At 37.1% G+C, this 72,089-nt stretch overlaps 4 protein-coding genes and 1 long non-coding RNA gene across 7 annotated transcripts; 2 read left to right on the plus strand and 3 right to left on the minus strand.

Annotated features, from left to right (window-relative positions):
- Positions 1 to 6,580: 6,580 nt before the first annotated feature.
- Positions 6,581 to 9,424, minus strand: LOC107561623 (39S ribosomal protein L11, mitochondrial-like; the record flags this gene model as incomplete). Its single annotated transcript, XM_016246099.1, has 3 exons — positions 6,581 to 7,198; positions 8,676 to 8,835; positions 9,310 to 9,424. Coding segments are annotated over 3 exons (384 nt in total), but the record flags the coding sequence as incomplete, so codon positions are not given.
- A 1,237-nt stretch (positions 9,425 to 10,661) lies between these two features.
- LOC107561043 (39S ribosomal protein L11, mitochondrial-like) lies at positions 10,662 to 40,913 on the minus strand. 2 transcript variants are annotated; one of them, XM_016245389.1, is made up of 7 exons: positions 40,794 to 40,913; positions 35,639 to 35,748; positions 35,378 to 35,544; positions 18,293 to 18,388; positions 13,356 to 13,449; positions 12,722 to 12,881; positions 10,662 to 11,244 (listed from the first exon to the last, which is right to left on the minus strand). In XM_016245389.1, the coding sequence occupies exons 3-7, from the start codon at positions 35,498 to 35,500 to the stop codon at positions 11,136 to 11,138; spliced, it is 582 nt and encodes a 193-aa protein (XP_016100875.1). In that variant the 5' UTR covers positions 35,501 to 35,544; positions 35,639 to 35,748; positions 40,794 to 40,913; the 3' UTR covers positions 10,662 to 11,135. The 2 variants fall into 2 exon arrangements, with proteins under 2 accessions (XP_016100875.1, XP_016100866.1); XM_016245380.1 differs by lacking the exon at positions 35,639 to 35,748.
- Positions 25,746 to 30,864, plus strand: LOC107561030 (transmembrane protein 121-like). Of its 2 annotated transcripts, none has more exons than XM_016245368.1 (2): positions 25,746 to 26,443; positions 29,581 to 30,864. In XM_016245368.1, the coding sequence occupies exon 2, from the start codon at positions 29,582 to 29,584 to the stop codon at positions 30,623 to 30,625; it is 1,044 nt and encodes a 347-aa protein (XP_016100854.1). In that variant the 5' UTR covers positions 25,746 to 26,443; position 29,581; the 3' UTR covers positions 30,626 to 30,864. The 2 variants fall into 2 exon arrangements, with proteins under 2 accessions (XP_016100854.1, XP_016100848.1); XM_016245362.1 differs by lacking the exon at positions 25,746 to 26,443 and adding an exon at positions 26,708 to 26,863.
- Positions 40,914 to 49,777: 8,864 nt separating the features above from the next.
- On the minus strand, positions 49,778 to 50,709 carry LOC107561631 (transcription factor HES-7-like). Its single transcript, XM_016246109.1, has 3 exons — positions 50,662 to 50,709; positions 50,374 to 50,469; positions 49,778 to 50,284 (listed from the first exon to the last, which is right to left on the minus strand). The coding sequence occupies exons 1-3, from the start codon at positions 50,707 to 50,709 to the stop codon at positions 49,778 to 49,780; spliced, it is 651 nt and encodes a 216-aa protein (XP_016101595.1).
- A 1,849-nt stretch (positions 50,710 to 52,558) lies between these two features.
- LOC107561640 (uncharacterized) lies at positions 52,559 to 53,090 on the plus strand. The gene is made up of 3 exons (XR_001605879.1): positions 52,559 to 52,683; positions 52,816 to 52,911; positions 53,011 to 53,090. It is a non-coding gene; the product is annotated as an uncharacterized lncRNA (long non-coding RNA).
- The last annotated feature ends 18,999 nt before the right edge of the window (positions 53,091 to 72,089 follow it).

The following is a 72,089-nucleotide window of genomic DNA, read 5'->3' on the forward strand; positions in this document are numbered from 1 at the left end:
TTCGAAAGCATAGGGGGCATTGCCCCCCCCTAGACCCGGCCCTGGTTTATATGTGTTAAGGGCTAAATTATTCGCTGGAGGAAACAGCTGTGGTGTGATGAGGGGTGAACGCAGCGAAAACCTTACAGGAGATGGAAAACCGATTGCTCCCCCATGATATTTTGTAAACTGGATTTATAACAAAGAACTGCACAGATGCAAATATTATAACAATCTATCAATAAACACACACTTTGTCCTCTGTCTCTCGGTCTGAAAGACAGGGAGGAGCTGATCGAAGTGCTGTTTTCATATGAAATTTAAAGGGGACTGAGGCGTTCACGTGTTCGTGTACAGTTTATGGAGCTAATCGCAAAAGTTTTAGTGGGGCTGAGTAATTATTTTAGGGGGGCTATAGCTATATGGCCTAGAGACGCCCATGCCCATGGCAACGGTTTAAAAGTAGCCAAATTCTGTGGAAAAAACGTGGACTTGGCAACCCTACATCCAACAAGAGCTGCAGGAGTGTCCGATTTGAGAATCTCGGGTCGAGAATAAGGAGAGATGCCCACCTAAAATGGCCTAGAGACGCCCATGCCCATGGCAACAGTTTAAAAGTAGCCAAATTGATGTGGAAAAAACGTGGACTTGGCAACCCTACATCCAACAAGAGCTGCAGGAGTGTCAGATTTGAGAATCTCGGGTCGAGAATAAGGAGAGATGACTGACAAGACCATGCTGGAGTATTTGCTGCTCAACAGATCCTGAGCTCACTGACAAATATCTGATCTTGCAAGATGTGCAATTATTTTAGGGGGGCTATAGCTATATGGCCTAGAGACGCCCATGCCCATGGCAACGGTTTAAAAGTAGCCAAATTCTGTGGAAAAAACGTGGACTTGGCAACCCTACATCCAACAAGAGCTGCAGGAGTGTCAGATTTGAGAATCTCGGGTCGAGAATAAGGAGAGATGACTGACAAGACCATGCTGGAGTATTTGCTGCTCAACAGATCCTGAGCTCACTGACAAATATCTGATCTTGCAAGATGTGCTTTCTTTACACAGAGTGCGTGTGTTCGCGAAATCGAAAGTGAACAGCGCGAACGCTCATTCAAGAGAGTTCATTTTTGTTTAAATTTGACACAACTTGCAGTTTCTAAATTTGTTCATTCAACTTAATGTTTTAAGTTTTCACTGTCTAGTTTGTAAGTTAACTGAACTAGAGTATCTGCCCCCTCAACTAAAAAAATGTGATGAATCAGAGTGTTGAATCAATCCGATAACAATATCACGTTCTCAAAATCACTTATGGCAAGGCTTCTAAAATATTTAACAATCTTGAGTCTATTGTTAGCTATCTTTAAGAGACTATTTTTTCATTAATTAAATTTTTTTCTCCCTCTTTGTCAACGACATATTCTGTTCATTTTGTGTAGCTTTTCTAACTTCATGTGATGATGTCCGTTTGCCCCGTTACTTCATAACGATTGTAATTTTTTTCAATTCCAAAAAAAAAAAAAAAATCACTTATCGCGATAGCTCGTGAAGACCGTTGCAGACCGCCGTCAGCCATCTTGGTGAGTTTCTTCACAAAGTGAGGGAATTTTCTCATGCCTTGTCCAAATACCCACACTTGCGGTCTTGTGTTGAATCAATCCGATAACAATATCACGTTCTCAAAATCACTTATGGCAAGGCATCTAAAATATTTAACAATCTTGAGTCTATTGTTAGCTATCTTTAAGAGACTATTTTTTCATTAATTACATTTTTTTCTCCCTCTTTGTCAACGACATATTCATTTTGTGTAGCTTTTCTAACTTCATGTGATGATGTCCGTTTGCCCCGTTACTTCATAACAATTGTAATTTTTTTCAATTCCAAAAAAAAAAAAAAATCACTTATCGCGATAGCTCGTGAAGACCGTTGCAGACCGCCGTCAGCCATCTTGGTGAGTTTCTTCACAAAGTGAGGGAATTTTCTCATGCCTTGTCCAAATACCCACACTTGCGGTCTTTGCACTTGACTACTTATATGACATATTTCCTGTATTTGGCCCAAGTTTTCAAGTGAGCATGACGACCACAAGTGTGTGTCGAACTTTTCATTACCTGATGGGACACACTTACAGTATAGTGTTGTAAAAATGCAAGTGTTTACATAGCTTTATTTTAATGTTAAATACTTTGCATTTTAAAATCAACTTCTAAATGTCTGTTCAGTAGTCCCTATAACATGACATAATTTAAATTTGTGGTGCTTCTAATTAAGTGATAAAAAGTGTTGTACAAAAATAAATATCACCACTACTCATCTTTGCACCAATAAAATGTAAAAACACTGTTTTTCGTTTTTCGTCAAATCCTTTTCCTCTCCCATTATTAGCATTAACTCTTTTTCGCACAAGTCAAAAACAATCTCAAGCGAGCGTAAAAACGTTTTTTGCGAATTAAGAGATTTTTTTCTCTCAAAATTTGGCATTTCCATCACTCGTTTCTGATGCGATACTTCAGGCAAATCCTTTTCCTCTCCCATTATTAGCATTAACTCTTTTTCACACAAGTCAAAAACAATCTCAAGCGAGCGTAAAAACGTTTTTTGCGAATTAAGAGATTTTTTCTCTCAAAATTTGGCATTTCCATCACTCGTTTCTGATGCGATACTTCAAAATGTGCATGAAAACATAGCTACTGTACTTCTATCTCCTCACAGCCTCGTTTTCATTCTTGTCAAGAATAATACATGGCGCTACCCTGAATAAGGTCTGTGCTATATTTCTATTTCCTACTAAGTAGGGTCCTTTTATCTACTTTTTGCAATATTCAGGAGGCAGTGTAGTGTGGAGTTCACTACAGGTGTATAATAATGAAGAGGGGTTGAATTACATAACACCAAATCTCATTTGTATACCAAAAACGCACTGCAGATCTTATATGACCACATGACCGTGTCTGAGAAAGACTCTTGCCTCTAAACCCTTACAGGGCTCTTGTGAGATTCTGCACTTTGACAAGCTTCATCAAATGCATAAGATACAGATTCTGATGACTTTAGCAAGAGTCCATATGAGAAATCACATCCTCTTTATGTTATCTCTCGTCCTTCCCTGTTCTCGTGAAATTGCAGTCAGCGACATGGAGAACACTTTGTCACTGAAGCCTAGATAGAGTGCAGACACTGCAATCTCGTTCAAATCAGAGAGAGCCAAACTGTACTTCTATCTCCTCACAGCCTCGTTTTCATTCTTGTCAAGAATAATACATGGCGCTACCCTGAATAAGGTCTGTGCTATATTTCTATTTCCTACTAAGTAGGGTCCTTTTATCTACTTTTTGCAATATTCAGGAGGCAGTATAGTGTGGGGTTCACTACAGGTGTATAATAATGAAGAGGGGTTGAATTACATAACACCAAATCTTATTTGTATAGCAAAAACGCACTGCAGATCTTATATGACCACATGACCGTGTCTGAGAAAGACTCTTGCCTCTAAACCCTTACAGGGCTCTTGTGAGATTCTGCACTTTGACAAGTTTCATCAAATGCATAAGATACAGATTCTGATGACTTTAGCAAGAGTCCATATGAGAAATCACATCCTCTTTATGTTATCTCTCGTCCTTCCCTGTTCTCGTGAAATTGCAGTCAGCGACATGGAGAACACTTTGTCACTGAAGCCTAGATAGAGTGCAGACACTGCAATCTCGTTCAAATCAGAGAGAGCCAAAGGGTCTACTGTGGTACTCACAGAGGGAAAAAATCTCTGCCCTTCATTCACTTTCGACAAGCGTTTGGAAAACAATCACAAATGCACTTGACTTTAAGGCAAGTGATTTGACAGTGCTTGTGAAGTCACTGGGTCAGTCGGGCTACTCCATCACAGACCAAATTACAATCCATTTAACATTTTCCCTTTGCCTACACAGCCTGACACTTCCAAGAATTCTTTCCCAAGCTGTATCCCAATAGTCAAGCAATCATAATGTTAATGTTTATAATGTCTAAAGGAAGAGTTAGTTTCTTCATCTGAACAGATTTGGAGAAATTTAGCATTATATCAATTGCTCACCAGTGGATCCTCTGCAGTGAATGGGTGCCGTCAGAATGAGAGTCCAAACAGCTGATAAAAACATCACAATAATTCACACCACTCAGTCGATTAACATCTTGTGAATCGATAAGCTGTTTGTAAGAAACAAATCCACCATTAAGACATTTTTAACTGTTGCTTCCAACTAAATAAAATTTAGTTTTACCCATAAAATTGCTTTCTCCAGTGAAATATCAAGCACCATTTGCAAGCTAAAGCAGTCCTAAACAGTTCTAAACAAATATGTTGGTAGATTTTGATGTGAGAATACAACATTGACTTTTTCCAATGGAGGAAGCACTATTATGACTGGATTGTGGATACCTTACAGTTGCATTTATCAGATTACAGCTGGCCGATAATATAGTTTACATTTTGTGACAATACAAGCAATCAAGCAGTTGACATATGCTATATATCACTTTATGTGAGTAGAGTGTATGTACGCAGGCTACGCAGGTAAAGGTTTTTACTACTGTAAGCTACAGCTTTTAATGTATGTGAATAGAGTGCTGCAGTTGTGACGTCAAAACCCAGAAGACTAATTCGTCTCGAGTTCCCTTGAGATTTTTTCTATGGGTTTTTATAAAGGGGTTTTTCAATCCATGAATAAAATATGGTCTGTGCTAAACTGCACACACTCACACCCCAAACCGTCTTATGTATTTACTTATTACAAACATATGTTTTCAAAAATAAACATAACTACTTAAAAAAATGCATGTTTTCAGTATGGGTGTGTGTAATTTACTTTGCAAAACGTCCAAGTATCATGAATTTATATTTACCACAGATCTTGTTTTACTAATAAATTGAAAAGTCCCATTATAAAAACCATAGGAAAATCAGATTTTGATGTCATGGCTGCAGCACGCACTGCAGATCTTATATGACCACATGACCGTGTCTGAGAAAGACTCTTGCCTCTAAACCCTTACAGGGCTCTTGTGAGATTCTGCACTTTGACAAGTTTCATCAAATGCATAAGATACAGATTCTGATGACTTTAGCAAGAGTCCATATGAGAAATCACATCCTCTTTATGTTATCTCTCGTCCTTCCCTGTTCTCGTGAAATTGCAGTCAGCGACATGGAGAACACTTTGTCACTGAAGCCTAGATAGAGTGCAGACACTGCAATCTCGTTCAAATCAGAGAGAGCCAAAGGGTCTACTGTGGTACTCACAGAGGGAAAAAATCTCTGCCCTTCATTCACTTTCGACAAGCGTTTGGAAAACAATCACAAATGCACTTGACTTTAAGGCAAGTGATTTGACAGTGCTTGTGAAGTCACTGGGTCAGTCGGGCTACTCCATCACAGACCAAATTACAATCCATTTAACATTTTCCCTTTGCCTACACAGCCTGACACTTCCAAGAATTCTTTCCCAAGCTGTATCCCAATAGTCAAGCAATCATAATGTTAATGTTTATAATGTCTAAAGGAAGAGTTAGTTTCTTCATCTGAACAGATTTGGAGAAATTTAGCATTATATCAATTGCTCACCAGTGGATCCTCTGCAGTGAATGGGTGCCGTCAGAATGAGAGTCCAAACAGCTGATAAAAACATCACAATAATTCACACCACTCAGTCGATTAACATCTTGTGAATCGATAAGCTGTTTGTAAGAAACAAATCCACCATTAAGACATTTTTAACTGTTGCTTCCAACTAAATAAAATTTAGTTTTACCCATAAAATTGCTTTCTCCAGTGAAATATCAAGCACCATTTGCAAGCTAAAGCAGTCCTAAACAGTTCTAAACAAATATGTTGGTAGATTTTGATGTGAGAATACAACATTGACTTTTTCCAATGGAGGAAGCACTATTATGACTGGATTGTGGATACCTTACAGTTGCATTTATCAGATTACAGCTGGCCGATAATATAGTTTACATTTTGTGACAATACAAGCAATCAAGCAGTTGACATATGCTATATATCACTTTATGTGAGTAGAGTGTATGTACGCAGGCTACGCAGGTAAAGGTTTTTACTACTGTAAGCTACAGCTTTTAATGTATGTGAATAGAGTGCTGCAGTTGTGACGTCAAAACCCAGAAGACTAATTCGTCTCGAGTTCCCTTGAGATTTTTTCTATGGGTTTTTATAAAGGGGTTTTTCAATCCATGAATAAAATATGGTCTGTGCTAAACTGCACACACTCACACCCCAAACCGTCTTATGTATTTACTTATTACAAACATATGTTTTCAAAAATAAACATAACTACTTAAAAAAATGCATGTTTTCAGTATGGGTGTGTGTAATTTACTTTGCAAAACGTCCAAGTATCATGAATTTATATTTACCACAGATCTTGTTTTACTAATAAATTGAAAAGTCCCATTATAAAAACCATAGGAAAATCAGATTTTGATGTCATGGCTGCAGCATTTTATAAAGTTTTATATATATATATATATCTTTGCATGAGTATAGTTTATGTAGGCAGGTAAAGATTGAACTATATGTGCAACTTTTAATATATCACTGGTCGATAATATAGTTCACAGTGTTCAACCCATTTTTTTTTTAATACAAGAAAACCATTAGGAACTGTTTGGGTGCATCCAATCCATTTAAATGAGGATTAAAACTGTCCTTATTTGTCAATGCATATCAGCAATGTGTCAATGTGTTGCCAAAGGGCAAATCTACTTCAGCACAGATGTCAAAGACATGGCAGCTATAAAAAACTCTGGATTATTACCCAGAGTTAGTTAGGAGAGATGGGTAAGCCAATGGATGTGAGAGAAAGAGTAGGTGAAAGTGGCTCAGAGGCCTAAAAAAGGTTGTAGGAGGCAGAGAAAAGAAAAGAGAAAGTGGGGGAGGTAGAAAAAAGTCAGCAGGTAGGATAGTATCAACAATGAGAGATACAGAGGAAAAAAATACACCTTAATACATTTGGGTGCAAATGAGCAGCATTTTATAAAAAAACACGTCCGGAATAGTAGGACGAATCTACGTGAATGGGGCTTTTGCATTGATAAACAACTAGCACACAGCAGCTCTTCATTTCTTCTTTACTACTGCTGCTGCCTCAGCAACTGCTGCCTCGGCTTCTGCCTTCAGTCTTTCCTCACGCTCTCGGAGAAACTCCCCGTACTCTTCTGGTGACAGGCTGACAGAGGGATGACAGGAGAGGAGAGGGGGAGCATCGTGAGAGTGACAGAGGAGGGAACAGACAAAGAAGACGGAGATTAGAGGCATATCAACAGATACATCTACATTACATTAGAATTTCAAACATTTCTAGAGATCGATTGAAATGCAAGGCGAGCATTGCTCTTCCCTCATGCACAAATGATGGGTCTGGGCATTTATGCCTTATTGACATGGTTCATTTATTAAAGAGGTTCGGTTTAAGAAAAGACAAGACTCTGCTAACAGAACAGGCTGCTTTTTTTGCCTGTCTAAATGTTGCCAAATTTCAATGGCTCAATGACATTTGATGTCACAGAGACTTGAGGATAGAAAAGGCTCTGGTAGCTGTCAAGCAAACACACCTCTAATGAATATTCTCAATAAATATACTAGCAGCATCCCTTACAATTTCTCAGCATCATTAAGGCATTAATTATACAAAACATGAATTTTATGATTCATTTTTAAAAGGCTGCATATCAAGCTCAATTCTCAACTGTGAGAAATGGCATAAAATTACAAATGAGCATAAGAAACGAAGTCATTATCGGTGAGCATGTGAAGTAAGACTTGATTTATTCAGCCATTATTTATTCAAATCTCTTATTAAGGTCTTTAGGTGGTGGGATGCCTGCAATATTTATACAAGGAAAAGATGGATGCTTAAAACTCACATAGGGACCAGACAAGCAGAAAACACAAAAGAAAGTGTAAATGCTTGAAAATAGTTTTGTATATAAATCATTCCCACGCATGTATTTTTGTCATAAAATTTTTTTTTTTTATTAGATTTGTTTTTAAAGAGATATACTAGTTACCATTCAAAAATCTGGAATTGGTAAGATTTTTAATGTTTTTGAAAGAAGTCTTACCAAGGCTGCACTATTGTTCACCAAGGTTTTATTTATTTGATCAAAAGTACAGTAATATCATTACAATTTAAAATAACCGTTTTCTATTGTAATGTATTTTACGTTTTTAATAAATGTAATTTATTCCTATGATGCAAAGCTGAATTTTCAGCATCATTACTCCAGTCTTCAGTATCACATGACCTTTCAGAAATCATTCTAATATACTGATATGCTGCTCAAGAAATATTTCTTCTTATTATCAATCCTTCAATCAATTCTTCTTATTATCATCACTGTGTAATGTTTTTTATGAAAACTGTAACAAAACTAACAGTGTCTTGACCATCACTTTTAATCAACTTAATACATCCTTGATTAATTAAATGATTAATTTCTTTAAAAAAAAATTACTGATCACTTTTGGCAGTGTTTGTGTATATATATACATAGAGAGAGAGAAATGTTTTGGCTATTACATAATTATTTAATTTTTTTTATTATTCTGTAAAAATGGTAAGAATGAGTTGGTGTATCCAAACATTTGATTAAGTATTGTATGTTGTGAGGAATGCAGAAGAATGAAGTTTGAAGGACTCTCACTCATTGACAACTTTGATGCCGAGGGATCTGGCTGAACCGATGATGCTCTTGACAACATTCAGCATAGAGGTGTCTCGCAGCGTAATGCTGGCATCCTGTGATTTGGCCAGTGCAATCTCATATACGGCCCTCGCCGTCACCATACCTGCAATCTCATGCCCTGAGTGGAGGAACAAGGCGGGAGGGGAAAGAGAGGGGTGATGAAACACAGTAGCACAAAAAGAGAAACCAGCAGGAGATATGGTTGGTCATGATTGAGAAAAATGGAAGTGGAGATGGAGTGAAGGGAAGAAGTAACGGAAAGAGAGGGGAAGGGGAAAGAGTGGGCGCATAAGAAAGAATAATTGAGGTGGATTGAAACGTACAAAAATGAAGCAAATCCATAATTCTCTTTTTTTAACATGCCACCTTCACCGCAGCGTTCCCCTTAGTAATTGCCTAGCTCTTTACCAGGGCAGCTCATCATCAATATATCATCAGTCAAAAAATTCAATCTGAACCAAAACACCCTGCAGGAAGAAGTCTGTCCATTACTGAAACATAAGGTGGTGGCGAGATTTACAATTAGACTGCTGAGAAATGGAAGGAAGGATGTATGGCCACTGCTGCACTGGCTTTAATAGGTCTTGCTTACCAGTCTTTCCGGCTCCTTTTTCAATGCCGGCGGCCTGTTTCAAAAAGTAAGACACAGTGGGCTGCCCAATTTTCAGGTCATACGTCCTGTCCGACTGGAGGAAAGAAAAAAGGGGTCATTTTGGAAAAAAAATTTAAATAAATTAAATACAAAGGTTTGGGGTCAGTAAGATTTTTTTTCATGTTTTTAAAAGCTTCTTACACTCACCAAGGCTGCATTTATTTGATCAAAAATGCAGTAGAAGCCATAATATTAAATATGAAATATTATTACATTTTAAAACAACTATTTTCAGTTTGAATATATTTTAAAATGCAATTTATTGCTGTGATGGCAAAGCTAAATTTTCAGCAGCCATTTCTCTAGTTTTCAGTGTCATGATCCTTCAGAAATTATTCTAATATGCTGATTTGATGTCCAGTTATTATCAATTATTATTGGTGCTAAGATATTATTAATGGTTCTTATTATCATCAATGCTGAAAACAGTTGTGCTGCTTAATATTTCTGTAGAAACTGATACATTTTTCAGGATTCTTTGATGAATAGAAAGTTCAAAAGAACAGCATTTATTTGAAATCTGTAACATTATAAATGTCTTTACTGTCACTTTCGATCAGTTTAACGTGTTTAACAGTTTAAGTATTAATTTATTTGTTTAAAAATTCTTACTGAACTTAACCCTTTGAATGGTAGTGTATATATTTGTATCTTTGGCAAATTACGTTTGTCTAAAATGCTGTGACATAAATTTCCTATTCTAGTCTAAAACAGTCAGTCTCTATCAAGTTGTAAATGCTGCAGATTATTGCTTTAAATTGCCATTAAACTTTGCTTAAGTTCCCCATCTCGATTCTTCTCCTTTTTCCCAGAAGACTAATTCGTCTCGAGTTCCCTTGAGATTTTTTCTATGGGTTTTTATAAAGGGGTTTTTCAATCCATGAATAAAATATGGTCTGTGCTAAACTGCACACACTCACACCCCAAACCGTCTTATGTATTTACTTATTACAAACATATGTTTTCAAAAATAAACATAACTACTTAAAAAAATGCATGTTTTCTGTATGGGTGTGTGTAATTTACTTTGCAAAACGTCCAAGTATCATTAATTTATATTTACCACAGATCTTGTTTTACTAATAAATTGAAAAGTCCCATTATAAAAACCATAGGAAAATCAGATTTTGATGTCATGGCTGCAGCAGTTTATAAAGTTTTATATATATATATATATCTTTGCATGAGTATAGTTTATGTAGGCAGGTAAAGATTGAACTATATGTGCAACTTTTAATATATCACTGGTCGATAATATAGTTCACAGTGTTCAACCCATTTTCTTTTTAATACAAGAAAACCATTAGGAACTGTTTGGGTGCATCCAATCCATTTAAATGAGGATTAAAACTGTCCTTATTTGTCAATGCATATCAGCAATGTGTCAATGTGTTGCCAAAGGGCAAATCTACTTCAGCACAGATGTCAAAGACATGGCAGCTATAAAAAACTCTGGATTATTACCCAGAGTTAGTTAGGAGAGATGGGTAAGCCAATGGATGTGAGAGAAAGAGTAGGTGAAAGTGGCTCAGAGGCCTAAAAAAGGTTGTAGGAGGCAGAGAAAAGAAAAGAGAAAGTGGGGGAGGTAGAAAAAAGTCAGCAGGTAGGATAGTATCAACAATGAGAGATACAGAGGAAAAAAATACACCTTAATACATTTGGGTGCAAATGAGCAGCATTTTATAAAAAAACACGTCCGGAATAGTAGGACGAATCTACATGAATGGGGCTTTTGCATTGATAAATAACTAGCACACAGCTGCTCTTCATTTCTTCTTTACTACTGCTGCTGCCTCAGCAGCTGCTGCCTCGGCTTCTGCCTTCAGTCTTTCCTCACGCTCTCGGAGAAACTCCCCGTACTCTTCTGGTGACAGGCTGACAGAGGGATGACAGGAGAGGAGAGGGGGAGCATCGTGAGAGTGACAGAGGAGGGAACAGACAAAGAAGACGGAGATTAGAGGCATATCAACAGATACATCTACATTACATTAGAATTTCAAACATTTCTAGAGATCGATTGAAATGCAAGGCGAGCATTGCTCTTCCCTCATGCACAAATGATGGGTCTGGGCATTTATGCCTTATTGACATGGTTCATTTATTAAAGAGGTTCGGTTTAAGAAAAGACAAGACTCTGCTAACAGAACAGGCTGCTTTTTTTGCCTGTCTAAATGTTGCCAAATTTCAATGGCTCAATGACATTTGATGTCACAGAGACTTGAGGATAGAAAAGGCTCTGGTAGCTGTCAAGCAAACACACCTCTAATGAATATTCTCAATAAATATACTAGCAGCATCCCTTACAATTTCTCAGCATTATTAAGGCATTAATTATACAAAACATGAATTTTATGATTCATTTTTAAAAGGCTGCATATCAAGCTCAATTCTCAACTGTGAGAAATGGCATAAAATTACAAATGAGCATAAGAAACGAAGTCATTATCGGTGAGCATGTGAAGTAAGACTTGATTTATTCAGCCATTATTTATTCAAATCTCTTATTAAGGTCTTTAGGTGGTGGGATGCCTGCAATATTTATACAAGGAAAAGATGGATGCTTAAAACTCACATAGGGACCAGACAAGCAGAAAACACAAAAGAAAGTGTAAATGCTTGAAAATAGTTTTGTATATAAATCATTCCCACGCATGTATTTTTGTCATAAAATTTTTTTTTTTTATTAGATTTGTTTTTAAAGAGATATACTAGTTACCATTCAAAAATCTGGAATTGGTAAGATTTTTAATGTTTTTGAAAGAAGTCTTACCAAGGCTGCACTATTGTTCACCAAGGTTTTATTTATTTGATCAAAAGTACAGTAATATCATTACAATTTAAAATAACCGTTTTCTATTGTAATGTATTTTACGTTTTTAATAAATGTAATTTATTCCTATGATGCAAAGCTGAATTTTCAGCATCATTACTCCAGTCTTCAGTATCACATGACCTTTCAGAAATCATTCTAATATACTGATATGCTGCTCAAGAAATATTTCTTCTTATTATCAATCCTTCAATCAATTCTTCTTATTATCATCACTGTGTAATGTTTTTTATGAAAACTGTAACAAAACTAACAGTGTCTTGACCATCACTTTTAATCAACTTAATACATCCTTGATTAATTAAATGATTAATTTCTTTAAAAAAAAATTACTGATCACTTTTGGCAGTGTTTGTGTATATATATACATAGAGAGAGAGAAATGTTTTGGCTATTACATAATTATTTAATTTTTTTTATTATTCTGTAAAAATGGTAAGAATGAGTTGGTGTATCCAAACATTTGATTAAGTATTGTATGTTGTGAGGAATGCAGAAGAATGAAGTTTGAAGGACTCTCACTCATTGACAACTTTGATGCCGAGGGATCTGGCTGAACCGATGATGCTCTTGACAACATTCAGCATAGAGGTGTCTCGCAGCTTAATGCTGTCATCCTGTGATTTGACCAGTGCAATCTCATATACGGCCCTCGCCGTCACCATACCTGCAATCTCATGCCCTGAGTGGAGGAACAAGGCGGGAGGGGAAAGAGAGGGGTGATGAAACACAGTAGCACAAAAAGAGAAACCAGCAGGAGATATGGTTGGTCATGATTGAGAAAAATGGAAGTGGAGATGGAGTGAAGGGAAGAAGTAACGGAAAGAGAGGGGAAGGGGAAAGAGTGGGCGCATAAGAAAGAATAATTGAGGTGGATTGAAACGTACAAAAATGAAGCAAATCCATAATTCTCTTTTTTTAACATGCCACCTTCACCGCAGCGTTCCCCTTAGTAATTGCCTAGCTCTTTACCAGGGCAGCTCATCATCAATATATCATCAGTCAAAAAATTCAATCTGAACCAAAACACCCTGCAGGAAGAAGTCTGTCCATTACTGAAACATAAGGTGGTGGCGAGATTTACAATTAGACTGCTGAGAAATGGAAGGAAGGATGTATGGCCACTGCTGCACTGGCTTTAATAGGTCTTGCTTACCAGTCTTTCCGGCTCCTTTTTCAATGCCGGCGGCCTGTTTCAAAAAGTAAGACACAGTGGGCTGCCCAATTTTCAGGTCATACGTCCTGTCCGACTGGAGGAAAGAAAAAAGGGGTCATTTTGGAAAAAAAATTTAAATAAATTAAATACAAAGGTTTGGGGTCAGTAAGATTTTTTTTCATGTTTTTAAAAGCTTCTTACACTCACCAAGGCTGCATTTATTTGATCAAAAATGCAGTAGAAGCCATAATATTAAATATGAAATATTATTACATTTTAAAACAACTATTTTCAGTTTGAATATATTTTAAAATGCAATTTATTGCTGTGATGGCAAAGCTAAATTTTCAGCAGCCATTTCTCTAGTTTTCAGTGTCATGATCCTTCAGAAATTATTCTAATATGCTGATTTGATGTCCAGTTATTATCAATTATTATTGGTGCTAAGATATTATTAATGGTTCTTATTATCATCAATGCTGAAAACAGTTGTGCTGCTTAATATTTCTGTAGAAACTGATACATTTTTCAGGATTCTTTGATGAATAGAAAGTTCAAAAGAACAGCATTTATTTGAAATCTGTAACATTATAAATGTCTTTACTGTCACTTTCGATCAGTTTAACGTGTTTAACAGTTTAAGTATTAATTTATTTGTTTAAAAATTCTTACTGAACTTAACCCTTTGAATGGTAGTGTATATATTTGTATCTTTGGCAAATTACGTTTGTCTAAAATGCTGTGACATAAATTTCCTATTCTAGTCTAAAACAGTCAGTCTCTATCAAGTTGTAAATGCTGCAGATTATTGCTTTAAATTGCCATTAAACTTTGCTTAAGTTCCCCATCTCGATTCTTCTCCTTTTTCCTTAAGAATACAAAACTATCAAAATGACTTCAGTACTTTATATACACATAAAGGTTTACATGCATTTATATGGAAGGAGATAAGAGAAAATGCCAAAAATATGAAACAATATTTGTAAAATATGTCTAAAAATGATATAAATAAGTACAAATAAAGTAAATTTCCTGGGAAAAACCTGTTCTGTTCCATAAAACTAAAGTGTTTGGCCAAGTTCAGTGGCAATTTTGCTTGGTTACAAAGTTTGTTACAAAGAACCAATAAAAGTCATACAAAAATAATTTTTCCGTTTGGGGTCTTATCATGCCTAAGGCACCAAGTGAACCAGGACGGCAACGGTTGCTCCATCAAAAAAGAAGAAAAAAAAGAGGTATGCTCACTATAAGTGTATACATAAAAAAAAGCTTTGCTTGCTAACAAAAGAAAAAGAGAAAATGTGAATTAAACCCATGTTGTGTGAATAGAATCTAAATTAAGTATGTCCGTGTCATAAAATCATATAAAAACGACATAATAAATGATAAAGCTTACAATATTTGATAAAACCCTTATATACTGCAGTTAAATGCAACATTATGGATTGCATGTTGAGTTTGTTTTTGACGATTATCTGTCGAGACTGTGGGAACAGAAGGTTATTTTCGTTTTCAGATTTGTGGGCGTCAAGCTATCGCTCTCTGTCTATCAGTCTCATCGCACATAGCGGGTGGTATCACTAACACTATCCTCTTCCGAGAGTGAGAGGAGCTAAAATCCTATAGCAGCCAATAGAGTCTCTGGAGCCTGACAGAACCTCATTGGCATCCATAGACTTTGACAGCCTCTCATAAGCTCGAGTCAAGAGAAGCCAGAAGCACGCATCCACACCCTCCATTCCCCCGGCACACACCCTCGACAGTCAGGCCTGCCGAAACCAAAGCTTTAAGGCAGGGATTAGTCTGCATAGAGAGGCTCAAAAACAATGAGTGTGCAGCAGACAGTTTAATAGGACAACTCGGACTTCACAGGCAGTCTGACTTGGGGAGACAGCCTGGCTAAAATGCATTGCAGCCATCCGACTCAAGCCTAGAGCAAGCATAGTGCTGCGAACTCAACCAGAATATTCTCTACACCCCTGGGAGCTAAAGATCACGTATAGCCCAGGCTAATCTTCAATCCCTGTCGAATGCTCATCAGTATAGTGAGAGGACGCTAACTTTAGGGCCTAATCTGCCTATAGGACTCGAAGAATGAAATATACAATGAAATTTTCCCTTTGTTTTGCAATGGAGTTTTATGTTCTGGATGTCTTAAAAGGACAGTTCACCTAATAAACAAATATTCTGTCATCATTTACTCAACATCATGTCTTTCAAAACCTGTAATTTTTTTTGTGGAATAAAAAAGATGGTATTTATATGGATGTCCAAACTATACAATGAAAGCTGTTATATGGATTGCAATAGTCTTCAAAAGTCATTTTGAAGAGTTGCATTTTATCTGACTTTTCATCCTTTTTTGTAGCTTGACAGCTCTTGGTCATCATTTACATTTATTGTGTGAAAAAGAGCAGGGTGAAGATTTTTCAAAATGCCTCAACAGAAGAAAAAAAGTCTAATGACTTTGGAATCACACGAGGGTGAGTAAATGATGACGTGTTTTCATTTTTGGGTGAGGTGTTCCTTTGGGCCTCATAAATACTGCAAATAACAAAGTATGAGTATATAAAGTTCTTCCTCTTTTTGCTCACCATTCTTCTTTTTTATTTACTCTTTACTCCATTACTCTTGCATTCCTTCATGCACATTTTTTATTTGTTATGCACAGAGTGCCCTTGGGTTGGGTGGGAAAAACACTAAATACTTACTAACTAACTAACTAACTAAATAGTGGTGTTCAAACATCAATATTACTATTGCTCATACATATAGAGGTTTAATGGAGTTTTGCAATTGGGTGTGTAACTTTTAACTGTACATTTAAATTGTATAGCTGGTTAAGGAGAGTTGTGCTATTTCATATCTAAGCAATCAGACAAATAAATATATGTAAATAATATGTAAATATGTAAATAATATTGTAAATAAAAATGAATAAATGGTATGTTGTGATTGTTAACAAACTAAAACTAGACTAAAAAAAACAAAAAAACAGAAATAAAATAAAATACAAAAAGTAGATGAAAATGAAACTTACACAAAAAATAAAAACAAGTGTAGGCTGAAATATCAAAATACAAAAAACTAAAACTAAAATAAATATATATATATATATATAAAAATCACAAAAGCACACAACAAAATTGCTAAAATGTAAACTTGAATTAAACTGCATACTCAACATATTAAGAAATACTATAATAGTATATAAATAATAATAAAACAATACTGGTAACTAGGGACCAGAATAAGTTAAATATCATGGAGACTGGTGATTACTTGAGCCAGTAAGCAACCATCTAGAAACCATCCTGAACAACCTAGCAACATGCCCTGGCAACCAACCATCACACCTTGACAGTGTTTGCATAACACACAGACTTCAGAATATGTAAAATTGTAGTTATTTATTATTATTGTCAAAAAAAAGAGAGAAATGATCATGCCAAAAAGTCAAAAATCACAGTGAGCTGTTGCATGTGTATTCAAATAACAAATGATGAATGACAACAGCATGAGGTGCACATTTTCCTCTCTCTCTCTCCCTCTGAAAACGTTTGCATCTGGTCCTGGAACGAAAGCTGATGTACCTGCAGAAGAAAGCCAACAACAAAGGCTGACAATTCCCACCCTCGGGCAACCACGACTGACAGGACAACACAAAGTGATGAGCTAGATGAAGGTGACATTGTTACTGAAGATGTCTAGTTCTTCTTTATGCAACAGAAGCCTCCGAATTCACACTGTGGCAGAACTGGACCACAGACACTCGCATAATCGGCTCAGAAGAAAAGTTTATGTGTTTGGGGTTCTGACTGAGACCGAGCATTAGACATGAGCCAGAGACATTAAAAAACCTCAGACTGGATTGGGTGGCAGTGCCGGAGCATAACGTGGCCATATAATTTCCTCACAATGTCTGCACCGCCGTCTGGACTGCCACAGCATCACCCCATTTCGCTTACAGACACAGAGGGTTATCGAAACTGGGAGTCTGGGACTTCCAATTGAAATCACTCAAGAGCTTTTCAACAGTTCTGTAATGTAAAAGAGATGGAGACCTGTAATGAGAAGCTCTCATTTCACGCAGTCGTGCCACTTTAAAATTTGTGAGCAATGACCCCTCCATAATAAAAAGCCATTTCTCACAACCTTCATAATGGGCCTTTGCTCAAATGCCTCTGCAGTCTGGCGTTGACTCGGCAAGCATTACTAACAGCCATCAATCCATCTTTATTAAAAAGACTGAGAATATGAGAAGAAAGTGCTAGACCTCTCATTTTGTTACAGAGGGTGGGTGAAAAAGGGAGAGACTCGATTAGAAGAGACAGAACGATCGTATGAGAGAAACAAAGACTAAAAGGTGTCAGGGAAAAAGCTGCTAATGCACACAATTAAGGGATCCATCAAACGGCCCCATTTCTCCAAGAAACTTTGAGTACATTTACGGTATTTGCCTTCAAACACAAAATTGTGTCCTTGACAAAAACATTATAATAAATGTGCTGACGCGCCCTGAGAAGGAGAGCGAGGAGATAAACTTAGGCCAGGTGAACATTGCATTCACCGCATCAATGACTATTCCTCATTTACGAGTCACGCTCAGATCGGAAAAGCTCTGTTCTTCTGCTTAATCCACTTCGCTCAATACCTTAATTTGATCCTAATGTCAGAAGAAGGCCTAATCCGCGCTTTGGCATTCGCGACGCATCTAATGTTGTTTGCTAATGCGCCTGGGATGCGAATGTAAACGAGCCCCACCAGGGACTCAAAAAATGAGAAAACAAGAGGCAAAACAAACAAGAGCAAGATTGATTGAAAGCAATAAGGTGTATTATGAGGCCCTCAAGACGTCACATCTGTGACTGATTGGTAAAGTGGTGTTGACGTGAAAAAAAACCACCAACAGCATTCCTAATTAGTGGTTACATTACCTTCACATTGATCTTGATGGGAAGAGGAATGCCTTCTTTGAGGTCTTTGGTTTTCTCATTGAAGTCTTTGCAGAAGGCCCCGATGGGAATCCCTTTCTGGAAAAGAAGGAATAGGAAAAACATTCAGAGAGGTTTAGACCCACACACATTTTAGCCCGTTATTCATTGTGGCATTCTTTTGATGAATACCAATAGTCATTTTAGAGTGGCTGCATGGTGTCAATCATTCGATTACTCATTGGTGCACTGTGAATGCCTCGGCATGCTTGGATGCCTGCGTGAGTGAGTGAGAAAGCAAACGGGAGAGGCTAGTGGAAGCCTATTTACCCAAGGGTGTGAGTATATGTGTATGTGTGTGTGTGAGTGTGTATGTCAGAGTATGGCAGTCATCATGCCTCTGAGACTCCAGATAAATTAGATTCTCTTTCCTGGCCCTTGCCAGGCAGAAAGCTAAATGTATAGCTGACATTAAGTCAACATTGGCTGCCATTTCTCCTGTGCGGCTTCACCAGAGCATGAGTGTTTTCTGTGGGTTGACTGCAGAGGCGGCTGCTAATCTGTAATCTTATTACAGTTGTAAAAGTTTTCGTGCACTTGAACTTTGCAAAGGATCCACAGTGACCGGAACAATTGTTTTATCATGTGGTAGATGTTACAGAGCTTTATTTAACAGTCAGAACTATTAGGAAAGGGCTGCTAATGCAGTTCTCAGTTCATCCACTGACTGTTTGATGCATATTACACTGACAAATGCCAAGAACTGGCAAGTGAGTGGCATCAGATCTTTGAAACACCTACTAGCATGTAAAAATATATATAAATAATCAGAATTGTATTAGTGAATGTTTCAGAGTTGTGCCAGTGAAATAATTGGCATAGGAATATTGTGAAATGTTATTACAATTTAAAATAATATTTTAAAATGTAATTTATTCCTGTGACGGTAAAGCTGAATTTTAAGCATCATTACTTCAGTCTTCAGTGTCACATGATCCTTCAGAAATCATTCTATGCTGACTTCATGCTCAAGAAACATTTATTATTATTATCAATGCTAAAAAACAGTTTAATATTGTACTGTTTAATATTTTTGTGGATACATGATACATTTTTTGTCAGGATTTTTTTTTGATCAATAGAAAGTTTAAAAAAAAAAAAAAAATGTCTTTAGAAACTTTATGAACTTTCTAAATACTTTTACTGTCACTTTTGATCATTTTTTTGCTGTTTAAAGAAATGTTAATTTCTTTAAAAAATCTTACTTAATCTTAATATTTGATTTTAATTATTGTTCATACTACTGAGGTATCAACCAGGGTTGTGTGGCATTCAGAAATTATTTGGGAAGTACAATTTACATGAATTGAAACTCAAAGAAATTAATTTAAATAGAATTTTAAACTAAGCAAAGTTAACATGACTCGATTAACTGAAATGAAATTCAAAATTTAGCACCAACTGTTATGTATTTCAGACAAACAAACTTCCTTAAACAGCATGTAAAAACAACACGAACTAAGCTTGGTCACTTTAGGTCAGTCAGACCTTTCCTGTCTAAGTAGGCGGTTCTTGGCCAAAATAAGCTGCAAAATATAACAGACTTTTTGACAAAGTCAAGGATACATCCCTTATGTGAGAGAAACAGCATATTTTGGCGCAAACTAAATTTGCAAAGAACTTCCTTCAAAGCATCATTTGATCCTATATAAATACTAATGCAATTTTTTCAGATTATTTAAAGCAAACACTGTCACATGAGAATAGCAAATATTTCCCCACAAAGCCAGTGGTATTACTGTTCAGCCAGTACGTTATAATAATCAAAAAAACTTCAACACTAATGAAAGGAAAAACAAAAGCCCCGGGATGGCAGGCAGCACATCTCCCTCCTGACTTGCTTATTAATAGTAATCCCATGTCAACCCACTAGCATCTCCCCGAGCTCTGAATTCAGCGAGAACAACAGATCTAAGTAAACAAGAAAGGCGGCGGGTGATTCCTAATTAAATATGGATTAATATTAAACTGAGGTTGTTAGGAGAGCCTCAAAAACCCTAGGGCTGCGATTCCATACCACTTCTACTTCGGTTTTTCCACCCGCTGCTTTATAACTCCCTTTAAAGTTATTGTTTTTGGTCTGAAAGAAGTTCAAACAAGCAAAGCCACTTGGTTGAGGACAGCAGACAGATCTGTGAGGAAGAGGTTGTCTGATGATGGGGGGGGAAGCAGGCGGGCAACAAGGATGAAAGGTTATGGTGGTGTACTGACATCAGACGCACAAGACATTCAAACTGTGCCAAACAAAGACGGGTACAATGGAAGAATCCACAGTAATTGCACTTTGTGTAGCGCTTTTAATATCATAAGTGAGGCCATTATAAAATGGGAATCTGTTGTTGGTTGAAAAGACAAGGCTTGAAGATGAAGATTGCTCTGGCAATCTTTACAAAATAAAGCTCCGGATGGCCAAGACATTGTGTGTTTAATGGCAGACAACATTCACTTTCGAGTGCAGGCCAAATTGCCAGTCTAGCTCTCTAAAAACCAAGATCTAATCATCCAGAAGTCAAGCAGTCCAATTAAACCTCATCTTTCCTCAAGTTCGTCTGATAAAAGCAGGGCTCGGAAGAACAAAATGGTTGCAGTACATTACCTGGATGGAGGCGTGCTACCAACCTTGGATACCGCACGTTATTTATTATCTCAGATGAATATTAAAAGTGTTTATCATATCAATATCCTCTAGGATAAAGCAGCCATTCACAGTGAAAAATCCTGAATGCTTTCAAAACAATCCTGCTTATAGATCAGTTTGTTATGAACTGTGTTCTTGGGAAACAAACAACTCTCTAACAGGGAGAACAATTTAATAACCAGAGTAAAAACCCCTTCATCTAATATATGTTGTCCATGGTATCTGCATCTGGATTGTATTTGTGATTCGCAAAACATCTCCTCCTTTATTCATTCTTTTCATCAGTTCTTCCGCTTTGCATTTGTTTCATTATTATAACGTAAGCTTTCAGCTTCAGCAATTCTTTTTAACGAGATGGCCGCTGACATGTATGAATGACAAAAAGAGTGAGAACAGATTTAGAAAGTAACAGTTGTTTCAGAAGTAATAGATTGAGGGTCACATATATAAGTGTGTCTAATAATATTGCACACGTGTGTATATATCCTGTGAGGACAGAGAAGAACAGTGTTACGTTCGAGTCATGTCCCCTATGAGAGCAATAATGAAGATCAATACTAACATTCAGGAGGTCCGTTTGACAAAGCAGGTGAAAGGCTTCAGAGTGCTGATGTATGGAGAGGCCATGGGGACCCGACCCGCATGAATAAAGAATGTATGTGTGAGGGCTGCGAGCTCATTCCATTAAAGAGAAGCAAAAGAAAAAGGAGCACGGTGGTGGGTTCAAGTGGTTCAATCACTTTAGAGCAAAGCCTCTGAGGAGAAGGCATTAGAGGACAGTGTGACTTCCAACTAAGTGAAAACCTGCATAATTAAATGCATGAATAAGAAATTAAGCAAATTAAAATTGTTAACACATAAGGAAGGAACAGAACATTGCATGGGTCAGTTAAGAGGATAGAAGATGCTGGACAAAAGACTTCATCAATAATGGGATTTGCTATATATATATATATAAAAAAAATTAAATTACAGCAAAATGAGGCACTTATTATGAGCAATTGTTATTGCGTCATTTATGCTTTATTCACCCTAATGCTGTTCTAAACTTGTGCAACTTTTGTGAAATCTGCAAAACACAAACTGAGAAGTTGTCCAAGGAATTACAATGAAACGGAGCTGAAGTTTCAAGCTTTAAAAATCACACAAAAGCCCCATAAAAGTCATTAAAGCAGTGCTATATTAGTATTATGTATATACTTTAATGGTGTCTATTAATATTTTGAATTAGCTTTTATTTGTATATTTTCCATTTTCATTTAGTTTTTTTCCATTTACACTTTTTTTAATGTATGATGTATTTATTTGAAATCAGTTTTTAATTTCCATTTAGCCTTAATTTTTTTATTTAATTTTTTTGTCATTTTTAGTACTTCCAACTTATTTCATTTCTGTTAGCTGCCAAAGCTACAAGTTTTTCATTTAATATTTACACTATATTTCATTTAATTTCTGCTTTTTTCAATTTACAAAAACAATTTTTTATTAGTTTAAATTAACCATAACAACACCGCATTAAAGTCCCATGTAGTCATCCAATAGCATTGTGTGACTAACAGAACAAAACTTAACTCATAATTTCTCCTTTTCTGTTTGATGAAAGAAAGAAAAGTCATACAGGTTGGGAACGACATGAGGGTGAGCAGATCATGACAGAATGATTAATGAATTTTTACTGCAGACAATACAGATACAGACAATAAGAAACAAAAGGATATGAAGAGTAAAGAGTGAGATGAAGTGGGAGAGCATAACTACAGTTTCTTTCAGAGGGCTCTCTTAGTGTGGGATTTAGAGGACACAGCACTGCATGTTCCCTCCTTGTGTGCACTGATATGTAACGGTGAGCGAAACAGAAGTGCAAAAAAGGGCACGTGTACACAAGCATGACAGGGGACGTGGCCTTGGGGCAGCAGGCAGGACTAATTGCCCCTGGCACCCTAGGAGGGGCAATTCATTGCCCACGCCAGCATCCTGAAAGATGGGGGTGAGGTGGGGGGTGTAGAAGAGGGGTTAATTAAACTCTGCAGTGTGAGACACTCTAATTAATTACTCCGGTTCCCCTTCCCTAATTTAATGTGCTGAACTCTTCCCATTTTATTACATTCTTCCCTATAAGGGTGTCATACAGCTGATTAGCTTCATACCCTTAAACCAGTCCAACCCGTCATGCAGCCTCAACCTCAGGAGAGAAATGGACAAGGCCTTGTACTGGGAAGGGTCCTGCTTTTGAGTGCAAAGAGGATTAATGTCTATTCGCTTCCACAGGAGATCACAGAATGTTTGCATCAGACATTGTGGAATGCTAACAAAAGTTTGTCAGAATGGCTAATGGCTCTATCTTTGATCATCCCAAATTCCCCTGTAACTTCAAACAAAGTACAAAGTGATGATTAATGCATTCAAAGCGAATGCCACAGGGCGAGACATGCCACTGGGGACACATTATTTTCGGGTCAATTTTATGGTGCATTTTTACAGCCAATATTGATAGCTATACCTGCTTCAGTCTGAAGAAAAAATAACATGTTGCTCCTCTAGACCGCATCCTTGAATATGAGGTGTGCTGCCTTGAAATCGGTTTATTAAAGCATTAAAGCACAAACAGATTTATTTAAAGATAATAAAATGCAGGGTGAAGGTCTAAGACACAGCATGAGACTCCGCGGCATTGAAAAAGTTAAAAAGGACAATAAATGCTTTGAGGGAGCGCATCTGTGCCAGTGTCTAACGTCTGATGGAAATCAGCAAGTGTGAAAAGATTTCATTAAATGTATGTTATTAAAGTAAAGAGGCCAATTCCTCAGACCCACTCTTCAGAGAATTTTCATCGCAACAGTGGATGTCTTATCTTATCAGTGCTCTGCAACATCGCAGTCGGTTAATCAGGAAGACTGATAATTAATCGAGTATCATTATCAGTTGAGCCAGGGTTGGTTTTAATTGTAAGATTTATTGATATTTTAAGTTCCAGAAATAAAAGGAGGACGTTAAAGTGCGGATTAATGATCAAAAACAGAATATCAAGCTGTGCACTCATTGGGAGAATCTTCCAGTCTGTAAGACAGATTGTTTTGCTGTGGCTGGAGCATGTGTGGTGTCAGCTAAGAGCTCTAATGCGTAGCAGATGGATGCAGTGAGGAGTGTCTTGGGACGAGCTTTTGCCAGTGCACACCCGGGGCACCAATCAGGCCCGTAACATTTCCATAAGGCAATTTTTGAAGTCTTTACCAACTTCATGGGGGCAAAAGTGTTGACTGTGCACTGCTGGACTCTTGTTGTCTCATTTTCTCCGCCGTTCTCACTCCATCCGTGCTGAAAGCTAGCCAGATCAGAGTGACCTTCAACCACTTCAGCCCCGCGGGAACGAGTGAGAGAGAAGGTGATAAGAGATGGAGAGAGAATGGAGTAGTGGGTGGAGCTAACAAAGGTGAAAACATATTGAAGGCAAGGAATGGAAAATGTCTGGAAACCAGTGGTGCGCATAGAAGACTGTGACAAGAAAGATGACTTTGCCTTCTCTATGCCTTTCTTTCCCATCTGGCTGATTAAATCTCCAAGATGACCCCTCACCATGAATAAATGAGGTGAACATCGTAAAGAGAAAATACAAGAAAAGTAACCTTTGATTTCACAAAGGCCATAAAGACAATGGAAACTGGCCTGTCAGAGCAGTTGTGGGAAAATTTTTACTGATAATGAAATTCAGCTCAATCTCCTGTCACACTGGGTGCTCTGATCATGCAAGAGCAGTTCCTACCTCAAACCCATTAATATTAAGTTTCCTCCTCAACTTTTCCTCGTTATTCTACATAATTAAAATGGACCGATGTGTGTATTCAAAGGGGTCAGTGCATGTCAAATCAGATTTTGTTTTTGTACCATATTATGCTCACAGCTTGCTTGCTTTTTCATATTTTTTCCCCAACAAATATCTTATCTGGGAAGTCATGTTCAGGGTATGATATTTCAAGAATTATGATTGTCTGGCTCACAGGAATTAGTAGACTGATAGAAAATCTTGTTCCTTTCGGGTCCAAATGATTCAGTGTCTCTTCCGGGTCCAAATATTTTCATAATTGGCACCAAAATTTGCTAAAAAGTTTCTAGGCGTGGGTGGTATTGGGGATTAATTGCATCCATAAAAAAGGGTACTAACAAATGTGTTTTGATCTTAAAACATACTGATTGTCAGTGATCATGATCAAAATGTGAGATATTAACATCTCAGTTGGGTAAGCTACAACGTATTGCTTAATTTAAGGGACTAATCTGGAAATGTTTACCTAGAAATACTGGCATGGAAGTAGGTCCATATGTGACCTGTTTCCCAAAAAATAAATACGCTGTTATTAGGCCTGTACATGATTTTTGTACATTTTTCAAAAGTTCTATTTATTCTTTACGTATAAAATGTACATATCGAGATGAAAAAATACTGAGTGCACCTTTAATTTGCTTATAAACACAAAGACTGCATTAGTGATCTATGCAATGCAGTCACCCCGCTTCAGTCAGGCATTTAACCCAGGGGACTGTCCTTACAATGAGTTGTTCTAGATTAAACAATGTTAAATGACAAATAACCAATCTGAAAGGACCTTCTAGTTCATCTCAGCACACAATCATTCGTCACTAACAGCAGGGACACCGTGGGTGTTGTTTTCTCCAGCCTGGAACAATCTAATTATCATAGCAATGACTGCACTAGCAGCAGTAATTAGTAGCATGGACCCTTCCGGACGGTGACTCCCATGCAATATGCACAAGCCCATTCAAATATCCCCGCCTGCTTTCTGAAGTGAAATCCGAGAGGCTTAGAGAGAAGCAACTAAGCGGTAGAGTTAGAGAGCGAGCGGAGGGAGGGATACAAGTGCACGTAAGCTGCCTACAAATGACACACTGCAATCATAAACTGTCTCGCGACGCGTTCTTTCGCGCCCTTTCCTTGGTGAAGTATGAAGAAGACAAGGAGATACTCGGAAAAAAGCGGCTTCCGTTAAAGATTTAGCGGATAACACATTTCTAGCGCACTTCTGAGGGACTTCTACTCCTCAGCCCGCAAAAAGCTTCCTCGCAGCCGCCCGAGAGTCTGGATGGAGCGCGAAGGACCCTGCTGGAGCTCGAGTCGAGAGAATGGAATAAACCCCATGCCGATTATATAAGGATTTTGCGACAAAGAAAGTCCGGAGACAGAAAGGCTCGCTTCCTCATCACTTCGCCCGAATAAACTGCACACCAGGGTTTATATTATGGACAATATAGTCTTTGAGCTTGGTGTGGCTGACTTCGCTGGATTATTTTCCACGTTTAGTTATGCTGAGCGGCCGCACAGTGTCATAACTGGACGAACAGCGCGATTTCGGACACTGGATTCTGATAATATCGTCTTGATGCCTGCAGGTTTGCGCTGGGCATTAGATTGAGACTGCTGTGTCAAGTCTTCATGCTGTGGGGTAAATACACTCTCTACTTAATCTAATAGTGGTTGCATGAAGTTCAGCTCTCTTGCAACTTGATATTCAATTATTCATGCAGCCTTCTAGTCTAAAAGTTCAAATGTTTCACTGCTGGCGAGCTCGTTGGTGAGATTGACACCTGCCAATTCGGATGGGTAAATCCTAATGCATTGACACCTGTCGCAATATGGCGATATATTGGAGAGTGGTACAGGTCTGATCACACGTCCTGCAGTGGCAGCAGCACGACACTTACAAGCATCAAGACAGATGATACCATTTGTTCGCGAACACCGATGCTCTCACTGTATAGATGATCTTCTCAATGGCACATTACCGGCGGACATTTTCAGCCGTTTACTCGTAAATGATTGCATGTGGCATGAGTCCAGCCGAGAGTATCTCCAAGAATGAGAGGTAGACGTGATTATGGACACTTGCACACAGCAATTAAACATTTACAATATTTATCACACTATATTTAACCCAGTAAGTATGACCATCACTTTAGAGTGAAGCTTTTATATTTCTCCTCACATTGGCATATGTTGCTTCTTATCTTCTAAAACACTGCAGTCATAATTCAAAATTATGTCATCATTTATTCACCCTCATGTCATTCCAAACCTGTATGACTTTTTTTTTTCATCTGGAACATTAAAAAAATATATTTTTAGAAAGGCCTCTTTTTAATGGTTCAAAATGACTTATTTTGGGTGAACTCATGACATCTGAAGCATATACATACTGAATATAAGATGCAAGAACATTGGTGCCTGTACATCAAAAGACTATTCGAGGCACTTCTTTTGACTTACTTTGACTTCTTTTGACTTACTAATACAAGCGCAGATCAAAGAACACATTTGTACAGCAAAACTGCATAAAATTATACACTGTAACCAGCAGCCTTAAGCCATCACTTATGCTTAAGGATGCACTGACTGTCAGTACTGATGTCTCGTTATTATGGATGTGCCTGGAGAAAACAACACAGTATCTTCCAAGTGATTTGATAACCTGATGAATTATGGGCTGACAGTGGAGTCAAAAGATAAGCTCTGCACCTGCAGGCAAGCCTTCTGGGTTTCAATTCTTTTTTTGTTTTAAAAGAAAAAGACGTTTTTCTGATTGAAAAGTAAATATGTGTCCTGTGCAGAAACATTTTTCTTCAGGATCATGTGGCCTCAGTTCAACACTCATAGTCTGAGATTATTGGATTCAATTGAATTCCAAAGCAGAAAATCAGTAACAGAGACAAAAATAAAGTCTACAGTCAAAATCAGATATTAGTGACGCACACTCCCTTCTCATTCCACAGAGCTCACAGAAGATTAATCATTCTAGGTCATTTACCAACATACTCCCTTCATTTCCTCCACACTTCCTATTAATGCGTTTAATTTCTACAGTTCCCAAGCTATGAATATATTTCCATTTCTATTCCCATCAACAGTTCTCCAACACAACATCTCCTTTTTCCCAGAGCACGTCGCCTGTGCTTTTTGTGTTATACTCGTCACTCTTTCCTTCTTCATTTCCCTCAGCTTATTTATGAACTATTACCATCATACCGTAACACTTTATTAGGTCTGTAAAAAGCCAAGGTAATGAATCACCACCACGCTCTCGCCGTCCCTCTCTCACTCCATTCAATTTCCATTTCACCTCACCATTTAACACTTTCTCCCCACGTATCCACACATACACCTAAGGAGTCTTTAGAAGTTGTAAGAGTTGTAATGGAATAGTTCACCCAAAAATGACAATTCCATCACAATTTACTCTTCCTCATATCATCCATTTTTGGGTGAATTAGTAGTTGTAACATCTAAGCTAAAAAATCAAATAAAACTAAATGCAGCAAACCTGTATCTTAACCCCCGTTGACACCCTGTATATCCTCAACAGTAATTATTTTATATTTTAAAAGCCATCTTTCTGAGGTGTTGACATTCACATCAGACACAAATGGTCAGACGGCTATAGTGCACCATCCGGCTGAGAAGGCCTGCATTCGATTTCACCATAAAGTCCACAATCATTTCTCTACATTAATCAATACCACAGTTTTACACTGTCCGTTGCTGAAATATGGCTTGAGGAAACATGAATAAAATCAACATCAGTATGCAGTGTTATGACAACACCTCTCGGACAGTATTAAGATTGAGCGTCGCCATTTTGCAGGTGGCCCAATGCACTCAGAAGCTTCATTCTACAAAATGAGCCAGAGAATCAGACTTCATCAAGTCTGGAAAATTAAAGGCAGTTAAATATCGCAATATGTGACAGAAAACCAGCACGGAAGGCAAGCCATGAGGAAAAGAGGCTTTGAAAGTGTGTCTGGGTTTCCTTCTATATAATTAATTAATAAGAGAACAAGGGTTGACATGAATGATATATACTATGCAAAAAACCTGGGACACTCGGAAAGATGAAGGGATTGAAAATTTTATGAGTTGAAAAATCATATTTAGAAAGATACAAAGAAAGAAAGAGAGATTCTGCCATGTTCTATTATATTTGAAGCATCTACTGGGAAAAATAAATTAGACTGGAAACAGAAAGATATGCTTGTGCATGGAAGTGATGGAAAAAAGACCCTGACCACCCTAACACCCTGTCTAAAACAGGAAAATGCTTATACTCAGTCAGTACTGCCACAAACAACATCTTACTAATCCTGTCAATGTCACCGGCTTTGTAAACTGAACAAGCCTTTGAAATGCCATGAATTGTAAAATAGCCCAGGACTGCAAACAACATTTGTCAAGACCTTCGGTACAGACATTCAGCAACTACCTTTGATATTAAGGTTGAAAAAGAAAAACTCTCCAATTTAAACATCGCCAAACAATGAAGATGTTTCAAGGAACAGCATGAATAGTCTATTGTTGACCTGCACATTGCAGAAAATCATGCAATTTGCTCAGTCCATAAAAATGGACTAAAAGGCCATAAATAGTATTATGTACATGTACTTTCAAGGCTTTGATGATATATGGCCAGTTTACTCTGAAATTGCACTTTTCTCTGTATATTGCAGTCTTGTAAAAGCACATAATCATGCAGGTCATGTCTTATCAGGATATACAGTCTGACTATGTCCTTGTTTCTCCTTCTTCCTCAAGCATGTTGCCCTCGCCCCAGGTGTGCGTGTCTACTCTGGTGACAGTGAGCACGATGGCTGTGGTCGACCTCTATCTGCTGGAGCAGAGCATGCTGGGACCTCAAGGTGGAGCCCGTCCTGCAGTATGGCCATGTGTTGCCGTCGCGCTGGGTGACCTGTGTTTCCTGCTGGCGCTGCGCTTTGTTTCTGCCGGTGTGGTTTCAGAGGCTCGCTCTCCCCGTCGGGGCTTCGCCAACGCTCTCTGGTTTCTTTTCCTCTCGCTGCTACAGCTGAAGCTTTTCTTTGTGTGTCAGAATTACAGACAGGAAAGACGACCTCCGGATCCTCTTGCCCGCAAGACTCTGACTCTTTTACTTTCGGTGTGCCTGCCCTCACTGTTCCTCATCCTGACAGGAGCTGATTACATGACTCCACTCCGCAGGAAGCAGGAGGTGCGCAGCCGGCTTCTGTGGGTGGTGGTTGACTTGCTCGATGTGTTGGATCTGCAAGCCGGTCTGTGGGAGGTGCAGGGAAGCGTGGGGGTTCCTCTTTGGGTGGAGGGTATAGTGTTCTTTTACTGTTATGTGCTGTTGCTGTTGCTGCCATGCGTGTCGCTCACGGAGCTGGGTGCTACTGCGCTGCCTGGGCTGCAGGCGGCTCGGAAAGAGGCCATCTATCCGTGGCTCAGCCTGGTGACCATTAACGTGTTCACGCTCGTGCCCAGAGGAGTCGGGATGCTGTGGTACAGGGACCCACGGGTATCCACGGTGTTTTTGGGGAAAAACCTGCTGGCTCTTGCAGTAAAGTTGAGCTCCGCCTGGGAGAGGCACAGAAAGGGCAGCGGAGGGATGCAGGGCGCAGAAGCCGCCACAGGAACTGGAAACCAGACTCGTGGGGCACCAGAGCAAGCCACGGAACAGGAGCAAGAGTGCACATCTCCAGTACCGTCCTCTACACGCTACCACACGCTCTCACGCACTCACGGACACAGCCACTCGCTCTCTCACGTCAGCCTAGACCCCACTGAAACCTCACTGGGACAAGCTTGCATTTCCCACGAGCTCTAGAGGTCATGAAAGAGCCCTGAAACTACCAACAATTGGAATTTGTAGACTCGTAACTATCTCTGGAGTCTCTGTGCTTTTGGCAAGATTAGCAGAGATAACTCATCATATTAGCACACTTTGTAGTTTGTACAGCTGATGATTTGTAAAGCCAAACACAAGCAGCCTACTGTGGTGTGAAGCTCCCAGACAAAATGATAAGGAAGCAGATGGAGGAGCTGTTTTAATTAAGTGCCTTCTTTAAAGAGCAACAATTAATATTGGTTACTTTTGTTAGTTTTCATCAAGGACTTGAATTAAACCATGTACTGTGAAGCATGACCACTGTTAATATTCCATTCTGTAATAAAAATGTTTAATAGACACCTGCCTCTACCATTGTTAACCGGTCTCAGCCCAACCTATAATCTGTTGGTCTGACATATGAGACAGAAGCAGCTCTAAAGTAAATTTGTGCAAACCTGTCAAACCTAATGACAACATTTCAAAAATGATATGGGATGGAACTTCATTTAAAAATCACAATTTTCACAAACAAATTAATCCGTTCCTCCATCAACTAAATGGACATTTCATGGTTGAGCAAACACAGTAACGAAAGTACCTGTCAATCACTTCAACAGTAAAACTTTTCCCACAATTACATACAGTGAGGTCCAAAAGATGCTTCTATTTTGCACTTTTCTACTTCAACAAATTTTTCATTAAATGTATTATCAGCACAGCTATTTCAGGCCAAAATTGACTTTAAAAAAATGACATTATTTTTTAAGTATTTGTACTATCCCTCTTTTGCTTTCATGACAGCAGCACTCAAGCTGAATAAACTCCAGAAGTTTGTGAGAAACCAGCACAGAATGAAGCACAAATGCTCTTTTGGGTCATTGGAAGCAAGAGCATCTAAGCATCTGTACTAAGAGTTCACATGTCATCAATTTTTCAAAACCATAAAGCTTTGTTTATTATTTAAATTAAAATTATATTTCAGTTTCTCAATGTTTTCTCAGATTTTTAGACCCCTGTATGGGCAACCCCAGGAATTTGTACACTGAATGGACAATATTATCAGCACAGCTATTTCAGGCCAAAATTGACTTTAAAAAAATGACATTATTTTTTAAGTATTTGTACTATCCCTCTTTTGCTTTCATGACAGCAGCACTCAAGCTGAATGAACTCCAGAAGTTTGTGAGAAACCAGCACAGAATGAAGCACAAATGCTCTTTTGGGTCATTGGAAGCAAGAGCATCTAAGCATCTGTACTAAGAGTTCACATGTCATCAATTTTTCAAAACCATAAAGCTTTGTTTATTATTTAGATTAAAATTATATTTCAGTTTCTCAATGTTTTCTCAGATTTTTAGACCCCTGTATGGGCAACCCCAGGAATTTGTACACTGAATGGACAGTGATGGCTCATTAATCTCCACCTTTAAATGTATCATAGTTACCACAGCATGAAGTGTCTTTTCCATTGTGGTTACCAATGACAGATCTGTACATATCAGAGTATGATGTTAGAGAGACACGCACTTTCTGATGTGGTGATAGAGAATGAATCCTGGTACAGATTATACGGTATAGGGGGGTTGGGCATTATTCACTCTCCATCAGTAGCCTCTAAAGCCCTCTACAATCCCCCCACCCCTGCTCTGATAAACCATTATTACTCATATGAATTAAAATGGGACTCATTTTTCAAAGAGCTAAGAGCTTATACCGCACTTCATTCATGATTTACATGGAATATTTACCAAACATAAAAGCGGACAAACTTGCATGACAAATGCTAAAAATAAGTCTAGCTATAAATTAATTGAATTACAGAGAACCGTTCCACATGAAGCTGGTTTAGCTTCAGAGGTATATTAGACATGAACCAGACCAGAATGCCATTTCTCAGCCTTTCATCTCTCTCTCTCTCTTCATTTTAAATGCACTCCCTCCATGTTATGTCCCCTTTAACTGTTCAGCTTCCCAGTAACGAAAAGAAATTAGTGAAAAGAATAGAACTAGCAGGTCAGACATGCACAATGTTCAATTAGTGAATATTTCACCCCAAAATCAAAAGATTCAAATAAGTGTTTTGCATAACGATATAGTCATTTTGTTTGCATTCTGACATTATTTTGAAGACAAATTAAGCACATCCCCCTAAATTCTTAAAAAAAAAAAAATCCGATTTTAATCTAATTAAAATTATTAAAATCTAAAAGATATATTCAAATATTTTGGGGGGAAAAGTATCTTAAAGTGGTCCTATTATGCTCTTTTACAAAGTCTTGAATTTGTTTTGGGGGTGTACTAGAACAGGCTCTCATACTAGGTTGTTCGAAAAACACATTATTTTTCACATATTTTACATTATTACAACACCTCTCTCCCCAGTCTGACATGAACAGCTCGAGTAGTTCCTGTATCAAATGAAGGCTTTCACCCCAAAATCAAAAGATTCAAATAAGTGTTTTGCATAACGATATAGTCATTTTGTTTGCATTCTGACATTATTTTGAAGACAAATTAAGCACATCCCCCTAAATTCTTAAAAAAAAAAAAAATCCGATTTTAATCTAATTAAAATTATTAAAATCTAAAAGATATATTCAAATATTTTGGGGGGAAAAGTATCTTAAAGTGAATGGTTAGGCAGACAAGAGAAAAAACAAAGGAGGGAGAAAGCGGGAAGATTAAAGGGCCAGAGCTGTAAACTGAAGGCCTACTGACTGCAATTTATTTACAGTTTAATACACATAAAAGTTGAGCCAAAGATGGCAGCACAGGCACAAAGGCAAAGCAGAGTTTAAACGGAGCTGACAAGAGCACAGTTAGACACATGCACAAACACACGACTACATGTGTTTCACTGACATATGGTGCTGCTCTGCTTGACTGATGCTCATTACACCTCATATTTAGTTCGCAACAGCTTTCTTCAGCAGGCAAGCACACTCAGGAGGCCAGGTTGACTTGCGCTGGCAGAAGAAAATGTGTCTCATTTATTATCATCATGATGGGCAAGGGACTGTAATGACATCATTACATCTGTAATTAGCTTGTTAGTTATGAATGTGCTTTACATATGAGAGCAGAGGTAAGCCTGTGTCAACATTTGGCTAAACAGTTTCTCAAGTCAGTCACTATGGTGAAGAAAAACACAAAACCTGTAGAGAAACATCACATTTCGGTGATCAAGACAGACTTTTTTGCTGTAAATATATGAAATCAGATTTTCTTTCTGAACATTCAATTCCTGCAGAAGACAACTTTAAATGGTCAAAGAAGCAACAACTGCAGACGTGCTTGTAACAGCAGTATTTATGTTGTGCTTGCTGCATTCCTAACCATTAGAGCGGTGGTTCTCAACCTTTTTAACTCCAAAGACCACCATTATATGCAACAATATTCAAAGGCCAGACACCCTTATTTTCTGTAAACTTAAATTACAGGATTCCAAAAGTCTTAAAAACTGAATAGAGTGCTGCAGTGATGATGTATTTTTGTAGGCTAACCCATAAGTTAGCTTCTCCGTGGTTCCATCGACAAAAACCCAATAAGAGTTTTCCATTGGCTTTTGGATTATTGCGGAAAATAAGCTCTGTGCCCAACAAAACTTTATAAGTCTTAACTACAGGTGCATCTTAATAAATTAGAATGTCGTGGAAAAGTTCATTTATTTCAGTAATTCAACTCAATTTGTGAAACTCGTGTATTAAATAAATTCAATGCACACAGACTGAAGTAGTTTAAGTGTGAAGTGTGAAATGTGATCCAAAATCATCACAATTAAAAGAACCAAAGACTTAAACTACTTCAGTCTGTGTGCATAGAATTTATTTAATACACGAGTTTCACAATTTGAGTTGAATTACTGAAATAAATGAACTTTTATACGACATTCTAATTTATTGAGATGCACCTGTATATTGTTAATCATGAAAATTTTTGCAAATTTACACAACCGTCAATGTCACCACCATTAAGCTTCTGACAACTCTTTCAGTCTTTATTTAAAAAACATTTTCCCTGAAAGTTTGAGTTAGAATAGTTTGCAAGTTCCTAATATAAGCAGTGAGGATGTGAAAGCAGACTATTGAGTTTATAAGTAGATTGCCTCATATTTGATGAAGTTTGCATCATTGATTCTGTTAGTTTCCCGTTTAATACTGTGAAGCTGCTTCGAAATCATCTCTACTCTATAAAGCGCTACAGAAATAAAGGTGACTTGGCATGTTCGTTGTGATGTTTAACATCCCTGACAACCTCTGTAGTCCCATTTAGCCACTTGTTAGCAATTGCCTTTTTCAAGTTAAGTAAAAGCTTAAAAAATGGAGTATTACTGATGTATTGTATGTAATAGAATAAAAATTGGATATATCTTGAGCTTGTGTTAACCACAGACCTAATTTCAGTAATTTAACCAAAAACCCCATTCAAAAATGGGATGTGCTAAAATGCTAATTCATTTCTGAGTTTTGGCCTACAAAAATACCTCATCCCTGCAGCATCTATGTTCCTCAGGGTTCTCTCTATTATTAACCAATAAATTGAAACAACTGTTGAGATGCATTAAAGTAAGAAATATCCTATTTTTTCTTCTGCTGATTTTAATGTTTGTTTTGTCCTGTTTTAAAATGATCTTGTGTCGCCCTTAAAAGTCGGCTGAGGTACTCCTGGTTAAGAACCACTACATTAGAGTCATAACAAATGCCATGAACATAAAAAAGAATAAAGAAAAAGGGAGGTCTGAAAGCTTACCTGTCCCAGGATGGGGCCCAGTGGAGGCCCAGGAGCTGCTTGTCCAGACCTTACAATTGCTCTGATCACACCTCCAGTGTCCAACTTTTTCACCGCCTTGGCTGCTTTAGATATCTTAGACATTGTCTATGTGTCTGGCCTGCCACACGTCTGTCCGTCCCCTTTGCCTGTTGGGAAAGGTAATTATTGAGATCTCCTTAATTCATAAAAAATTCAACACAAAAAAATCAATACTTGTCCAGAGGTTGAGAAGTGAGTTACACAAAAGCTCTCCAATCCATAAAAGCTCTCCCAGGAGTGCACAGCGGCCTTATCTCGAGATGCTGTAAGTGAAGACAGTCGCGAGGCGAAATGCTATGAGACCTCAGGCCCTTCAGAGATAAGGGATAAAAGTACAGGTGCGTCACACACTCAAGGAGCTTCTGTGCTTGGCTGCCTTCAACGATTCCCTGCACTCTGCTGATCCATTACGGTTAGCTTGCGCTCTATGGGTCTGAATCAGAAATGGCCGATGGAGTACATTGGACGGCAGCCACCAAGCACCAAAACATCACCGGCAATGCACAGAATTAGCGCCACAAGCAAGAGCAAAAGAGTAGTACCTGGTTTTTCCATTCAAGACTGAATTAAATTACATGATTCAATCAATTAGTTGAGTGGTTCAAATGGCCTGAAACATATGCGCTCAGTGAAGCACGAGTCATAAAAACCACACTCCATAATCTGATATACACCAAATGCAATGAAAGACAGAATAAAAGAATAAAAGGCTAATTGCAACTATGACGGGAGAACTTGACTCATTCTGTGACTGTTCATCCCAGGTGAAAACAATATCTCTAAATTATTCACAGTGCTCTGTTCCCAGGTTAACCTCGCTATTTACATATTCATAAATCCAAGGGAGATAGAGGTGAAATAAACCCACCTCACTAGCCACACGTTGGAACGCGCCATTGGTTTTAATGACAAGTTAAGCCTCGCATCTGTGTGCGCAAGGACTCAAGCAAAGAGAGCTTTTCACAAGCACTGAAACATCTTGGATCTCAGAATACACAGGCTATCTGTAGAGAGCAGAAGCAGCAGATATAGGCTCCGCTATCACCAGCTGTGTGAATACACTGTGTTAAAAATTACTCTGGGTTTTCTTTAAAATGCCAATCACACACTGGCTTTCATTTCGCCATTCTATTTCATGTTGTTCTCCAAACATATTTTTGCTGTTTATAAAAGCATATTGAAGCTCAAATCAATTTAAGAGGCAGTCAGGGAAGGTTGGGTTGCTGGTAAACCCCCACTTCTTGGCAGGAGGTACAACCGTTTTAACATATTCAGGAGCAGAAGAGGACAATCAACAATCCTGTTGAGTTGAATTGAAGCAATTTATTCGGAACATTGTGTTTGGCACCAATTTACTTTTTTGGGGGATGGTTTACTTGGTACCGACAATAACAGTGTTTCTGACTGTTTTGAAGAAAAATGCATGAAATGTCTTTTCCATTTAAAGAAACTCTGTTGACGTGATGGGGATATAAAATACACAATGAAAGAAAAAAAGTCTGAGGATGAGTGAATATGGACTGCAGGCATGTTCTGTCAAACTTCAGGTGAAATAAACCCACCTCACTAGCCACACGTTGGAACGCGCCATTGGTTTTAATGACAAGTTAAGCCTCGCATCTGTGTGCGCAAGGACTCAAGCAAAGAGAGCTTTTCACAAGCACTGAAACATCTTGGATCTCAGAATACACAGGCTATCTGTAGAGAGCAGAAGCAGCAGATATAGGCTCCGCTATCACCAGCTGTGTGAATACACTGTGTTAAAAATTACTCTGGGTTTTCTTTAAAATGCCAATCACACACTGGCATTTTGTTCATGTTGTTCTCCAAACATATTTTTGCTGTTTATAAAAGCATATTGAAGCTCAAATCAATTTAAGAGGCAGTCAGGGAAGGTTGGGTTGCTGGTAAACCCCCACTTCTTGGCAGGAGGTACAACCGTTTTAACATATTCAGGAGCAGAAGAGGACAATCAACAATCCTGTTGAGTTGAATTGAAGCAATTTATTCGGAACATTGTGTTTGGCACCAATTTACCTTTTTGGGGGATGGTTTACTTGGTACCGACAATAACAGTGTTTCTGACTGTTTTGAAGAAAAATGCATGAAATGTCTTTTCCATTTAAAGAAACTCTGTTGACGTGATGGGGATATAAAATACACAATGAAAGAAAAAAAGTCTGAGGATGAGTGAATATGGACTGCAGGCATGTTCTGTCAAACTTCACTGTGCTTGCTGCGTTTCCTGCTTTGAAGCACTCTTCGGCTTTCCAAATTAGATTCAATTGCTTGAGAATAATATTTGATATTCTCAGGAAAAAAAAAAACATGTTTTGTTTGAAATATTATGAGTAGGAAATAAGAAACAGCATGAATATACTAGCTTTAGGGTTGGTAAGATTTCAGTGTTTATGAAAGTCTCTTATACTCACCAAGGTTGCATTCATTTGATCAATACCGTTTTGAACATATGTACATACTAAAATGTAATTAAGTGAAGTGATGGCAAAGCTGAATTTTCAGCAGCCATTATTCAGTGTCACTTATTCTTATCAATGTTGCAAAATGTTGTGCTGCTTAATATTGGGGACTTGAAGATGTACTGCATGACAAAACAATTTACCCTGTGAAAATAATGCTTTGATTAGCTTTGATTTGGTCTACAATTTCAGATGTTAGGCTCAATGTTCTGGAAACACTGAAACCATCACTGCATAGTACATCCATATCTGTTTGTTTGCTACAAATGAATCTTTAGCCAAAGTGCTATTTGATTTTTTTTCTACATTGTTTGAACAGAGAATAATGAAGCAGGTGTACAAACAATTGGTGCCTGAAAATGAATTGTTGCAATGTTTCACACTGAAGTATCTTGGCTGTAACAATAATAAAAAGGAAATGCCAAGCTCTGGGATTTTAAATTACACAGGGGAAATATGGCAATATACCATTAGCAATAAATGAACGTGGCTCAGGTTTATTAATTTATTTTGTTGAGCAAAAAAAAAAAACTCAGTAAAGTGAATTAATATCTTAATGCAAATTCAAAGAAAGCAATAGTACAAGAGACCTCAGAGACCTAAAGCTGTTCTGTTTAAACTTCAGTTCAAAGGGATAAAACCAGGTTTCAGGAAAATGAAACACTCAAGGGAGTCAATGGCATTAGCAGGGCTACATCATTCCTGATTTAAGATGACAAAGAGAGACAGGACTCTCTTTATGAAGTGATTTAAGAACCTCAAAACCATTCCCTCTGCAGCTTCACATTTACATATATAGATTTACAGCCCGACTTTTGAAAGTCAGCCAGTTCATTTGGATTCTCACTCTCTTGATACATCTGTTTTTGGTTTGAGACCAATTGAACTTGCGGACATGGGAAAACATGTTTGTTGAGGCAAGAATAGCCCATTTAAAATACTGCTGAGCAAGCAATTGTGGTTTTCGCAAAGTAGACAAAAGCTGGAAAATAAATGAGGAGGAAAGTGCATAAAACATTTATGCATAGGCAGAAATGACTGGTAAAATGATTTAATTGCTTCTACCAGCTTGTGTTTGCACAAAATGGGAAGATATAGGAAAATTGGCCTTCCTGCGTTCACTGTTGTGTACAACGAAAACATTTGCTCACTAAATGCAACTAAATGAACCAGCATAGATACAAAACTGAGATTCTGTCCTCCTCTAATCTATAACAAACAATGGTGCAACATGCATCGCAATTCAGCAAGCAGGCTGCTGTTTCAGAATTCAGCTCAATTCCTCTGATGCCCTCCAGGTGCATATTGATTTTGACAAGACCGCAGAGTGCAATTTCTGATAACCTCAGCAAAGAGCTAAACAACTTCCTAATTTACAACAGCAAACCAGAAAAAGGTGGGAATACTCAAATGACATTGAAGAATCACTGCTGTCAAATATAATGGCATTAAAACACGTATTAGCACTAGTTTCATTCAGCAAATGTCAAAATGTGAGATATTATAGTTCAAATTATATTGATAAATTCAGAGAGTGTATTTTAAGTCAGTTAACTCTTTAATATCTGAATTTTTTCCTGCAGTCTGAAAATGTTTTATTATGTATTTTACCGCAAGGTCAACTTTATAACATTGGTTTGCATTAAATAGTTTCATTACCAAATTTGATCCTCTTTCAGAATAAAGCAATATGTTTTTTGCTGCTCCTTCACAAAATGCATTTCTTTGCATGTGATATGAGTAACAGCACTGAGCAGTTTCTCTGGCTCTCTCACAAAACAGGCTTGCAGGTTTGCTATTGTATCAAAAAGCAGTCTTTTACAACAACCAGCTCTGAACTGTGCCACACAAACAAAGATCAGACTTGAAATTATCACTGTCCTAAATGAATTTCAGGCAACATATTCTACAGCCAAAATTAGCATCTAATCAGTGGTCTTATAATGACACCAGAAAGAAGATGTTCAGTTCCTCTGTGATATTATGTCATCTATGGACTGAACCTACAGCACAGGTCCTTAACCATTATACTTTCACTCCTGCACAAAACAATCTGCCACTCTGATTAACCTCATAATAATAATATCTTCATAAGAATCTGACTTTTAAGATGTATGTACTTCTGAGTAACATTACAGTACTACGATAAACTAACAATCTCTAACATATCAAAAACACATCCAACCTGCAGTTGTGCCTGGATAATAATATTAATAATAATATACAGCAATATAACGGTACTGAGTTAAGCAACATGTAACACAGCTCTGGTGTGATTGGTTAACAGACAGGATCCAGTTAATTTAATGACAATAATCTAGTTAATCCAAATGGGTGTTTTATTATTTATTACACAGAGTTTTCGACTATAAATGAAAACTGACTTGGTTTTTACATGGCTGGTGTACATAGTCACATGACCAGAGATGTTTAAATTCGAGGATGCTGTCTGTCAAAGCTCTATACAAGGAAGCATGTGGCATCTCGTAATACACATTTAACTTACATATTTAGTACATGCAAGCATAAATAGATGTAAAGATATCATTGGTCACATTAGTAAATAGTGGAAAACAAAGAGCCCCATTTTAAATAAGCGACTGACTGCCATCATAAACCTGTAGAATTCAAGTAATGCTGTATTTTGTAGTTTCCCACGGTTTACTACAGAATGGAATAAAACACTTTTTGACGAAAATGTAGACATAATAATAGTGATAATAATAACAGAGCTTAAAAAGTATAATTCATTATTACATGCATATAGCACATGACAGTATTTTAATCGAAAGATGGTTAATAAGCAACTTCAGGTGCATGTTTAAAACGGAAGATACATTTTATTATGATATAAGCAAAGATATAATTGACATTACCTGCTAGAGAGATAATTTGTGTTCACGTACACCCGAAAAAAGGACCTTCACGTTAGTATTTGAACCATGCGCGCTGCCATATTGCTTTTACTGTCACTTCAGATGGTTTGGTGAAACCAGATAGACTGCCCCCATATGACAGGAGGAGGACTGCGCCTAGTATGGAGTACGAAACCTGCAAAAACAATAAATAAACAAATACGCAAATAAATAAATAAATGTCTGTATAAATACACAAATTCTTGTTTAAATACATGTAGAAATAATTAAACGTGATTAAAGTAGGCAAATAAATAAAATACATTAGTGGACAAATGGAAAATGTTTAAGGAAATGCTAAACTCATCCTATTTATTTTCCTTTGATCACTCATTTATTTCTGAATGTTGTTCCACATTTATTTTTCCTCTGCACAACATGCTAATGAGAGGGTGTCAACCATGGACTTGGTCGGGTCTTGTGATAGCTGGGGGCGCGGCTTTCCCGCTGACAGCAAATGCATGGTGTTAATCCAGTATGACCTACGTAAAGTCACTTTTTCCATTCAACAGTGCAAGATACATAAAAAAACTGAGCTGTATTGTCCGTACAGTATCTGTGGCTTTACAAACGACCCAAAGAAATGGCCAGTGTCGTTTCCTGACGTCATTTTTTATAACCCGATTGAGTCTCCAGCTAGAGACAACTGTAATATCAGTATCCCCAAAATGACACGCAGAAAGCAAATCCAGCTCTATAATAAAAACCCTCAGCAGTATTCAGTCTGCAGACTGTCTGCAGTATTTTAGGTCTCTATGTGGCATGAAAAACAGATAAAAATGACTGTCACATTTATTGCTGTTGTGCATACTGTGTAAGTTATAGCTTTTTTATACAAAGGATGAAGAGCTGAAACTCCTTTTGTAGGCTGCAATTTATCAATAAAAGTGCATTCTAATGAGTTCCCAAGAAAATGAACAAGATACACTCATTAATTAAATTACATAAATAATAGTTTTCAAGGTAAAAGTCATTAATCTAAACCACCTATTTTTACATGACGTAAATAAAGCCTTAGTTGATAAATGTTTTCATTTCAATACACATAACTCAATATGTGGAAAGAACACAAGTAAAATGATATAGAATTATGTTACACTATAGTATTATTCATGAGGGGATAATAAGGAAACTATTTTAAGTCATTTGCATTTTACAGCAAATTTAATAGTGCACTTTTTTGTTTAGGAGTCATACTGACTCCTATTGGCCTGGATGCATTAAGTTTGAATACTAAATACTGTTGGTTTACAACAAACCTGTCTGTTATTACCCTTTTAAAGCACCTTGGCTGAAAGCCATACGCCGTAAAACATTATTAGAATTACTGGCAACTTGGTCAGTTGCATGGCTGCTCACGTGACGTTAACATGGCAGCGCCCATGCAGTGGCGACCCACCCCATGTAGAATAAAGCAGCTTTTGTGGAAGCCTTGACATATATCTAGACTATTCACCACATGTGCATTTACATCATTTAAACACTATTAATTTATTTACGTATCAACTTTTTTAGTTAGCATAATAATTCACAGAGTGCGGTTTTTATAGTCACCAGCGAGACCTGTTCGCTTTATTGCGCAATACATGCGCAGAAAGGATGGGAACCGATCGCTTCCTGATCGAATGTTACTACAGCAACGTTACAAGTTTTAGTGACCATCGTAACTTTTGTTCACACTGTTACGGTCTACAAAATGTTGCCAGTGATTTTTAAAACCCCCGCAGAAGACTACAGAACCACAACAGCTCGAGTGATCCACAACCCGAGTGCTGGAATGCACGGCGTAAAAGCGCTAAGAACCCGATTATATTAACGAAGATTATATTAAAAGCCACGATGACTTTGACAGCTGTCTGTCTCATCAGTGATCAATAAAACCCAGCGCAGGTCCCGCATTTCGGTCACAGTGCCTGAAAGAAACGACAAACGGGTGTCTAAGAGTCGCAAAAGTATAAACATGAGGACATCGTAAACGCGCTACATATAATCAAACCGCAAATAATCGCGATCAATAACACAATCAAATTGCAAATGGAGGGAAAAATCTTCATCGGTGCCTAGACATTCTTGTTGGTTGGTGAGCTACATGGACGCCATGTTGATATCCCTCCCTCGCTTCTAGACAAAACCAACCAGTTGGGAGTGGATTTTTTGTTCCTCTTTACTGCGAATGTCATGAAATCGACCCGGTTTATGCGCTTACTTACCGCTGTCCGACAGCTGATCTAACGCCTCGCCGTTCAGTCTCACTTTAGGATGTAACGCAGCGCTGGTTACATTTGTGTTTCCGGAGTTAAATGTCAGAATTGTGGTTGGTTGGAGGAGCCCGGACACACTTGAGAGCTCGGAGGGGGTAAACACACACTCACACACATACAGTCACAGGCTGTGGGAGAACTCTAGTGGCAGAACGATGCAGTTGCGCGCTTTACTTTGCACGTCTCACCTTGAAGCTCTTTTTGTTTTCTCTCAAGCCTTACTGTATGGAGCTTACTGTATGGAGGACGAAACCTGCAAAAACAATAAATAAATAAATACACACATGCCTGTATAAATACACAAATTCTTGTTTAAATACATGTAGAAATAATTAAACGTGATTAAAGTAGGCAAATAAATAAAATAAATTGGTGGGCAAATGGAAAATGTTTAAGGAAATGCTAAACTCATCCTATTTATTTTCCTTTGATCACTCATTTATTTCTGAATGTAGTTCCACATTTATTTTTCCTGTGCACAACATGCTACTGAGAAGGTGTCAACCATGGACTTGGTCGGGGTCATGTCATAGCTGGGGGTGCGGCTTTCCCGCTGACAGGAAATGCATGATGTTAATCCAGTATGGCCTACGTAAAGTCACTTTTTCTGTTTAACAGAGCAAGATACATAAAAAACTGAGCTGTATTGTCCGTACAGTATCTGTGACTTTACAAACAACCCAAAGAAATGGCCAGAGGTGTAGTTTCCTGACGTAATTTTTTGTAACCCGATTGAGTCTCCAGCTAGAGACAACTGTAATATCAGTATCCCGTGGTCATCGTGAGATGACTGGTATGAAGTGGTTTAATCGAGGAACAGACTGTTTTTCCCATTAGTTGTCAGAACAGAAAATACATGCGACAAAAGTATGTTTATTAAGCAAATAACAGTTCAGTATTGCAATTAAGAGCTATGTAAGCATTAATATTTTACATTGGCCACTTAAAATCTTTTATGATTTAGCTCTCTCATGATTATAACTACAAAACTAACCCTATGAAAAAGTGTAAGATAATAATCAGTCACCTTGACTGATGAAGTTAATACGCATGCGCAGGCAAACGCTCAAGCACGTCACACACGATCCGCCTACTCTTGCATAATTGACACCCTCTCATTAGCATGTTGCGCAGAGGGGGAAAAAAAGTGGAACTACATTCAGAAATAAATGAGTGATCAAAGGAAAATAGTTAGGATGAGTTTAACATTTTCCATTTGCCCACACATTTATATTATTTATTTGCCTACTTTCATTACATGTATAATTATTATTTATGTATTTAAACAAGAATACGTGTATTTATGCACACTTTTATTTATTTATTTACTGTTTTTGCAGGTTTCGTTCTCCATAGCCTATGCATACTGTGTATGAAAATTATTTATATTGAACACTAGGCAATATTTAAAAATAATATATAGGAAAGCAAATGAGTGAAAATACTATCATTTATTATTATTGCCCATTTCACGGGGTTTATTTAAAGAGGCGTCGATAAAAAACAATGAAAAAATGTATTGCGCTTCATTTTCAACACAAGATGGCGAAGAGACTCTTTTATCGAATGTCAAGATCCTCACATGAACATTGGGTGGCGGTATGTGCTTATGGTGCGGAATACGCCAAAAAAAATTCCAAAGAAGAAGAAGAACATGAGCGTTGCGTCATTTCCCGTGCGCCCCAGACTGTGTGCATGATCCGTGTGCTGCCTTTGTTATACGCTCAGGGTCAGGCTGTTGGGAAGGTCTAAATGGATTATAATTCTGGACACTAGTCTTATCCAGCAAAGCTCAGAGACTGAATATGCCTGCTAATAACACATGCTTGTTCACATGTCTGTTAACCGAAATCTGTTGTTTTTTTGTTTGATGCTATTAGGTTATCATTAAATTTTGTTTAGATTAAATTATGTTCAGCCTCCTCTTTTTGTGCTTGCAGTTAATATGTTTAAAGTTTTAATTTTCATATCAACGGACCCTTTTCACGTGTCTTGGGATTCTCAGTAGCGGAAGTTGTCATAGTTGGGTAAATTTCTGTAGATGTGAATATAAATTACAAAACATAATTTGCTCTAATATCAAAAGAAAAAAAATCTATGATAGCATTTTTCTTTTAAAAAAAGATTTTTTTTTTGAGTGATTGATGTCAAGTTTGCAACACTCTCAGAGATTGTATTAGAAGCACCTATGGAGCAGTGTTAACTAGTTTTCTGTAAGTGAATGCCATCATAATATAACAAAGTATAGTGTTATAAATGTAGCTTTCATTTTTTAATTAACATTTTTTAATATAAGAATACATTTAATTAAAAAAAGGTATTTTTACAATGATAATAACTGAAAATGCCTCATGACAATTTGTGAACAACACTGTATGTGAGTGTCAAACTGTCTGCCACAAGTATGCAGTACACTGAAGTTTATAAAGTGGGACATCATTTGCTTAGCTTTTGATTAAGCATTCAATAGAAACTAAGTTCATGAACATTAATTATTAACATGAAACAAGTGCATAGACTAAAAAGAATTGTAAGCTTGTTTTTTCATACCACAGATTTCTATGATAAAATTAAACACTGATCAATACATTGTCTTTTATTTTTGTATATTGCTTGGCAGAATCCATAAAATACACAGATGCATTGAACACAAATTACACTTGTTTTAAAAATATATATACTGTTTTAAAACACAGATAAATTAGAAGAACTGCGAGTAAAATTACTATTTAATAAGAAGTACAATTTCAAACATTCACTGTATACAGTTTTGGGTTAAGTTCATCATTAGTTGCAGTTTTCAAGAAATGTGTTATTAAATATATTGATGCTTTTAGGAAAAATTGTAAGTTTGGATGTAAATAAAATGTACCATACAGTAAACCAAATTGAGTGAAAAGTGTGTTTGAGTGTGTTTAACTATGTAAAACAGCGGAGACAGCAGTTACAAAACAGTAAAATTACAATTATTCCCTTTCCTATTTTATTCTGGGAATTCCTGGAGAATCTTGCTTGCTTTTTGTCTGTGAAGTAGCAGGGGAAAATGTTAGATCTTGGTGTGTCTAATGCATGTCAGCCAAACCAGCTCCGTTACAAGCACATTTCCCTTCCCTATCTTCCAGGACACGATCCAGCACAGATCTGATAGAGTCAAAAACTCAAGTTCAGAATGTGATTATACAAATTCTAGTGTTCCACATAAACATGTGCTTGATTTGCATTTGGAGCAGGATATTCTACTGTTTTTGTGATCATTCCAAGATGGTTCATGACAGCGTTATCAACACCTCAATGAGGGAAAGAGTCACTGAAAAAACAGGATGCTGTGAAGTTTCTCATTAGATCATTTCATTGGTTTCATTTGTGTGTAGTTTTGAGGTTTCTTTTTAGAAAATGAATGATGTTGAGTGTCATAGATTATATTTAAGTACAACTATTTATACATTTATTTAATAATACTACTAATAAAAGGAAACAGGAAGACAAATGGGTCTGTATGCATAAAAACTTCTACATTTCCAAAAGCACAAGACCTCGGTCAGATAATGCTGGCTGTGCATCACCATGTACCAAGACCTTCAGAGTTGCCCAGTGAGGCGACTCGTTTTTCTAATTAAAGGGGCAGGCGAGTGGTGCATACGGCCAGATGTTGCTCAGGGTAATGTCATTGAAGCGCTCGGTCAACAGGGTGTGTATCCGCCCCTGCGCAACAGGCCATCAGACGCGCAATGGAGAAGCGCTGAAGCACAGACGTCCGCATTGTGGATGCTTACCTCCAATTAATATCCCGCGGAGGGGGACCTGTCCCCCTTCATTTCCCACCCGCCGGGGATTAACGCACACGAATAAAAGGCATTCGAATAACGGCGCTACTTGTAAAGGAGCTGTATACGCTTTAAAAGCAGGTTGCCCAACACACCCGCGTTAAGTCCAAATCGTAAACTGTTGCGAAAAGCTTCTAAAGGGATTAGCTATTTATTGAAGCAATAATATGCAAAGCTAATTAAACAGACAGATTTTGAGCTATTATTCGCCTTTTTGAAGTAGGTAGACCTTTCTGGACTAAGTAGGGTGAATTATGCACGGTAAAGTGTTATGTAGCCTAGTCCTAATAGAAGCTTTATTATTCCAGACTTTGAGATGCCACAAGCCTCCAAAATGTAAATGTAACAAAAATATTTAATGTAATTTATGTGTGGTGGTAATGATGATAGGTTATTGAAAACAATTATACACTGCTTTCCACTTGACCTGTTGTTTGAAGTAGAGTGTGACAGTGATTTCACGTTTATTATGGCAAAACGCGTGCGCCTAAACACTGCGCGTGCCTTCTTCAATGTGCGTTTGTTTTCATAACCAGGTCAGGACACGCGTCGGTTTAATTTGACAGTTTTTTGCCAAATGGCCAGAAGGACCACATGTTGTACTAGTGAAGTGAGTTGTCGTTGCTATAAACGTTGTTCTCATGAGTTAGGTGAGAGAGAATGTCGGCACCTACACTCCCAAGGGACAACCCCAGCTATTGGGTTGTTTTGACCCAGCGGTTGGGTTGTTTTGAACCCAACCACTGAGTCAAAACAACCCAACCGCTGGGTCAAAACAACCCAACCGCTGGGTCAAAACAACCCAACCGCTGGGTCAAAACAACCCAACCGCTGGGTCAAAACAACCCAACCGCTGGGTCAAAACAACCCAACCGCTGGGTCAAAACAACCCAATAGCTGAGTTTGTACAACCCAACCGCTGGGTCAAAACAACCCAATAGCTGAGTTTGTCCCTTTTTAACCCAGCATTTTTTAGAGTGTACGCTTGAATTGGCTGTGGGATAGCGTTGGAGAGCGAGACCTGTCTCATTATATGGTGCAAAAAAATCAACCACACACAACTTGTTTGTTTGAAAAGAAGATTGACCAGATTTACAGACACTCTGCACTCTAAAAAATGCTTGGTTAAATACAACCCAGTGCTGGGTAAAATAGGGACAAACCCAGCAATTGGGTTGTTTCCTTTTGTTCTGTAAATACTTTTTGTAGGGTTTCCGTTTGTCTGTCACATGTAGATAGATAGCGCAGTCGTTGAAGTAGTAGTAGGCTAGACTTTACATTATGTCAAAGTAGCCTAATATAAAAGAAAAATGAAAAACGACCTCATTATTTAAATCACAAATCGTTTGTCGCGCGCAGTCGAATTTTCTAAAACATTTGTGCAGTTAGATTAATTTGGATAACCTGATGATATGTTGATAGGATAATTGAGACCAAACTTTTGGTTTTATTCATTTGTCCAGAACATAGTTATGCCAAAGAGGCGCCTTTAAATGCATTACGGTACAATAGCCTAAGTGAAATACATGGGTGTATTTCATGCTGGATTCTCACTTATGGTGGGCTTGAGATAGCTGTTACATCCATACAGACAAGAACGTTGCCCTTTGTAACCAAATCAAACAATATGCTATAAAATCAGATGCGAGAGAGAGAATTGATGGCTGCTAATAAAATAATAATTAAAATAATTAATTTGATCTGTTTTAAGTTTTTTAAAAAAAGTACTTGAAATGACTTTTCCAAACTCAAAACTGTATTTCCTTAAATATCTTTGCCAATTGTTGCTAATATTAGCGGTCTGTGACTTGAACTTTTTGTCATCATACAGGCTACCGTATTGGATCGAGTATTTACATTGCTACAGAACATTTAGAAATAGGCAAAGTACTATCAAATTCCAACATCATGTTCTGATAAATCAAACCATTCAACGATTGTTCTGACAAAGGCCCGTAATGACCACCTTCAGCGGTTAAGCTATCTGCACCTCAATACTTTATATCTTCCATACATTAAGTGCAACATCACTGAGATGACCAAATGATTGCCCAATGAAAATCTGCAAATGCCAGGCCTTTTATAGAGTTATCAACCGTTATCACGTTGGAACGCTAAACATTCACACCGTGTCTGAAGAACAATGCCGTTCGATGCTGAATATCTCTCAGGAAATGAATTAATGGACATGTAAATATTAGAAAGAGCCAAAGATAAAATAATATATCCTCAGAGAGGTTTAATTCTTTGTTCAAAGTATAAGAAAATACTTTATGAACAACCTTTCACATTCTGCTGACAAGAAAAATAACAGCAAATAAAAGGCCTTGTTGTCTGTTTCAACAAAAAAACAGAATCTCTTGAATGAAATTAACATTTTTCAATGTTTTAGAAGAACACAAATATATGGCAATTACCACACAGAAAAAAATAAAAATGACATGAACTTTTGCTCTAAACAGTTTCTTGGCACTCATGTAAAAAAAAAAAAAAAAAAAACTCGAAATATTCACCCCATTTAGTATATGGTTTCTCCATCAAAAATGGATTTTGTGAAAGTCTCGAAAGAAAGTTCTGTTGATATAAAAGTATCAAAGTTCTAACTAAGAAATACATACATCTCAGCACAAATGTGTATCTTGTTTGTTTGGCTGTAAGATCACCAAACACTACAGGTTTCTCAATGCCTTTTTATAACAAAATAAATCTTTGGCATCTACTGTACAAAATCAACATATTTACACAATTCACAGTCTATTGTCCCAGTGGTGCTCCCACACAGCTGAATCATGAATCACTGTAGACCAAGCTGGCCTTTTCAGTCTTTGGAGAGCTTTGCAGGGACTCCGGACATGATCTTCTACCAAGGTCTCCAGACAGCATCACAGAGCATTACAGGTTGCTTAGGACTTGAAGTCATGGTGGGAGCAGACAGAACAGTTCTTTGTGCAAGCTTCGCACAGCCAGATGGTGTGCAGGAATTGCTCAGTTGGACATGAGTGAGATGCTGTTGTGCTGAGTCCTCATAGAGATGCACCTGAGTTTCTCTGTGGGATGGTGTGGACAGTAGCTGGACTTGCATTGGCTGTGATTTGGTAAGGTTTTCACATGCTTTTTCCACTCCCTGTCCGAACTCATGGCTCTTGCTAGCAATAAAATTGCTGACTCGTATGAGACATGTCCTCATTCCATCACGGTAGTTCTGACGTTTGCAAGGTGACCTCAGGTCCTCATCATACTCCTCTGTGCCTGCTCTTTTTCCTCTAGTGATTTGAAAAGGGTCAGTCCCCAGTCCTTGTTCAGCTCTTAGGAAGTGCACAACACTTTCCAGGATTTCAGCCTTTTCCACTTTAGGGTTCTTGAGTTTCTATTAAAAGAAGAAGAAATGTGGTCAGATAAAGACATTTTATATACAGTCTATATTAGTCTTTAAAAAAATCGAATCAAATAACTTACCTCATTGTGGGTGTTCTCAAGTAACAGCATTCTCAGAGTTTCTAGGCTTTGATTAATGCGATCTCTCCTTCTTTTTTCCATGAGAGGTTTTGACACCTGTAACGTTATAAACAGCGTGGGCTAGTTTAAATATTATGGTCAAATATAATTTTAAAAAGCCTTAACATGATACGTAACAAGTCTTCATATCAAATTTTGTCAGAATAGCCTAATAGGGCGTATGTGAATTATAATTATATTTCAGAGGTCTGAAAATACATTGTAAAACACATAAAGTTAGGTTTTTACCCGTTTCGAGTCTTTTTGTTCCGGTATGTCAGCAGCTTGTTTGCTCATTTTGGCGATTCACGAAATTAAAAGTGAGATTAAAAGCATCGTTTTGGAGTTCAGGTAATTTATGGTACAGTCAGTACACGCCTACTCTTCTCATTATGAATGATAAAAGAGGACGGACCAATCACATGCGTCTCTGAGCTAGCCCCTCATTAATATTCACATACATGCTGGATGAAAGCGACAAAGGCTGTAAATAATGTCAATTGTGAAGTAAGAGCCAATAATGACCCATTTAGTCCCCCACTGGGATGTTTAAACGATGGCTATTCAGTTAAGGCATTGTCAAAGATTATCAAAGAAGGTTTGAACTATTCAAACGCGTTATATTTAAAAGAACCACTGAAAGGTGATTAGGCCTATATTAGGCCTACTTGCTGTAATTTCAAATCCCTATGATTATCGATAGACAATAAAAAGTACATAGTTTAGCCATTTGGACAGTTATAACATTGCACAGTATTGTTATTCGCACAATGTGCGAATATATAATGAAGGATTCCTCATGTGTCTATAACTGAATGTTTTCTTCTAGGTGCTTTCATAGATGGTACCTATAGCCTATTGCCTTGCCAGGACCATTCATCTTGTAAATTCAATCTCACAATAAAAATTAAGGTATTTTTACTTATTTCAACTGGTTTACACTATAGGCTGCTTTTTCATTAAGGTGGGCTGTCAGGTCGGATCACAGTCGATACACTGAAGCGCCTGTATAACAAAGGAAGACGTGTTTTTGACTTGTTTGAGGCACTGGAGTGTAGCCTCAATTGAAAGTTTTTTTTTGGTCTTTTGATGTGTGTGGGGTCTTCTCTTGTGTTCGCAAATAATTCTACTGCCTAATGAATGAGAACTATACGAATAGCCTACAGCTAATTTCATTTGGAAGTGACTTTCTTCTCGAAGAAAATGGACGTGCCAATTGCCAACGAAAAAAAACTGTAAGAAAAAAAAAAAAACGTATTAAAAAACACATGGTACTCTCTTCCAATAGGCCGTTACATCAGTTTCAGAAGGTTTCAAATGTCACTCGAATTGTTTTGCTTTGCTTAATTCCTGATGATACACTTGACCATTCCAAAAGTTTACAAGCGTGGGAAAAAAAACTGGTTGGCCTAATCGCTCACACTTCTATCAAAACACTCCCATACAGCACACTTAACAGATTTGCTCTAAAAGCCTGAGCATCACACCTCTTCACATCCCCCATTTCTCCATAAAGCAGGATGCGCCACGAGCTGATCTCGCTTGGCGCACGACTCCAAAAATGCGTCGTATTTTCTCTATTCTTAAAGTGAGAATTTTCTTATAGAAATGTCTCCATGGCCTCCACATTACACATTTATATGCCTACATTATTTTTTTAATCATTATGATATAACATATTTGTTTCCATCCATATAATTTATCACAATAAATATGCAATTCATGTAATTCAGTGCTTCAGCTCAGTGTTCTTTATCAGTAATTTAATTTAAAATGTTTTTACCAATGCAGGTTATCACTTTGGCATCAAAATTCAATTTTAGCCTACTGACAAAATTATTGTTATGCTACTTTAATCACCAAAATGTCAGGACAGATGCCATTTGCCTAAATGTGTTTTAGGAGTTCACCTCAAGCATTGTCCTCAGCTGCTTATTCAAAACCATTTGCTGATATTTGCATAGGCCTATTGCAGCGCACATTCAAATGGCAAACTTTTGTTTTGTCCAGAACCAATTGCGCCATCAAATGTTTCTAAATATGCTTAAAAATCAAGCTTTTTGTTTACTGATTGTTTAGTTAAGGCCGTAGAATGATGGGTGGAAAGTTCACTGTGCCTACCTCACTGCCACATTTCAGCCAATCAAATGCCACACCAGAGGCTTCAAATTCCCGTTTGGCTCGATTTCAGCAGTTTCCCACATCTACGAATTAGCCTGAAGAGCAAACTGTTCATCTCTCAACATGACGAAGACAGAAGGCATCAAAAGAGTAAGTTCTTTAAAACCAACTCTTTGTATTTAATTTATTTGACCTGCACATGTTCATTTGATTCCACGCAGTGGTTAAATTTTGAAAGTTGTTTAATGGCAAACAATTTTCATGTTTTAATTTTGTTTAAAGAAGTTAAAGCCTGTGATAGAGAAGAAGAGAAGGGATCGAATCAACCATAACCTAGATGCATTAAGATATCTGCTTTTCAAGAACACTGCAGACACGGTGAGCAGGCTATATGCCCTCGATTTATGATGCATTGCTTTACATTATTTCTGCACTGTTTCCCTGACAAACCCCTAAAATGCCTCTCTCCTACCACAGTGTTTACAAAATCCTAAACTGGAAAAAGCAGAGATTTTAGACCTTGCGGTTCAATACATCAAAAAGACCACAAGAAAAACTCAGGGTTGGTTTTTACTGATTTTATTTGTAAAAAGAAAATAACCTTTAACACTAGCATTCTCTATTCTTTCTACTTATTTTCTTTTTATTTATTATAAATAATGCCCTTCTAACACATGCATTATCTATTCTTTTTCTGTTGTATTGGCTTGTTTTATTTTTTTTTTAAAATGAGCCTCTAACACTAGAATTCCCTATTCTTTTTCTATTCTGTCTACTTGTTATTTATTTATTTATTCTAAAAACAATGCAAGCAAACAAACAAAAAAACCTTGCTACGTATACTGTTAGGCGAAACCCCGCCTCCTGCCCCAACCACTGTCCTCTTTTTGGAAAACTTAAATATGGTCACCCTAACTTGAACCCTTTGACCCGATGAACTTTTAAAATTTCCATCAGTCCGAATACACAAAGCTTTATAAGGGTTATTATAATAGGCAGTTCGCTATTATAAAATAAAAATAAAAGTGTCATTATAATTGAAAAAATTGTGCTCCCCCCCCCCCACAAACACTTACTGCAATTTTAAGTACTCTACTGCCATCTTGTGGTATCTATGATTGCAGTATACCTTTTAAAATATATTTTTTGCAAGCATATATAACTATTTTCAGTATATGACAAAAAATACTGCATTTTTAATAAGTCAGCCAAAATGCTAAAATGGTTTCTGTGATTTAATGGTTACAATTCATGTTGATTAAAAAAAAATTAATGTCATTAAGACTACAGTGACTTTTTGAATTCCGTTGAAATCCACAAACAACATATTGTGATAACTCATGTTTACAACATGTAAACTACTATAAAAAAGCTAAGGAAATCTAACCCAATGAATATGTTTGGCAAGACATTGCTTGGCAATATGTCTTGCCAAACATATTCATTGGGTTAGATTTCCTTAGCTTTTTTATAGTAGTTTACATGTTGTAAACATGAGTTATCACAATATGTTGTTTGTGGATTTCAACGGAATTCAAAAAGTCACTGTAGTCTTAATGACATTAATTTTTTTTTAATCAACATGAATTGTAACCATTAAATCACAGAAACCATTTTAGCATTTTGGCTGACTTATTAAAAATGCAGTATTTTTTGGATTTCCTTAGCTTTTTTTTATAATAGTTTACATGTTAAAACATGTGAGATAAAAGCTAGTTCAACCCAGTACTGACAAAAATATGAGTTGGTTTTACATTGGAAAGCTGAGGTAGCAATTTTCTCCAAAGATTTGCGCTGATTCAGCCTACTGGTCAGTAGAGGGCAACATAATATAGTATTAACAGGTTCAGTCCAGCTCTGGCTTGTAGGTACAGAGAGCCTGGTGTTGTTACCTGTGTTCCTGGGTGGTAAGCCGAGGATGCATGACTTTTCTCTCTCATAAATGTCAGAATTTTTCTCTCACTCCTTCAGTCTTGGATAAATCCGTAACTTCTTCCCTATCTGCCATTCACATCTCTATTACAAAGCCTGAATATTTTCTGAGCAAGGCAGTAGGGGATTTGGCTGGAGAAAACAGAGTTTCTGACAAGATAGAACATGTCTTTGGATAATGGTTATTTTTTTCTTCTCTCCTCCTTCTGCCGTCTTCGCATTCAGAAGATTCTCTCTGTACCAGTGCCATTACTTATGAGATGGCCATTGTTCATTGTGAGGTAAAAGAGCACATGATGCACATTTGGTGTCTTTTTGCAGGTTTTGCTAGACCGGCAATAAAAGAGTGAAGTGCAAATTAAAGAGTACGCTCTGCATGGATGGAGGAATGCTGCCTCAGTAATCATAATCGAATGTGGTGGGGAAGAAATCACCTTGGAAAATGCAGGACAAAAGCTTGAAATCCCCACACAAGCTTTCTCAGGTCACACTGATTAGAGCTGATCCTGTTACCTGTGTAGTCTTAGTCTTGTTAATAGTGAATGCAACTCATGCATTCCTGATCTGCTACAAAACGGGGAGGGAGAGACTTAAAGAAAACACTGACAAGGATCCAGCATAGAGATGTCACTGCTCCTGCCACGGTTTATTGGACTCTGAGTTAAATACATTTGTGTTGGCACATCTCAAAAGCAATTTGTTGAGGCAGGGCTGCTGTCAAACACTTTCATCACACGTGCACACACTTGTAGATGCCACATCCTTCAAAGCACAGGCACAAATGTTGTGGTTTCATTGAAAATGGATCCCACTTTGTGCAACATTTCTCTGTATAAGTCTTTGTGTTATGGATATCCATTGAGTGATGTCCCATGAATGTTATTTTAGTCAGAATCAACTGTTCTAACTTGGAAAAAGAGATTATTTCATTCTCAAACCTTACGTATGCATGTGTTCAATCTTAATGTTTAGCTGTAAGGTCAATGAGTCTCCATTAATGATTCCAGCTTCCTTGTAATGTTGACAGATCTGTTTAATGGGGGTCTATTTAATTTCCTCATTCCATAGATTCAGAAAAAACTTTTGTTAGATTATGTCAGAGCCACAGGGAATTTAAAACATGTTGTTGGAGAAGTGACTCAATAAACACACACACACACACACACACATACACACACACACACACACACACACACACACACACAATTGTAATGGGAGGATGTATGGATATGTGTCTTCATTGCCCTCGGTCTATTTAAAACCTTTACAGATGGATAGTTTTAGTAGAAGAGGTTCAAACACAGTAATGTTGATATACTAATGGTTGCAAAAACATTATATAAAGAAATTGTGGAGTTGAACATTGAAGACTCTCCCAGTCTACAGGGAACATTCATCATTCAAAACTTTAGCACAAAAATACATTGTTCATGGTTTTTCTGAAACGTTTTTGTTAGATGTTCGTCCAGCATTTTTAAAATGTTACTACTTGTTTCAGAATGTTTAGAGAACATTCAAAAGTAACATTCCCATAAATGTTTGATAAATGGTAAAATGGAATGTGAAAACTAGACATTTTTTAACGTTAAGAGAACATTCAGAAATAATGTTTTTATAACTTAATTTTCTTCTAACATATTTTTGTTTGCTGGGCTCTTATTAAGTTAGTAAGATCTTAAGCAAGACATTAAAATGTTGTAATTTGTCCAGGGATTTTTGGGTCAGTGACTTATAAGAGTGTCCATGATAAATGTTTTAAATTCCTCACATGTTCTGTAAACATTTTAATCAATATTTCTGAAAAGAAAAGAAAAAAGAAGTCCACCATTATTATTTTTTACAGTTTAAATGTATTTTTCAAGGTAAAAGGATTTTTTTTTTTTGCAAATAGAACAAATTATTAATTTATTAATTAAATAAACAATTAACTATATTAATGAATTCCTTAAGTGATAAATATCATTATGTTTGTGTGGTGTTATAATACATGGCATTTTATAAGTTAAAGGAACATTGCTGCATGAAATGTTATCAAAAAAGGGTTCATTATCTGATTTTTTAATAGACTTATTGACCTTGACACACAGTCATGAGGGTCTGCACCCTCACTATGATATAACTTTGGGTTTTTTTCTACATGTTGGTTGGACCACATGACTTTTGGGAAATAATAATTGACGATTATACAAACCAGAGTAATGTTTTCTTTTTTATCAAAGCATTTTATCTTCATTATGATACTATTACAGTTGTGTAATAGTACCCCCCCCCCATTGTATGCATAAATAATATTTTAATATATGTTTGAATAAATTATTGAGAGAACAAGAAAGTAGAACTGGTTGCAAGGACATCATTGAGATTTAGTTTGGTATACCTTGAGAATGACACTCTTCATGAGTCCATCCCAGTCCTCAAGAATTCAATCTTTCGCTACTCACAACTAAACACCATTTTCCCCTCTTTCGTTGGTCTTTTTTCCCGTCGCAGGAGCTTTTGAAGTTAACAGAGAAAGGAGCATGGACTGTAGCAAATTACCTGGGCTGAAACATTTTTGACATAAGTCCTAAGAGGCGGGTGAGCCACTTCCCCTGGAGGCCCCATCGGGAGCGTTTAATCTCGGGCCATGAGAGGCAGCATTGCTGACAGAGTGACAGGACAGCTGGACACGCTTCCAGGCGGCAGTGACGGACACGCCAGTCTTCGGAGCAGGGCCACTGCCCATGCATCACCAGAAAGCTAAGTATCTGACAGGGTGTGGAGACCAAAACTACTGCAGCAGTGATCACACCAGATATTGCTCTGTTTCAGCATCTTACACTTTAAATAATGGTTTGCGGTTTATATTTACGCCTTTTAGAAAGTTCAAGGTCAAGGCAGCCTCCTAAGAACTTATGCTTCAGCGCCGATTCTGTGCAACAGAGGCCTATTTAGCCATTGTTCATTATCATATGTCAGCCAGGAAGTCTTGCTGAATATTGTCCTTATCACAGATCCCAAGTCCTTAATAGCTGTTCTGTGGGCAAAAACTGTTTTTATAAGCCTCTGTAGTGGAGATCACCGCCCAGTTCTGTAACAGAGAGTAAATAGATGTGATATACTCCTCTATTCCCAGATAGTCAAAACAAAAACGTGGTAACAATAGCTTTGGAGACTAGCAATTGTGCTGCTGAGACACTATTTGACATTTTCTTTCTGCTGAATAATGTCTTTCATTGGGGAGCCATACAAACGCTCTATTAATTTGGAGAGTCAATTGTTGTATAATTTGCCTCTGAATGCGTAAAAAATAAACTCTTTCACAATGTTCTGCACAATTAGTCCTTCGTACTGTATAAATAGCTCTTTTGAAACTAACAATGTGTAATTGTGTCCACTTTGAGCGATGAACTCACAAATATGGAGCTCTTTTCCATGTTTATTACTTCAAGCTGCATTGTTTAAGCATTTGGCATGAACAGAGGTTGTGGTAGACGTGGAGTTTGTCGTGCCCTGAGGTTGTGTGCTAACTGAAGAGTCTCTCTGGTGTCTGAGAGCAGGGCTCCCTGCTGGCTCCTCTGACCTAGAACCCCCTGCAGTGGGTGGGCCGTGACCCAGGTAGCCTAAAGCCATGCTGGGTAGCAACTTCTGCTCTAGAGTTCTTGTAATCCGTCAGGATGTACTTCAGCTCAAAAAGAACGGTGCACTCTTCTACCACCACTAACACCCTTTTTAAAAACGAGGAACAATTTAGCAGTTCAAAGGTCAGCGCAGTAAAAAGCTGGCGGCAGTTAAAAATAGTGTGTGATTGTATTTTGGCTAAAAATACTAAGAGAGATGGTTTTGATCAGGCCTGAAAAGCAATGTGATGTGAAAAAGATAAATAAATCAAAAAATTAGTTTTGTTGTAAGAAAACATTTAAATATGCTACTGTTTTTCTAGTCATCATGCAGAAGTCTTTGAAATATATTGTATTATGACAGTTGTATCACCCATTCTTTTTACTTCATACACTCCAAAAAATATCAAAATGAATTTTAATTCAGAAATTTAAAACAGGCCTTAAAAGCAATCTGAGTGGAAAAAGATAAATTAATGGATTTAAAAAGAATACACGGGATTTAAATATGCTACTGTTTTTCTAGTCGTCATGCAAATTTGTTTGATCTTGTACTCAGTATTCCAACAGCAAATGTTCAAATTTAAAATCTGAAACCACCTTTGTTGCTGTTTAAAAAATGTAATCACATTATCATTATGCTTTGTGCAAACTTATGTTTGTCATTCACAGGAAACGTGCAGTAGAAACTAGTGTTTAAAACATTTAGTTAACACCTGGCATCTATGCTGCAGCAGTCCAATGTATACTTTGAGAAAACAACCTTTGGCCTGGATGAGGGGTTTCCCAAAGCAGCATGAGTGGATTCGATTGGGAAAGTGCCATAGTTACATTTGGAAAGTACAGGCTGGCTTTGAGCCAAATACAAATGCCTTTTATTGTATTTAAAGTGTATGCAGCTCATCATAACCACATTATAGCTTAAAAAGTTTGCTCAGAGATTCAGCTGCTATGGAAAACGGTTGTAGAGGCATGTAGGGTTTTTTATATATATTAAAGGGATAGTCCACCAAAAAATGAAAATACTGTAATCATTTACTCACCTTCAAGTCATTACAAACCTGTATGAATTTTTTCTTCTGTGGAACACAAAAGAACATATTTTGAAGAATGTTGGTAACTTTCAGTGTATGGACAAAGAACACTGAGGCATTTCTCAAAATATATTCTTTTATGTTCCACAAAAAAGTCATATAGTTTACAGTTTTGGAATGCCATGTGGGTGAGTAAATGATAACAGAATTTCCTTTTTTGGGTGTATATGTATATGAACTTCATATTGATGAAGTATACATTTTAAGAAAGAAAAAAGATGGGAAAATCTACAATAATAATAATAATATATTTTTTTAACTTCTTATCTTAAAAACATGGCCTTTGTATTAAACGTAGTGAGATCATTTTTAGAAATAAAATAATGTATTAGATATGTTAAAAAAATTAAAAATAAATTATTTAGATGACTTTATTACTTTTATTTAATTTGATTACTACTTTTTTATTTTTATTTATTATTTTTTTTACACATTTCTATTTCTGACAGTTATTAATAAACAGAGTAATATATGAGTTATTTATTTCAATCTCAGACATTGTCATGGCTTTAGAAAGCAAAGTGATTTTTTTCTCTCCTTGCACTCCATTTGAAGAGAGCTTTTCACATGAACTTGAAACAGCACAGATCCACATTAAAACTGACAGGAAAGCACCTTCCAAAAGGGGCTTTTAAATGCACAGGGGTGCTTTGTGATCCATCTCAACCCCAGTCACCTTCATCTTGCCCTCTGTGTTTACGATACACATCTTCTAACAGCCCGCCGAGATCAATGGTCAATGCAGGATGATTGTGCTTCAGAGAAGGCTTTGCAGACATGGATACTTGTCTGTGAGTGTGAGAGCCACAAAGATCTCAAAGCCTGTTTAACAATATAAAATCATTCTCCAGGAGGTCCACATGGAACAAACTCATTGCTAGTCAAGAGACTGAAGGTGCGGCTGGGTCTTATGAGTGTGAATGGAGCTTCACTCGTCTTTTGAAACGACTCATGCCCGCTGTTTTTGTGGTGCTGTCTCTTTTGATGTTTGAGGTTGAGATGTTACACTAAAGAGAAGCTTTGTGGGAAGTTTTCCATGTGCTGGTATGTCAGCTGAAATAATAGCTGTTTTGACATGACTGGTGCTGAAACTTTAATCTTGGCATCATTCATATGTCATTCACTGGAATGAAAAAATTATGAAATTTTATTTTATGTTAATGCACAAAAAAAGCACACGCTGGTCGCTCAGTTCCTCTGATTGTGGCCCGCATTTCTGTGACATTGCATGTGCTGATGAAACATGGGCCTTTATTTTGTATCCATCAGCGATGTAAGAGTAGCGTGTCTCTGAGGAGCTGTGGCAAGACTTTGTTCTTTATTTGCTAAACCAACATTAAAACACCAAGATATCTCTTTGGGATAGAGGCAAGCATCATCATGCCGCATTCAGGCTAGATGTGTGGACCACCAGGCGGAGGTCTTCACATACAGGAATAAAGGTAGTGTGATATGAGCCTAACTCCTTATGCTGAGAGTGATTACGCTCTGATTTGTGGTAAAGGGACTGGTGGTGCTTTGTCTGGCTCATGTAGATTTTTAGATAGAATGCAATGATAAGTGTCATGAAAGAAGCTTGTCATCAGTTTTTTTGTGATTTTTCCCCCCACAGCACCATGATGATGGCAGCAGGGGGCAGCTGAAAGGGCTTGGACTTGGCAGAGATGCAGCATGGGTTGACAGGCAGGCGACAGAGCACCGGAGCTTCTGTCTCTTTGAAGTTTCTTCTCCATGAGCATTTCTATTCCCAACTCATGTCTTTAATGTGTCCTTTATTCAGCAAGGACACATTAAAGTGCCCCTATTATGGATTTTTGAAAATTACCTTTCATGCAGTGTGCAACACAGTCCTAAGTGAATGAAAACATACTGCAAAGTTTTAAATCTGAAAGTGCACCGTGTATAAAGTTATCGTCTCTCAAAAGAAAGAGTTGACTCTGAATCATTGAAACGAGTAGTTTTTAAAACGAGTCCCAAGCTGTTTCATGTTGACCTCAACATGAAACATTAGCATATTGGCCGCCCACTTGTTGGTCTTTTCGCTTGGTCTGAATGAAAATGCAAATTCATTCTGTGCCACTAGGTGCAGCTTTTGGAGCTGTAAAATTGCGGTTTCCCTGGTAACGCTGTACACAAAGCAGCACTGCTACAATATATCACAATTTTTAACTGTATTTTTGTTTTTGATCAAATAAATAAAACAATTTGAGTGTACATTTGAATTGAAAATGAACATGAATTTCAGAATGTTATTATTTGGAAATGTTTTGTTTTGTTTTTGCTTTAATGACAAAACATGGCAAGGGACTCATACAAAGTCACATGATCGGTGTCACAGATTTGCTTATTTGATTTGGAAATAGTGCAAAATATTTCATATTTATTTTCCATTTGAACTCAAACAAAGTTTCATTGTTGTAAGTGCAGTGTTGTAGTCGAGACCGGCTCATTCGGGTCCAAGTCAAGACCGAGAACGCATACTCCCAAATCCATGACAAAACCAAGATCATAAAAATATGGTCTTGAAATCTGCCTCAGATTTTTATGGTCTTGGTCTTCAAGTCAGAGTCCAGGACCATATTTTCATGGTTTTGGGAGCATGTGGATTCGGTCTTGACTCAGTCAACATTGTATTCAACCCCCAACGTTTTTTCCCTAGATTAAAAAAAATAAAAATAAATTCAATTAAAAATGTTAAAATAAACAATAAAACAAAGAATACAGCAGAAAGCACAATTATATGATTGAAATTCACCTAAAAAGTAGCGATACAATGGATTCATTCATTGTAAACACTGTATATAGTTTTATTCAGGTCTGTAATGGTTAAAGTAACCAATTGGAGTGTACACTTCCACAAAATAAAATGTTTGCTGTTCTTCTTTTTTATCTACACTGCATAGCACAGCATTAATGCCATCTAATGTTTCCCCCATATATCCCACAACACACACTAACCCTATGTTATCAGTTCTGCATGTCAAGTTTAAAAAGGCTATTTCCTCTTACCTAGAATGTTACCTGTACGTACCGAGGCCAATATTATAGCTGTCATCTCTGCCCAGTGCTCCCTGCATAAAATAATCTTTTGTCCCAGTTGTAATTTAGACATTATTCAGCTCTCAGGTGCACACCGCAGAGTGCAGCGAGGAACACTATATCTGCTCTTGAACATGGCGTAACTGTTTCTTGTTGACAGAGTGGGATTTCACAGCAAGACATCACTACATGTTTAATTCCCTGCTTGTTTTTCTTGTAAACGCTTCAAGGTCACCATAAACACGGAACTGCACATACATGACTAATGCTGGTAAAGAATGTATTCCCATGATCACCGGTGATTTACAGCAAATCAAAAACTCTCACTCTTTTCTTTTTTGACAAGTGCTCAAGATTGTAAGCAGAAACGCTGAAAAGAAAAACATATGATGTCTTGACAGTGACAGCATAAACCTTACTGTTTCTCGCCTTAAGGCAATGGATTGTGCACACTGTTGTGATTGGTCACCATCGCTGACGCTCATCTTGGAGCTCACATCCCTTTCACAAGGGAGAGAGATGCTTTTGTTTGATGGTGACAGGGGGAATGTCAGACTAAGCAGCGCTTCAGCTCTTCAAAACCTCAGAAAAGCCTTAATGTGCACACAGAGCTACTTTGATCCGCTGATTCTTACACATCTGCAGCAAGCTTGGAATAAAGCTGAATAGCTGTCACTGTTTTTTTGTGTTAGAGTGGGCCATGTGAAGTCAGAGCAAGTGCGCCTATTATGGATTTTTGAAAATTACCTTTCATGCAGTGTGCAACACAGTCCTAAGTGAATGAAAACATACTGCAAAGTTTTAAATCTGAAAGTGCACCGTGTATAAAGTTATCGTCTCTCAAAAGAAAGAGTTGACTCTGAATCATTGAAACGAGTAGTTTTTAAAACGAGTCCCAAGCTGTTTCATGTTGACCTCAACATGAAACATTAGCATATTGGCCGCCCACTTGTTGGTCTTTTCGCTTGGTCTGAATGAAAATGCAAATTCATTCTGTGCCACTAGGTGCAGCTTTTGGAGCTGTAAAATTGCGGTTTCCCTGGTAACGCTGTACACAAAGCAGCACTGCGCTCACAAACGCGGCTTTATCAGGCATGATGAAATTAAAATGAGACCAATCGGACCAATAACCGCAGATTAGCATCACACAAAGGAGGGGTTTGGAAAAAGGAATCGTTGAGCGAATCATTTGGGAGTTGTTGAGCAACTAAGGTAAAAATAAATGCATATTATAAGACAATGAAAGTGTTTTTTGACCTTGCATGCATGTCAACCTGTTGTCGGGGACTCCCAAAACCAAAATATGAACTTTTATTACCCATAATAGGGGCACTTTAAGTTGATCAAAAGTGGCAGACAAGACATGCCATGTTAGAAAAGATTTCTGTTTCACATAAAGTCTGTTCTTTGAACTTTTTATTCATCAAAGAATCCAGAAAAATGCTTCATGGTTTCTACAAAAATAGTAAGCAGCTATTTTTTAACATTGATAATAATAAGAAATGTTTATTGAGCAGCAAATCAGCATATCAGAATGATTTCTGAAGGATCATGTGACTGAAGACTGGGGTAATGATGCAGAAAATTCAGCTTTATCATCACAGGAATAAATTAAATTTTAAAATATGTTCAAATAGAAAACAGCTATTTCATATTGTGATATAAATATATATAGTATATATATATATATATATATATATATATACGCTGGCACATGCATTCTTCAGCTGCTCACTTGCCTTTAATCTATCACGATATCTCCACTGGATCTATATAGGAAGGGTATTAAAAGATTAACTGAAACTTAACCAGTATAATGACTTTTGATTGAAATTCTCTATTTGAAGAGGATGTGATTTTTACACTTATCTATTACTCGAGACCACAGCATTATATGTTGGTGGGAACTCCATTTATACCTGTCTACTTACAAATGTCCTCTCCAGATAATTACGGTTGGGGTCAGATTGGTCTCAGGAGCCAAACTTCAATTCAGATGACAGGAAGTTTTTCCAAGCACTTCTAAGAAATAACATTTTAACCCCGATTAAAACAATTAAGTTCAAAGGAAGAAAAATAAACAAATCTAAATAATCTTTTTTTAAATCGCTGTGTAATAATCTTTACCTATTTCTTTACATATAGCCTTCAGTTTTAGTATCTAAAATATATAGAAATGCTAATTAGAGTTGACATGTGTATACCACATTATATACAGTACTGTTCAACAGATTGGGTTTTGTAAGATGTTTCAGTGTTTTTAAGTCTCTTATGTTCACCAAGGCTGTATTGATTTGAACAAAAATTCAGTAATATTGCGAAATAGTATTACAATCCAAAATACCTGTTTTCCATTTGAATATAGTTTTAAAATGCAATTTATTCCTGTGATACAAAGCTGACTTTCGTGTCACATGGTCCTTCAGAAATCATTCTAATATGCTGATTTGCTGCTTAAGAAACATTTCTCGTTTTCTATATTATATATAATCTATTTATAGATTCTCAGAGGAATGGAAAGTTCAAAAGAACAGCATTTATTTGAAATTATTTTTTTTTTAACATTATAAATGTCTTTACTCTCCCAATTTAATGCATCCTTGCTGAATAAAAGTTATTTTTTTTTAAATCTTGATGACCACAGACTTTCTAACAGTATTCCATACATTACTTTTATATAAGTACATATGAAGTTAAGTATTTTAATTGCTTGAAATGTAATTCCTAAATCAGCTTGATGATAATAATCTCTCTATGATAATGCGCATAGAGAGATTTGACCTGAACTATACCTATTGAGTGACCTTTCTATATCAGAATCTCACATTTCTAATTCACCAGGTTCCCTCCAGAAATTCTTCTGCATGTCAGATGGTATACATCTTATCACCTTGTGCAGCATCTTGTTGTGGTAGCTTGTGTTGCCTTTGATATCGGAGAACATAGAGGTTTCACCAAAATAAAGGCCTCCTTTGTACTCCTCTGATTAACTTCTGTACTTGAGCTCCCTGATAAGGCTCGAAAAAAAAACATCCTCAAGAAGCCGACAACTGTGGATCCTGTTGGTTTTATTTATTGAGTTTTATGAGACAGCTTTGGATTTTGTTTAGTGCTTGAAATCGCCACACTATTGATTGCTGTTATCTTTGCCATCACATCATAATAACGAATATCAGCTTTAACCCCTTTTTTCTCATTGGAAAAAACGTTTATACATGTTTTATCCGATGTTAAATCTTAATTTCTTCTTAAGTATGCATGTGGTCTTCTGAGCTCTTTAAGAGATTTTAATGTGTTATGAACTACATTTAACAGATAAAAACTACAAAGCACATGTAAAAAGAGCTCCTTTGATAACCTGCCTGTGCACATTTGATCTCAAGCTATTTGAGTGAGTCAATGTTAGTCGTAGGCCTGAGGGCATGTACAGTACTCCAGCAACACAGATAGGATATATATATATGTTACAATATATCACAATATTTAACTGTATTTTTGTTTTTGATCAAATAAATAAAACAATTTGAGTGTACATTTGAATTGAAAATGAACATGAATTTCAGAATGTTATTATTTGGAAATGTTTTGTTTTGTTTTTGCTTTAATGATAAAACATGGCAAGGGACTCATACAAAGTCACATGATCGGTGTCACAGATTTGCTTATTTGATTTGGAAATAGTGCAAAATATTTCATATTTATTTTCCATTTGAACTCAAACAAAGTTTCATTGTTGTAAGTGCAGTGTTGTAGTCGAGACTGGCTCATTCGGGTCCAAGTCAAGACCGAGAACGCATACTCCCAAATCCATGACAAAACCAAGATCATAAAAATATGGTCTTGAAATCTGCCTCAAATTTTTATGGTCTTGGTCTTCAAGTCAGAGTCCAGGACCATATTTTCACGGTTTTGGGAGCATGTGGATTCGGTCTTGACTCAGTCAACATTGTATTCAACCCCCAACGTTTTTCCCCTAGATTAAAAAAAATAAAAATAAATTCAATTAAAAATTTTAAAATAAACAATAAAACAAAGAATACAGCAGAAAGCACACTTATATGATTGAAATTCACCTAAAAAGTAGCGATACAATGGATTCATTCATTGTAAACACTGTATATAGTTTTATTCAGGTCTGTAATGGTTAAAGTAACCAATTGGAGTGTACACTTCCACAAAATAAAATGTTTGCTGTTCTTCTTTTTTATCTACGCTGCATAGCACAGCATTAATGCCATCTAATGTTTCCCCCATATATCCCACAACACACACTAACCCTATGTTATCAGTTCTGCATGTCAAGTTTAAAAAGGCTATTTCCTCTTACCTAGAATGTTACCTGTACGTACCGAGGCCAATATTATAGCTGTCATCTCTGCCCAGTGCTCCCTGCATAAAAGAATCTTTTGTCCCAGTTGTAATTTAGACATTATTCAGCTCTCAGGTGCACACCGCAGAGTGCAGCGAGGAACACTATATCTGCTCTTGAACATGGCGTAACTGTTTCTTGTTGACAGAGTGGGATTTCACAGCAAGACATCACTACATGTTTAATTCCCTGCTTGTTTTTCTTGTAAACGCTTCATGGTCACCATAAACACGGAACTGCACATACATGACTAATGCTGGTAAAGAATGTATTCCCATGATCACCGGTGATTTACAGCAAATCAAAAACTCTCACTCTTTTCTTTTTTGACAAGTGCTCAAGATTGTAAGCAGAAACGCTGAAAAGAAAAACATATGATGTCTTGACAGTGACAACATAAACCTTACTGTTTCTCGCCTTAAGGCAATGGATTGTGCACACTGTTGTGATTGGTCACCATCGCGTTTTCTATATTATATATAATCTATTTATAGATTCTCAGAGGAATGGAAAGTTCAAAAGAACAGCATTTATTTGAAATTATTATTTTTTTAACATTATAAATGTCTTTACTCTCCCAATTTAATGCATCCTTGCTGAATAAAAGTTATTTTTTTTTAAATCTTGATGACCACAGACTTTCTAACAGTATTCCATACATTACTTTTATATAAGTACATATGAAGTTAAGTATTTTAATTGCTTGAAATGTAATTCCTAAATCAGCTTGATGATAATAATCTCTCTATGATAATGCGCATAGAGAGATTTGACCTGAACTATACCTATTGAGTGACCTTTCTATATCAGAATCTCACATTTCTAATTCACCAGGTTCCCTCCAGAAATTCTTCTGCATGTCAGATGGTATACATCTTATCACCTTGTGCAGCATCTTGTTGTGGTAGCTTGTGTTGCCTTTGATATCGGAGAACATAGAGGTTTCACCAAAATAAAGGCCTCCTTTGTACTCCTCTGATTAACTTCTGTACTTGAGCTCCCTGATAAGGCTCGAAAAAAAAACATCCTCAAGAAGCCGACAACTGTGGATCCTGTTGGTTTTATTTATTGAGTTTTATGAGACAGCTTTGGATTTTGTTTAGTGCTTGAAATCGCCACACTATTGATTGCTGTTATCTTTGCCATCACATCATAATAACGAATATCAGCTTTAACCCCTTTTTTCTCATTGGAAAAAACGTTTATACATGTTTTATCCGATGTTAAATCTTAATTTCTTCTTAAGTATGCATGTGGTCTTCTGAGCTCTTTAAGAGATTTTAATGTGTTATGAACTACATTTAACAGATAAAAACTACAAAGCACATGTAAAAAGAGCTCCTTTGATAACCTGCCTGTGCACATTTGATCTCAAGCTATTTGAGTGAGTCAATGTTAGTCGTAGGCCTGAGGGCATGTACAGTACTCCAGCAACACAGATAGGAAATCACATCAAATTTTGATGTTGGTTTATCAAAAATATGGATTTTGGTTTGGCTCATTTACATGTTCTATCTTTTGTTGTATAAATAATATGTCTTGACAAAGTGATATGGTGAACATGGATGTCTGCAACTGCTCAGCAAATGTATTTGCATCTTCCTTACAGTATAGTTTGATTGCACAATGCAACATGTTTGATGCACAGTTCTTCAAACACTCTTACTTTTCTCTGGACAACTTGTGATCAGGGTGATAGGAATTCACAGTGAGGGGATTTCCTCTCCTCTAAAGGCCTCCAAATGACTGTGAAGTGTGTTTTTGAAGTCCCTCACAACATCAGGTACATCTTACACTTCTGCAGGTCACCAACCACAGTTGAATATGTTCTGGACAATCAGGTCCTATATATTCTCTTACTTTGAGATCTTTGCAGAAGAGGTGAGGGATGCTGGTATTTTCACTGACATTTAGAAATGAGTGTTGTTTCTTCATTCGTTAAAAAACTCTCTACTGTTATTTTTAACTACAGCTCAGTGTCAGCTCACACTTTTGTACTTTTATAAGCAATCACTGTATTTACATGCATTTACGATTCTTTGTCAGGCACTTTTATCCGAAGCAACTGGAAATTGAATCCTTGATACCACTAGCAAATCGCAGATCGCTTTTTTGTCTGATTAATTAATTAATTATCAAATATTACACCAAATCTTTAGTGAAATATTCAGTGAGCTACCAATCTACCATTTTATTTCAAGAACTAAAAAGTGATAATATCATCAGGATATGATAATTGAACCCCTCAGTCATACCCATGATGTCTCTGATAGTGTTTTCATACACGTCTGATGTCTTGTCAGAACCTGCAGTGCTCAGCCCTATGATTTATAAAGTGTCTTGATGGGAGCGTTTTAATTGCATATGTTCGCATTGACAGGTGGCCGCTCTTTTTGATATTCACGCTTTGATCTCTGCATATATGATCACTGCAGGCCATGTCAAAGAAACCAAGACTCTGCACATGGGATTTCACCATGTAAAAACATCCTCTGGATTTCAGGTGCCACTACAGCTGATGATATTGTAGATGGAAAAGACAGCAACATAGCATATGGTGTTTTGGTTTAATTAAATTGAACTGAGCCACAACAATCACTGTCATAACAAAAGCATGGCACTTATTTGCTTTTTATTGTGCGTGTATATATATATTCATGTCCTTATCATCCAGGTGGATGCTGCACACTGGTGGTGGTTGAGGAGAGACCCCCCATATGATTGTAAAGTGCTTTGGGTGTACAGCAATACACAATAAAGCGCTATACAAATGCATCATTCATGTCATGTCATATGACGTTTTTACATTAAATATGCATTACTTTTTATAAATTAAATTCATTAATATTTTATATTGATTTATATTAAATAAATTGCCCTGAAATAAATTGATCTCAAAATTAAATACATTTTATGTTACACTATTTCCTATGAAATTCATTGTACTACAGACTATTTTTTGTTGCTTAGAATAGTAAGAGAATAAGTGCTAGAAGGAGTGACTGGTTTCTCACCAAACAACAAAATCAACCACCGTCCCAATAAATGAGGAGACCATTGATTTAGGCAACTGGAATCCAGGCAAGCACTTGACAAGCGGAAATAATTTCTCCTCAAGAGACGTCAATAGGTTCTGATGGGGTTATTAAGGGGAATCAAAGATATTTGCATTTAGACAACGAGCAATTTGTCATGTAAACCGAAATCGCCTTTCACCCTTGAATGCAAAGGAACTCTAGCAGGAACCAAATGAAAGTTAATCAGGAATGTATGGCACAAAACACATGATGAATGAATTGCTTTAATGCCGAGCCAGGAAAACAAAGTATCTCTCAACATCCTCATCGATGTAGTCAGTTTATAGAGGACCACACAAACAGATAGAGAGTCCCATTGATTGTTTTCTGATGTACAAGTAATGCTTGAAAATTACCCTTGGGGTTTGAGGCCAAAGCATTTAATGTGTGCATGCTAACAGTGCATAATGAAAAAGGTATGAAAAGAAAACAAATGACAAAATCCCAAAGATTTTCTTCTGCCATGCACTCTATTCATTGCAAACTGAACACAGAGCATGACAAATTCCTCTCACCTATCAGTTTTCCTTGGCCTACAAGGCAGTCCTCTGCTAAACCCGCCTTTATTTTGCGCTCTTCTTGTTTTGTTATTTTACCTGGCAGTCCAGGTGTGAAGGGGTGAGGCCATGGAAAAACATTCAATTCTGCAGGCTTGTCATGAAAGAATCCATTGATTGACCTCTTCATCAAGGAGCACAATGACAAATGGGTTAGCAATTTTCCGCCTCACTTATGGCCAACAATGCACATTTCCACTTTCACTTGCTAGCATTGAGTGTACAGTGCACATGACTATGCAAACGCTGCATCGCCCACTTTACAAGTTTTCACAAATAAATTTACATTTTATTCTCTTCTTATCAATTATAAGTTTTTATTGACCTCCCCAAATAATGACCCAGGTTTGTAAAGTGTTAATCTCACAGTCATTTTTGTATTAGTATGTAAAACAAACACTAATGATTTTCTGTTTCACTCAAGGATGTTATTGCATGTTCTAGCCACTGATTGAATTACTCGGAGTGCTTTAAGTATGTTTTGGGTGGAAAGTATGGAAATTAACCAATTGACCTTTGTGTTGACCTTTGGGTTAAGGGAGCTTTGTGGGAAAAGCTTGCTGTGGAGAATCAAAGACTTTTATGATGCCATTTCAAATGGACACCAAGAAACATTTCTTCTGCATGTCAAAATGAATATGCATTTGTATAGAACATGAATAAATGATGGCAAATGATTATTTGTTTTATAAAAAAAAAAATGTATATATATATTTTATCTTATTAAGGTAAAAAGTTCCCATTCAGATTGTTAAAAGTCACCGAATATCTCTGATACTTCAGAGGGTTGCAATTTTCAGGCCGTGAGTAGCTTCTGTCCTTAGATCAGATATGTCCTATAGGGATAAGCTGTCACACTGCTGGGAGCCTAATTGATGCCTCATGCTTTTGAGGAGCAATTATGGTGCCCAAATGTCAAGAGCTAATTTGTGGCTTTATAATGTGGACACATGGGCCAAGGAGAGGGCCAGATCCGGGCCCCTCTGGGAGAATCGGAATAGTTTGCTCAGCAGATGTCAGATGGTCTCCATAAAAAGTCTGGGGGTGGGGAAGAGCCTTCAGAAGATGTGAAGTCTATTGCAAAGTTGCTCAAAATGACAATTGGTAGAAATTTTTATCACATTGATCTGAGCTATTTTGCTCATTATAATCTTTGGTTTTAACATACATTATTTTCACACTCTGAACTAGGCCTATTGTTTATCTGTTTTCAAAAGGCATGGTTAGAAATGGCCAGTTCCTAAATACATGATAGAAAAAGACATGCAACATTGTAAGAGGTGTTTAAAAGTCTTAAAATGCATAACCACTAGTTTGATCGTGTGAGTTGCTCCTGGTGGCTCCATAGTGATGCAAACAACAGAACAAATTTAGCTACAGTTGACAGCTTGAAAGTCAAAAGTCAAAATATAAAAACATCACATATTCATTGCCTACTTGAGGAGTGGTAAGACATGCAGTACAAAATGCAGCAAGGTGGTGTGCCAAAAAGGTGTGAAAGAATGTTATTAACTCTTCTGCACCTTTGATTCACTGTTGATTTATTTATTATTTCTTCAGACATGTTTCTTTAAAAAAAGAACCATTCTTTAACAATTTAACCACTTTTTTTCTCATGAACTGTTGTGAATACATCAAGGAGAGCATATGGTCAACTTTTTTGAAACTTTAATGTTTTTTTTTATTATTTTGATACATTTTTTTTATCGTTTTCTTTCATTGTATTGAAAAGAGTTAGCTTTAACCACTTTTTTTCTCATGAACTGTTGTGAATACATCAAGGAGAGCATATGGTCAACTTTTTTGAAACTTTAATGTTTTTTTTTTATTATTTTGATACATTTTTTTTATCGTTTTCTTTCATTGTATTGAAAAGAGTTAGCTTTACG

Source organism: Sinocyclocheilus grahami, unplaced genomic scaffold (genome assembly GCF_001515645.1).
Source record: "Sinocyclocheilus grahami isolate Dianchi unplaced genomic scaffold, SAMN03320097.WGS_v1.1 scaffold23.1, whole genome shotgun sequence".
Classification (NCBI taxonomy): domain Eukaryota; kingdom Metazoa; phylum Chordata; class Actinopteri; order Cypriniformes; family Cyprinidae; genus Sinocyclocheilus; species Sinocyclocheilus grahami.

Coding starts and splice junctions, on each gene's coding strand:
- LOC107561030 (XM_016245362.1), top strand. CDS start 26,814: ATGATTGCATGTGGCATGAGTCCAGCCGAGAGTATCTCCAAGAATGAG. Junction 26,864..29,580: donor AGTATCTCCAAGAATGAGAG/GTAGACGTGATT, acceptor TTCTTCCTCAAG/CATGTTGCCCTCGCCCCAGG.
- LOC107561043 (XM_016245380.1), bottom strand. CDS start 35,500: ATGTCTAAGATATCTAAAGCAGCCAAGGCGGTGAAAAAGTTGGACACT. Junction 18,389..35,377: donor TGGGCCCCATCCTGGGACAG/GTAAGCTTTCAG, acceptor CTTCTTTTCCAG/AAAGGGATTCCCATCGGGGC. Junction 12,882..13,355: donor AAAAGGAGCCGGAAAGACTG/GTAAGCAAGACC, acceptor TCCTCCACTCAG/GGCATGAGATTGCAGGTATG.
- LOC107561631 (XM_016246109.1), bottom strand. CDS start 50,709: ATGAGCAAACAAGCTGCTGACATACCGGAACAAAAAGACTCGAAACGG. Junction 50,470..50,661: donor AACAAAAAGACTCGAAACGG/GTAAAAACCTAA, acceptor ATAACGTTACAG/GTGTCAAAACCTCTCATGGA. Junction 50,285..50,373: donor TTGAGAACACCCACAATGAG/GTAAGTTATTTG, acceptor TTCTTTTAATAG/AAACTCAAGAACCCTAAAGT.